Raw genomic sequence first — 72,089 nt, 5'->3', positions numbered from 1 at the left:
CACCTGGGAAAGGATTTGACCTCAAATCTTGAGGTTCTTCATACTCTGGGCTCCTTCCCTCAACACCTGTAAAAAGAACAAAAACATATGTATTAGTGGTGTTTGGTATGTTGAAGTAAGGTAAGGTCTGAAAACCCCTTTCATGGACATCTTCCCATGAGGGAACATGGTTCCTCACCAACTCAATGAGTGGTGCTATAAGTATACAAAAATATGGTGGAGTGGGCCCCAGATTTTGCTTATACTTGTACTTGGTGGAGTGGGCCAACCAGGAATGACCTTTATTCTCATAGGGTCCATGGGACCCCCATGATCATTATTTAAAAAATTAAGGAAAGTAATGCAATAAAGCGTACCTTTTTCTGTATTTTCATGTATTTTTTTGTAGGGATTTTTTTTGTATTTTCATGTTGATTATTCCTACAAAAAAATACGACAAAACCAATGTGTCCCATATGAGCACCTAATTTTGTATTAAAACCAAAAATAAGAACAAACCTACCTAATGAGTCCCTAAGTACACACACCATGAAGATGTTAGGTGTCAAGTGATTTTACAAAAGAGGGTTGCACCACTCAAAACATTCATCATACCACCTATTTTAGGGACTTGGTGCCTAATAATACCTATTTTGGGCACCAACAAAGCACAAGGATTTAAGCTCTTGCAAACCAAACCCTCATCCAACAACTTCTTTACTTGAGGAATAAACTCAAGCCCAAGAGGTGTGGCAATGCTAGCAAGTGTCTTTTTACAAAAGAGAAAATGTGGAGATTGTCTAAGAGGGAAAGTTTCTTTAATGTTTGTCTTTATTGTAAAATGAGTTTCCTTCTTAGCTAAACTCTTGGAGGAGACACTTACCTCCTTACACTTCTCTTAACCACTAATGGTTGTCCTTCTTCTTGGGGGTAGATTTCTTCACTAGATTCTTCCCCTTTTGCTTCTTCACTTTCACTAGAGGAAGGTGAAGTAGCAGCCTCATCCTAGCTACTATAAATGTCTTGGCCCCTCATAATCATGGTTTTTGTGGTGGGGCATTGAGAAGTAATGTGTCCTCTTCCAAGACATATAAAGCACTTTAGAGAGCTAGTTTTCTCTTGCATACTAGCCTTAGGGGCTTGCTTTTCTATTTTCTTCCCCTTATCTTCTTTGGGCTTAGAAGGTGTCACCCCTAAGATGCCTTGACCTTGGTCTTTCTTTGGATAAGAGTGAGAGCCATAAGATTTTGATGTAGACTTCTTTTTAAGTTGTTGCTCTACCCTTATTTCCCAAACTAAGTTAGCCTCTACATTGTCCTTCCCATGGAAGTATGAGAGGTTAATGTTAGCCTCTTGAGGCTTTCTTTCCTTTTCTCTTCTATGGAAGTGAGGTCTAAGATGTGACCTATGCCTTCCTTCCTAATAGTCACGAAGTTCTTCACTTAGGCTCTTGCAAGAGTTATGACTACTATAGGAGGCATGTTTTTCTCTTTTCATTTCTTTCATTATTTTTCTTCTTTCTTCCTCTCTTATTTTCTTTCTTTCATCTTGACTTATTTCTTCCACTTTTTTTTTTCCTTTTTCTTTTCTCTCTTGTTTTTCTTTCCATAACTTGAGGGAACTCAACTCATCTAAGATTCTAGATAAAGGGTTTTATGACTAGTACCCTCGCCATTAACACTAGATGAATGATGACTCATATTGGTTCCTAAGTTGTGGTTCTTTTTTGTTGGAGGTTTGAAAACAAAAGGTAAAAGAAACTATGGTTGAAACTAGCCAAAATAAACACTAAAATAGGTGTGAAAGATAAGGTAAAAAACTAATTGGTAAAAGGAAAGCTATCTAGACGGTTTGACAATGGAAAGTAAAGGAAAAAAGCTATGAAAGTAAGCAAGAAATGTAAACTAGGCAAATCCTAAGAGTGTTTGGATGACCACATTCAAGGTTCCCAACAAAACACTCACTATCCTAAGGAAAAATTGCCTAAAATTATTACACACAAATGGAAGTAGGGTGACCTATTGGAGGCTCCCAACTTACTTCCAATGAAAGGCCTTTTTGTTACAAAATTTGAAAGCAATGAAAGTACGTAAATTGTCAATTATAAAATTACAAAAAGGTCCTCAATTTTGGTGGTTGTTCTCTCTTTGGTGATTCACTCAATTTGGAGTGCTTCTTAGTCCAATAGCTCTTAAGGTGGTTGGCCCCTTGCTTCTTGACTCAAATTCTTCAAGGGATGGCACCAATCCTATTTTCCAATTCCCTATATGGCAACTCACAAACAAGGAAACAAAGAGACAAACAATAACCAAAGACAAAAAAAATGAAATGAAAGCTAAACCAATGGAGTTTTAACAAGACAATTTTTCAAGGATTATTCAACAAATAAAGCAATGAAAAGGACACAAAAGCAAGCTAGGACTCAAAGAGAAACTTAGAATGACTCTATAGTAGAGTAAAAAAACTGAAGAAAAAAAAAGACTCAACAAACCTCTAGCTTTGGCACTTGTCTTCACACTAATTTTCAATTGAAGTTTCCAATAATAGAATAAATTTTGAGCCAAAACAACAAGCACACTTCTCTTTCACCTTTTTTTTCTGGATACTGATTTTCTTGCCAAATTGTGTGATTTTTCGTATTTTTTTCCTTTTATCCAAATCACTTGTTTTATTTTCCTAACTTTTTTCCAGATGTCTAGAAAATTCAGTAAAAATATCAGCTGAAAATTCGAAGTAACCAATTCTCAGTAATTTTTACAACTTTGTATGTCTAAGCTGCCAGCACCAGCGATTTTTTTATTTTAAGCATGGTATATTGATTGCCTTGGGCTTACTTTCAACCTTCCTATGTATGTTGAACTCACTAGGATTGTTTACCACAGTTTTAGGATTTCAATATTCACTTAGGATCAACATTTCAGTCAGCAATTCAATCACCAAAACTCAAATTCACAATAGACATAATCATAAGGAAACCTAAAAGTTCAAGAAAAGGTTCACAATCAAAGACTCTCTAAGAATTTTGCATGAACATGTTAAGGACTAATTAACATGAAAGATTTGACTCAAATCAAATAACAGGCTAAAAGAATTTCATACACTCATGAACAAATGAGTTAGACAAAGAAACAAGAAAATAAAATTCAGCACAACATAAGAAATCTTATGTGACAAGTTTCATGACTAGACATGACTTCTATGACAAAACTACAATAGGTGAACAAGTCACTCTAGATTTTTGAGGTTTTCTTCTAATTTAATATTTTTGTAAGAATTTTATGGTTTAGGTTTAAGCCACAAAAAATAACAAGACAAAACTCAGAGGAACCTAAACTCAACACAATTCATGGTTCAAGAACAAGAACAAGAAATTCGAACCATAGAAAATCAAATCTAGCTTCTATAGCAAGTTTAATTGGTGGAAACTCTAAAGAATCATGTTAACAACATTTAGCACAAGAGATGTGAGGAGATACATGGAGAAAATGAAGAAACAACAATGGAAGAGAAGGTAAAGCATGAAAATTAATGGAGGTTTAAGGAGCACCTGTTGGATCGAGTGGCCTCAGAATAATTAAGAAGGGGGGTTGAATTAATTATTCCTAAACCTTTACTAATTAAAAAATTACTCTTTTAAGGCTTTTACTAAATTGTTAAGAGAATGAGGAGTAGAAGAGAAAACTTAACAGAAAGTAAAAGCGGAAATTAAATGCACAGCGGAAAGTAAAAGAGTAGGGAAGAAGAAAACAAACACACAAGAGTTTTTATACTGGTTCGGCAACAACCCGTGCCTACCTCCAGTCCCCAAGCGACCTGCGGTCCTTGAGATTTCTTTAAACCTTGTAAAAATCCTTTTACAAGCAAAGATCCACAAGGGATGTACCCTCCCTTGTTCTCTTTGAAACCCTAGTGGATGTACCCTCCACTAGAACTGATCCACAAGAGATGTACCCTCTCTTGTTCTCAGTCAAACCAAAGTAGATGTACCCTCTACTTGTACCACAAAGGATGTAGCCTCCAATGTGTTAAGACAAAGATCTCAGGCTGTTAGTCCTTTGAAACTTTGTGAATGGGGATACAAAAGAATTCTCAAGCGGTTAAACCTTTGAACGCTTTTGTATTAGGGAATGGGAAGAATCAAAAGAATTCTCAGACTGTGTCGTTTTGAATTCTTTGACAAGGGAGAAGGGAGACACAAAAGAATTCAGGCGGTTAGTCCTTTGTTCTTTTGGAAAAGGGAGAAGAGAGACAAAAAGAATTCAGGCGGTTAGTCCTTGGCAAATTCTTTTTGGCAAATGGAGAAGAGAATGAAAAGATGAATAGCACAAGTTTTCAAGGTTTGGAAAACCAGAAAACTTCAGAAATCTTTTGGTACAAAGAAGAAGAAGAAGTTCAAAGAGATTCAAGGCTTGTAAAGGATTGTAATGAAAATGATTGGAAAAGAATTCAAGATTCTTGTTCGAAAGATTGATTTGAAAATGCAAAACAAAGCCTTGCTTTTATAGACTCTTCATGTCTAGTCAAGAAGGCCATTAAGAAGAGTTATAACTTTTAGAAAAACTTAAAAACCATTTGAAAAAGTCAAAACCTTTTTGAAGAGTTACATCTTTAGATTTTTCAGAAACAAACACTGGTAATCGATTACCAAATATGTGTAATCGATTACACAAAGCTTTTGAGTGAAACAATGTGACTCTTCACTTTTAAATTTGAATTTCAACGTTCAAGGACACTGGTAATTGATTACCAAAACATTGTAATCGATTACAGCCTTTTGAAAATATTTGGAACATTGTAAATTAAGTTTGAAAACATTTTCAAACTCATTTTGCTACTGGTAATCGATTACAACAATATGGTAATCGATTACCAGAGAGTAAAAACTCTTTGGTAAAGGTTTTGTCAAAAAATCATGTGCTATTCAAAGTTTTGAAAAAACTTTTTAATACTTATCTTGATTGAGTCTTTTCTTCATTCTTGAATCTTGAGTCTTGAATCTTGATCTTGATTCTTGAGATCTTGAATCTTGTTTGTAGGCTTTCTTCTTGAGTCTTGAATTCTTCTTGATTCTTGAACTCTTGACTTGTTCTTGATTCACTTGAGATGTTCTTTGATTCACTTGAGTTGTTCTTTGATCTTTTGAGCTTTTTGTTCATCTCCTTTGTCATCATCTTTTGTTGTCATCATGGTTACCATCAAAACACCTTTGAATCATTTTTGATTCATCATGAAGCTTTGCTTCCACAGCACCTACTTGAAGCTCTTGTGCTCTGATTACCACTTGATGAAAGCTTACTTGTGGGGCTTCTATGGAGGCTGGATCTTTGAGCTTCAATGAGGTCCTTTAATGGTGATTTTCCACCATGGAGATGCAACGGAAGACAAAGGAGAAGAGGTGAGGGGAGGCACCATCCACTAGGGAATAAGCCATGGAAGAAGGAGCTTCACCACCAAGATGAGCCTTGGATAAGAGGCTTGGAAGGATGCTTCAATGGAGGAAAAGAAAGAGGGAGAGAAAGAGAGAGGGGGGAGCATGAAATTGAAGGAATAAAAAAGAGAGAGAAGTGGAACTTTGAAGTGTGTCTCATAAGACTTTCATTCATCAAAGTTACAACAAGTGTTACACATGCTTCTATTTATAGACTAGGTAGCTTCCTTGAGAAGCTTTCTTGAGAAAACATCCTTGATAAGTTTCTTTAAGAAAACTTCCTTGAGAAGCTAGAGCTTAGCTACACCCACCCCTCTAATAACTAAGCTCACCTCCTTGAGAAGCTTCCTTGAAAAGATTCCTTGAGAAGATTCCTAAAGAAGCTAGAGCTTAGCTACACACACCTCTCTAATAGCAAAGTTCACTTCCTTGAGATGAGAAGCTAGAGCTTAGCTACACACCCCCTATAATAGCTAAGCTCACCCCCATTCCAAAATACATGAAAATACAAAAAAAAAGTCCCTACTACAAAGACTACTCAAAATGCCCTGAAATACAAGGCTAAAACCCTATACTACAAGAATGGCCAAAATACAAGGCCCAAAAGAAGGAAAAACCTATTCTAATATTTACAAAGATAAGCAGGCTCATACTTAGCCCATGGGCTCAAAATCTACCCTAAGGCTAATGAGAACCCTAGGGCCTTCCCTTGGATCTCTGGCCCAATCTACTTGGAGTCTTCTATCCAATGCCCTTGCGGGGTAGGATTGCATCACAGTTAGTATCCTAATAAGATTAACATATATGAATCATTTTCTAACATTAATGATGCACACGTTAAGTTACCTTGAATTGATCCCTCACACTCGAGAATCCTAAGAATATTTACCGAATATCAAACCCACGCATATGAAGTAAAGATCCCAGTATTACAATCATAATATCGTGTTATTTGCAATCAAAATGTTATGCTCTATTCCTAGCAACATAACGTAAAGAGTAAATTCATTCATTTCAAATTCTAAGAGTACTTTCGAGTCAAACTTAAAATCAAATTTCATGAAATTAGTAATCAAATAGAATCAACAAAAAACCATTTTGCCCATCCTATTGACTTGGTTTCTGGATCCAACAAAAAACCATCAAAACCTACAAAATCATCGATGAATCTTCCATATTTAAACAAAAGAATTAGTAAATGTCCAATATATAAAACAACTAGAAAGAAGGGAAGTTTATAAGAAAAACTACTACAATCAAAAGATAAGTGGGCATTTTAATTCCAAAAATAACTAATTTAAGGCACTTATCAATGTGTCACTCGCTATGGGTGGCACATACTGGAGACTTGGTGGTGTGCTCTTACATACATGACACTTATGAAGTGGCACGTACTAAAGACATGGTGGTGTGCTCTTACATACATTTCACTCACTGTGGGTGGCACGTATTAGAGACTTAGTGTTTGAAGGAGGGCTCACCAAAGGCGGTCCTTGGGTTTCAATAGCCTTGGAGCTACGACTATGGATGTTCCTGTCTTGATAAGAAAATTATGAAAGGGAAGGGATGTAGAATTTTTATTCAGTGAATTTGATTGAGTATGAATTCCCTTCATCATCCCAGATGTGCCTCGTTAAAACTTCTCAAGCCAAAACCCTGATTTTTCTATTTTTAGGAAAAAGAGTACAACATTTAGGTTTGCATTAGGTCAGCTGAAATAGAACTTCAAGTGGGTGTCATTCCATGTTCTTGGAATTGCTTTGCCATCCATTTCTTGTAGTTTGTATACTCCATTGTCTAGGCTTGTTATGACCTTGAATGGGCCTTCCCAGTTAGGACTAAACTTTCCCGCTAGAGGATCTTTTTTGGCTTCACCTCAGACTCGCCATTCGAGGTCACTAACTTGAAAGGCTCATGGTTGAACCTTTGTATTGTATCTCCTCACTACTCGGAGTTTGATGGCTTCTTCCCTGATTCTTGCCATGTCTTGGACTTCATCTATTTTTTCGAGTTCTACCTTCATATTTTCTTCATTTTGCTATTGTTGGAACAACAGTCTCCTTGTCAATTGTTCCCCGACTTCCACGAGGATCATGGCATTTGTGCCATATGTGAGTCAATAAGGAGTTTCGTTGGTGGCTGACTGTGGTGAACAATGGTAAGCCCAGAGTATACTGAGGAGCTCCTCTTTTCATAGTCCCTTAGACTTGTTGAGTCTAGTACGCAGGGCCCTTAGGATGACTCTGTTAGCTACCTCTGCCTAGTCATTGGTCTGAGGATGTTCGACAGAGGTGACAAGGTGCTTAACATCATGCCTTATCAAGAAGTCTTCGTAAGTCTGAGCTTTGAATTGAGTGTCATTGTCCATGACAATGGCGTATGGGAGGTCGTACCTGCAAATGAGGTGTTTCCACTTGGTGAAGAAATCGATGGCGACTAGTAAGTATTTGACTTCTCCTAGGGCCTTTGGCAATGGTCCCATTATCTCCATTCCCCCACATGGCAAAAGGCCAAGGGGAGCTCAAACTATGGAGATTGTTAGGAAAGGTGCATGGAATGTCTACAAACTCTTGACATCGTCTACATCTCTTTGTAAAGTCAAGGGTGTCTGCCCTGAGTGTTGGCATTTAGTAGCCAGCATGCACCACCTTTGTTGCAAGGGAGCGTCCTCCTGTATGGAGACCGCAAATTCCTTCATGGAGTTCTCACATGACATAATCTGTCTATTGGTTGTTTAGACATTTTAACAAGGGTACTGGCAGCCCTCTTTTGAATAGCTCACCATCAAGGATGATGTAGTAATTGGCCTTCCATTTCGGGCATCTGGCTTCATTCTTGTCTGATGGCAACACCCCCCGGATTAGGACATTCCTGTAGGTGGTCATCCAGGCTGGTTCCTCCTCTTCTCTGACCATAACTTCTTTAGTGTCTATGGTGGGAGTTTTAAGTGTCTCCTGGATGATAGTCTTAAGGTGTCTGGTCTTTTTTGTGCTAGCCATCTTGGAGAATAGGTATGCTCAAGTGTTGTTCTCCTAGGATATGTAGTACATTTCAAATCATTCAAAATTGTCGTTTAGAGTTTTGGCAATGTGGTATTACTTGAGCAACACTGTCTCCTTAGTCTGGTATCTGTTGGCAACCTGTCCATGGACAAGCTACAAGTCATTATAGCATCATAGCTTCTTTGCCCCAACTTTTCTTGCTAGTTTTATACCTGCAATGAGCGCCTCGTACTCAGCTTGATTGTTTGTGGCTTTGAAGTTGAGTTTGAGAGCTTGCTTTAGGGTGACATTGTCGAGGCCATTGAGAATGATTCTTGCTCCACTTCCCTTTACGTTGGATGCACCATCAACATAGAGGGTCCACCAATTTGGGGTGGTTTGGTTGTTCCCAGCGAATTCTGCTGGGAAGTCTAACATGAACTGTGTCTTCATGGGGTTGCAGGGTTCTTACTGAATATCAAACTCTGAAAGTTCTACGAACCAGGCCACCATCCTTCCTGCGAGTTCAGGCTTTCCCAAAACCTGCTTGATGGGGTAGTTCATTTTGACTACAACTTGATGACTCTGGAAGTAGGGCATGAGTCATCGGGCCGAGGTAATGAGTCCTAGCGCCACCTTTTCTATCATTTGGTAGTGCGTCTCGGCGTCATGGAGTATGCGACTGGTGAAGTAGATAGAGAGCTGGTGCTTCCCTTCCTCTTGTACAAGGGCTAAGCTAACGACTTCTTCAACTACTTAAAGATATAGGAGTAGGGGTACCCTTGCCCTGGGCCAACTTAGGACCGGTGGTGTAGCGATGGTTTTCTTGAAGCCTAAGAAGGCTTGTTTGTAGGTTTCGTCCCTGAGGAAAGGTTCATTTTTCTTAAGCGATTTGTAGAATGGCTTCTCTTTTTTCAACGAGCTTGGGGAGAAACCTGGATAGGGATGCTAGTCTTCCATTTAGTTTTTGGACTTCATGGACATTAGTCAAACTATGCATATCCAAAATAGCAGTGCATTTCTCAAAAGTACATTTTTCATGGTTGAGGCACATGTCGTATTTGAGGAGCTCTTCAAAGACCTCTTCCAAGTCTACCCCGTGTTGGGCTATGCTTTGAGACTTGACGACTATGTTGTCAACATAGACCTTGATTTTATGTTTGATCAATTGCTTGAACATCTGATCCATCAGTCTATAGTATGTAGCACCTGCATTTTTTAGGATGAAGGCCATGACCCTGTAGCAAAAGGTGGCATCTTCAATGATAAATGTCATTTTCTCCTCATCTAGATCGTGCATCCTGATCTGGTTGTATCCGGAGTAAGCATCCAGGAAGCTTAGCACATGGAACCCAGATGCTTCATTGACTATCATGTTGATGATGGGCAGAGGTTACGCATCTTTGGGGCATGCCCTATTCAGATCAATATAGTCAGTGCACATTCGCCATTTTGTTGTTGGCCTTTTTGACCATGTGAAGATTGGGGAGCCAAGTGGAATATCTGACTTCTCTGATGAAGTTGGCATTAAGGAGTTTGTACACTTCTTCTCTAATAGCTTTGCACCATTCTTCTCCCATCTTTCTTTTCTTTTGTGATACCAGTTTGGCCTAGGGATAGATGGCAAGCTTGTGGCAGATAATGCTGGGATGGATTCTCGACATGTTAGATGGCTGCTAAGCGAAGAAGTCTGTTCTGTGTAGAACATCGGTGATGTGCTGGTGATCATGATTAGTGAGGTCCTTACTGAGCTGCGTCCACTGCCTGGGTTTGGGTCCAAGCTGCAGCTAGATGAGCTCTTCATTGGGCTTTAGGCCTCTATCCGAAGTGTCATCATGCGGATCTGTACTGAATTCATTGTCCTGACTTGCTTGGTAGACGATCAGGGCTTGTATTGGAGGCCTTTCATCCACGCTCATGACTTGAGTGCCTTCATCCACAGTGGGATGAGGCTTGGCTGGCTCCCTGGTGGGACGACAGGGTGCTACCTTTAGGCTTTCTGCATAGCGTGCTTGTTTTGATCTCCCTTGACGGTCACAATCTCCATGGTCAAGGTGGAGAATTTCATTTTCAAATTCGGCATAGATACTATGGCTCCAAGCTCGTTAAGGGTCTTTTTGCCAATCAAACCAAAAAATTATGTATCTGCATCAACAAGTAAATATCTTATTGTGAAGCTCCAAGAGAGTTGGCCTTAATTGAAAGAGGTCATTAGGTCCACATAGCCTCTGGTCTCTACTCTCTCACTTGCAAAGCCAAGGAGTGGACCGGCGTGAGGGTGAATAGTGTTAGGGGAGACCTCGAGCTTTTGGAAAGTTTTCCACCTTGGACATCGTGAAGTTTGTGACAATGATGGAGACAACCATGGGGTCGTCCTGGTTGACGGGGTTGATACCCTTAAAGTCCCTATCCGTGAAAGTGATAGAAGGGAGAATTCATTGTGATGGTGCATCTACAAAATTGATGTGGATGTCCCGAATGGTGTGAAGATGGCATTTACGGGACTGGCTGGACTATCCTCTGTAGGAAAATCCTCCAGCAATGGTGTTGATTACACCTCTAATTTGTAGGGCCGGTTCCTATTCTTGTGGAGGTTGTCATCTAGGCCTCTACTGCTGGTGTTGTAATGCCCTGAAATTTTGATAATTAAAAATAGATGTTTGATGTTTTTCTTGTGTTATTTGATTACTTGATTAATTTGGATGAGTTAAGGTATTGTGTGAATTAGCCATCTGCGATCTTCTTAATGTGGAAGTTGAGTTATGTGGACTTTTATTGACTTAGGTTGAAATTATGAGATTTCAAGTTTTACTTAAACCTGTTCCACTAAAATTGTAATCCTGGATTTGTTAACTGTTGGATCGCTTTCAAATTTGGACTACAGGCTTGCAACCCAATTCTACACTGTCATACCCTAATTTCATCCGGGGACTATTGTTTGATGGCATGCAACCTTTGATTGACCGCTTCGAGGTACTTAGCACCCTTTATTGCACAATATGTGAAGTTCCGAGACATGCCGGAAATCAAAAGAAAGCATTGTTACGCAATCCGTGAAATTCCGTAACGTGCCGGAAATCAAAAGGAAGTATTGTTACGCAATCCGTGAGTTTCCGTAACTTTTCGAAAGCTAAAAAAGGAGTAATTACATGATCCGTAAGGTTCCGTAACCTTACGGAAAGAAAATAAGTATCGTTATGAAATTCGTAAAGTTTCGTAACGTTACGGAAAAAGAATCACCAAAAAAAAGTAAAGGGGTGTATTTAGTAAAAAAAGGGGGTGCAAATAGCAACCAGGCCCACTTGGGCCTTCCAGATTCTTCCTTTAGAACCTGGCTCACCTGGGCGAGCTGGGTGCCAAGCTCCTCCCCTATTTTGCTATAAATAGAGGGAGGAGTGAAGAAGGAAAGGGTTCAGCCTTCTTGGCACATCGTATTCACTTGAAATTACTGAGGAAAATTGTTTCTGTGAAGAAAATCCAAGCCGAGGCACTTCCGTAACGTTTTCGTGGGTGATTTCACGAAGATTTTCAACCGTTCTTCGTCATTCATTGTCCGTTCTTCATTGTTCTTCGGTCTTCAACCGGTAAGAACCCGAAATCGAACTTTTCAATTCATTCTATGTACCCGTGGTGGTCCCCATTTGTTTCGTGTACTTTTATTCTCGTTTCATTTACTTTTCATACCCTTTTTTGACATGCTTCAGTCATTTACTTAAGTCACTTTCTCGCCTAATCAAAAAATAAAATAAATTTCCACCGATCATTTGATTTGTAATATCCGTTAATTTTTGTTAAAATGAAATCCGACCGTTCGGTCGTGCCGTAACCACGTTGGAAATCAAAAAGAGGTAAAATAATAATATAATAATCAAAAATATCTTTTAGTAAAATAAAGCAAAAAAATAAATCGGACGTTTCTCTTTGGGATTTTCTCTTTCTTAATTGAATTGACTAATAACTAAAGTGAAACTAAGGCTAAAATCAACTCGCAAAGTCAAGCTCATCCGCGAAAAATCACTAAAAAAGGATTTTAAGATTCAATACCTTAGTTTTTCTTACCAAGTAAAAAGGATCATTTTTAAGCTCCAACGCCTTTAAATGACCACCTTCCAAGTAAAAAAGAATCGCTTGATTCGCCCTTAAAAAAGAACTACGTAGGTTTGATTTCCTCTTCGTTGGAGGGTACGTAGGAGCAAGAGCCCCGCTTTTGTCGACCCCAAAAATAAAAAAGAAATAAAAGTTAGGGTAACACAATTTCACACAATTCTAAAAATAAGGTTGTTGTCCTTTGAGACAAACGTGAGAGGTGCTAATACCTTCCTCAAACGTAAATACAACTCCCGAACTTGGAATATTCTTTATGACCGGTTTCCTTCGGTTTTTCCGACGTTTTCCACAAATAAACGTTGGTGGCTACTCCGTGCATTTTCCTCCTTTGGAAAACGCTCCTGTGAGCCTCGCCCCGCTCGCCCGCAAAAGGGTAGGTTGCGATAGTTGGCGACTCCAGTGGGGACTGTTTTTGTGAGTTAGGCCTATTTTAGGGAATTGTGGAATTGTGTAAATGTAATAACTGCTGTCTTTTCCACATTTTTACACTGCATTCTAAGCACCCACGGGTTTGAGTAAAAAAGGGGCTCTATACCCAGGTTCATGGGAATCTAAGGAGTGGAGGTGAATCTATGGTCATGCTAGGTCTCCGACTTGCTTGATAATAGTGAAACCTCGTCTAGAGCTTTCTCTCTTTATAATGTGTTGTCGCTGGTATTCCATACCGCTGCAATATTATTATCTTGAGTGATGATACCTCTAGAAAACAGCCATGTGAGTTATGAATCGTTGGGAGTAGTTATTAGAGACCCCTAGATATTATCCTATAGGTCCCCAAATAGGGGCACGGAGCAAACACGCTCCGTGCCATTTGTTCTCATGCATTCTTCTGCAAATAGCACATAAATTATAGTTTTGCTAGTGATATTTTGTTTCTCTAGAGTAATACGTCACTTTTTAATACATACATTGGGGCGCCATAATGCCTAGAACGTAGTATTAAAAAGATGGATCTTTTTGGTCTCGTATATGTAAATTACCCCTTGTTTTTTTTTCTTTTTTCCGTTTCATGCATGCGCATTGCATCATTCATATCGGAGCCTTGATCCACCCCTTTTTTAGGTAAATGATGGGGACAAATCAAAACAGAAGGTTTGGTGGTCCTCTTTCCAAACGTGGATGGTTTGGTGGATCTAGCCGCAATTGATGCTTTCCTTGCATATCACCATAGCAAGGAGAGCCCGGTGGTAGCTATCTTGGCGGACTTATTTGATACATTTGACCGAAGGTGCGAGAAGAACAGCGCACGGATTGTCTTCTGCTTACCCGCTCTTTGTATGTGGTTGGTTTCACACCTATTCCAACAAGACATAAGACACGCGTGTCCGCTTCAAAGTTATCGCTCATGCGTCGAAAAGAGAAGAGTCGATTGGGACTGATACCTGGCTGGGATAGGAAGCAGCATAATCAATTGGTTTCCTCGATGGAAGGAAGGAAAGGAGGGAATTCTTTTCTTATGTGGGGACTACCCAAACGTTCCGTTGATAGGGACAAGGGGTTGTATTAACTATAATCTCGCACTTGCCATAAGACAGCTAGGGTACCCCATGAGGGGAGCGCCAACGGAAGAGAGCCTCTCGCCTTTCCTTGTGAGAGATTTTGGCGCGCAAAGTCTCAAGGTTGTACAAAGAGTCCACAAGGCGTGGAAAAGTCTGTTGAGGAAAGATAAAGAACTTAGGGGCATCCGTAATGGCATCATCGGTGGTTATCATGAATGGCTAAGAGTTCATACACAAGGGTTAGATTGGCTCTCCAAGTTGAAAGTTATCAACGAGGAGAACTTCAAAGCTCCGGAAGAGGATGAAGAAGTCCAAGCTCTAAAATTAGAGATAGGGAAGGCAAGACTCGCCAAGAAAAATTCAAGTCAGCCGCTACAAACATCCGGAAAGAGTGTACCGAGTTACGAGAGGAAAACGCGGCTACTGCAAGAGCCCTTGAACAAGAAACCAAGAAGGCCCGCAAGGAAGAGCATGGTCGAGATAAATTCCGAGGAGCTTTGTGGGGTAGCAACAGTGAGCTCAAGATCTTAAAGGAAGAGTTAGCTGCTTGCTCAAGATCCAAGAGGGGTTTGGCCCAACACTTAGAAGCCACGGAGCGAAGCATGCTAGCTATAATACGGCAGTACAAAGAAGAGTTAAACCAGTCTTTGACCCATGAACAAAAACTAATAGAGGACTTCGCACAAGCGTACGCCGAGAAGGAAGCAAGAGGGAGGGTGATTGATGCATTGCATCAAGAAGCGACCATGTGGATGGATAGGTTCGCCTTGACCTTAAATGGAAGTCAAGACCTCCCGCGACTACTAGCCAAAGCAAAGGCCATCGCTGAAGTGTGTTCAGCCCCCGAGGAAATTCACAGGCTAATCAATTACTGTCAACACATGATAGATTTGATGGCCCATATAATTAGAAACCGTTAGGTTCTGTTATAACACTTTTGTATGATCTTGGCTAGATAAAAGTTTTGTTCCTTTTTATAAACAGAGAAGTTCTGAAACTCATCACGTTATCTATAAAAGGCCTTGAGGTGAATCCAAGTGCTCTGATCATTCATTAGCATATTCATGTTTTGGTGGCATACTCACCATTGTTTGTTTCTTTAGGGAACTCACCATAACTAAAAAAGCGCAAAGGCACCCCTATAACACTCAATCCAGAAAAATGGATAATGAAGAGGGAGTGCAAGAACAGATGAAGGTCGACCTATCAGCCTTAAAAGATCAAATGGCTTCTATCACGGAGGCCATGCTAAAGCTTCAGAAAACTATAAAAGATAATGCTACGGCGACCGCTTCTAATACAGCTAGGGAAGCGGAACCGATGCTACAGCCCGCAATAAACTTGGGCCGAGACAGAAACACGACGGTTTTCGGTCGGAGGTATAGTCCTCAAGCCTACCCTTATGGTTTGCCTCTGGACTTCACTCCCTATACCACTCCAGACGATTTGAGCCAAGCCCCTACCTTCGAGGGGAAACTCCCTCCTCATGCCGATTATCCTCTGCAAGAAGATGATGAAGGAGATGCCCATCTAGGCCCTCTACTTCCCCTCAAGGATCCGGCCCCCCATGAATTGCCCCAACCAAACATAGTCCGCCACGTCCCGTCTCCACCCGCACCCGTTAAAGAATTCATTCCCTTTGCAAAAGATAAGGGAAAGATTGATTTACTTGAAGAGAAGCTAAGAGCGGTAGAAGGCCTCGGCAACTACCCGTTCTCGGATTTAGCGGATCTATGTCTGGTACCTGACATCGTCATCCCTCCCAAGTTTAAAATACCAGATTTTGATAAATACAAAGGGACGACGTGCCCAAAAGGTCATCTTCGGATGTATTGCCGAAGGATGGGGGCATATTCTATGGACGAAAAGTTGTTGATGCACTTCTTTCAAGATAGCTTAGCCGGAGCAGCAGTGGCGTGGTATACCAATCTGGAAGCTTCTCAGATCCGGTCATGGAAAGACTTGGCAACTGCCTTCATTAGGCAGTACCAATACAACACGAATATGGCTCCTGATTGGAACCAACTTTAGAGCATGACCAAGCGGGAACATAAGTCCATTAAAGAATATGCTCAAAGGTGGAGAGACCTAGCAGCCCAAGTCGTCCCGCCCATGACTGAGAGGGGGATGATCACGATTATGGTAGATACGTTGCCTACGTTCTACTAGGAGAAGCTGATAGGATATATGCCAGCTAACTTTGCAGACCTCATCTTCGCCGGAGAAAGAATTGAGTCCGGACTGAGAAAAGGCAAGTTTGAGTATGCCTCCAACGCTGCCCCCAACAACAATAGAAGAGCCCCAGTGGTGGGCACACGGAAAAAGGAAGGAGATACCCATGCGGTCACCACCGCCCCAACATGGATGAAAGCGCCCCAAAATGCCCAAAACACATACCAGCACAACCATCCAAACTTTTCGATCCGAGCCAGAAGTTCCCTCCCAACTCAAGTAGAAGGGCCTCCCGCAACAGAAAAAACGCATGCCCAACACACAGCTTCGGCCACTCCCCAGCCAGCCAATAATACAACTCCTAGCACGAGCTATAACAATGCACGGCGCCCCCCGAAAGACGAGTTCTCTCCTATTCCCATGGCATATTCTGAGTTGTGGCCCTCATTATTGGAAAATCATTTGGTGGTGGCCATACCCGGGAAGGTCTTCCAGCCACCATACCCCAAGTGGTACAACTTGAACGCCAAGTGCGCATACCATAGTGGAGCCCCCGGACACAACATTGACTCTTGCCTGCCGTTCAAGTATAAGGTGCAACACCTAATAAATGTCGGCTGGCTATCATTCCAAGAGGAGGGCCCCAATGTTAAAACCAATCCACTAGCCAGTTATGGAGGGGCTAGCGTAAACGCCATCGAAAAGGATGGGTCGTCAAGGGCAAAGAGATTAGAAGATGTGGCTACGTCTAGACGATTCATCTACCAGTCGTTGCAAGCGGCATGCATGGTCTCTCATGGCGGAGACGAGAGAGACGAATGTTTGTTTCATCTTGAGGAATCACACGACATGGAAACCTGTCCCATGGTGGAAGAGTTACTTCAACGGCTCATGGACTGGGGACAGCTCGAAGTGTCCAAGGGAGATAGGGAAGAACCACAGATTTGCATGCAGTCGGAAGAAAAGAAGGTTCCCCCAACCCCCAAAGCCCTAGTAATATCTTTCACTAGGAATGTGACCGGCTCCAGGCCCATGTACCCCCCGACAGCGCCCAAGCCAATGTCGTTTGCCTATCAAATCAATAAGGTCGTTCCATGGAAGTATACCCCTCCCGCATTTGGAGAAAGGGCGGCAACCGAGGTTGACTCCTTATCAGCCAAGGTGACCAACATTACCGGTCTTAGCGGCGTAACCCGCAGTGGTCGGGTGTTCGCTCCCCCTCACTCAGTGGAATTGTCCTCCAAGGGGAAAGCACCCATGATCCAAGAGCCCACAAACGTGGCCACCCCCTCAAAAGAAGTGGATCCCCCAATGGTAAAATGGGTTAAAAAGAATGAAGGTCTTCAAGGAAAGGCGATGACTTTGGAAGAGGCTCATGAGTTCCTTCGTCTCATCCAACAAAGCGAGTTTAAAATGGTTGAGCAACTGAATAAAACTCCGGCAAGGATCTCTTTGCTCGAACTGCTCATAAACTCCGAGCCTCATCGTGCACTATTGGTAAAGGTCCTCAACAAAGCCCACGTAGCACACGACATCTCATTTGAGGGTTTTGAAGGCATTGTTAATCATATAACTACCAATAACTATATCGTGTTTACGGAAGAAGAGATTCCCGTTGAGGGGAGAGGGCACAACAAGGCTCTGCATGTGTCTGTCAGATGTATGGAACATGTCGTCGCTAAGGTACTCATCGACAATGGTTCAAGTTTAAATATGATGCCAAAGACCACCTTGGAGAAACTTCCTTTTAATGCGTCACGTCTAAAACCAAGTTCGATGGTGGTACGAGCCTTTGATGGTAGTCGGCGGGAAGTGATGGGGGAAATCGACATCCCCATTCAGATAGGCCCCCACACTTGCAATGTGGTTTTTCAAGTGATGGACATAAATCCCGCCTACAGCTGCCTCTTGGGGAGACCCTGGATTCATGCGCTAGGAGTGGTCCCTTCTATGCTTCACCAGAAATTGAAATTCGCGGTTGGTGGACTCTTGGTGATAGTGTCAGGCGAAGAGGAAATGTTGGTGAGCTGCCCTCCTCTGCACCATATGTAGAAGCAACGGAAGAATCATTGGAAACAGCTTTCCAATCCTTCGAGGTGGTGAGTTGTGCCTCTGTGGAAACGAGTCTGGTGCTACCTTGTCTCTCTAATGCAGCCCTAATGGTGGCATGGGTAATGCTCAGGCACGGTTATGAGCCCGGAATGGGTCTGGATAAGGACAGCCTCGGGAATGCCGATGTGGTCAACATTAGGGGAAACCCGTACAAATATGGGTTGGGGTATGAACCCGGGAAACCGGGAAGAAGGAATGTGCCGTCAAGACTTCGGGCAGACAAGGCATGGCCCGGCCATGTTAGCCAGTGTTTCACGAGTGTCGGGATAATGTTCGAGGAAGAGGTGGCGGCAATAGGAGAGGAGTCTCCACAAGATCCGCCAAGTTTCGTGAGACCATGCCATCCCAATTCCCAAGTGGGGAATTGGCGCTTGATAAGCCAGTCGGAGGTCTATACCGTTGATTCAATGTAATTAGAGGCTATAGATTCCTTTCTCTTTTGTTTTGTGAAACCTACCTTATTAAATAACAAAGAGATCTTGTTTCATCTATTCTTGCGGTTCCACCTTTTCTCATATCATTTTGCATGTTTTTGTTTCTTTTGTCTTGATTGGTATAGATATGAGGGTCGATTCTTTGAGGATCCTAACAACGAGGGTTTGATAATCGATTTTGACTGAGATGTAAGCCAAACAATAAACGAAGAAGAGGAAGAGGACGTCCTTTCACCAGAGTTGGAGAGGTTGATCGCTCAGGAAGAACGCGAAATGAAGCCTCACCAAGAGGAAACCAAACTAATAAACTTAGAGACTGGAGAGGGAATGAAAGAAGTGAAAGTAGGAACCGGTATGACCGCACCTATCCGCCGAGGCTTGATAACCCTTCTTGAAGAATATCAAGACATCTTTGCGTGGTCGTACCAAGACATGCCAGGGATGGACCTCGACATTGTGCAGCATAAGTTGCCATTGAATCCTGGGTCTTCCCCGGTTAAGCAGAAGCTATGAAGGATGAGACCCGAAATGTCTTTAAAAATCAAAGAAGAAGTGAGAAAGCAGTTCAATGCGGGTTTCTTAGGAGTAGCTCGATACCCGAAGTGGGTAGCCAACATTGTCCCGGTCCCAAAAAAGGACGACAAAGTACGAATGTGCGTAGACTATCGAGACTTAAACCGAGCCAGTCCTAAAGATAATTTTCCCCTGCCACACATTGATATACTGGTAGATAATACAGCCAAGTTCGCCCTTTTCTCTTTTATGGATGGTTTCTCAGGGTATAATCAGATAAAGATGGCACCCGAAGATGTGGAGAAGACTACTTTCGTCACCCTATGGGGAACGTTCTACTACAAAGTGATGGCCTTCGGGCTGAAAAATGCTGGGGCAACCTATCAGCGTGCCATGGTACCGTTGTTCCACGACATGATGCATAAAGAGATAGAAGTCTATGCAGATGACATGATTGCCAAATCTCGGACTGAGGATGAACACATTGTCAAACTGCGTAAAGTGTTTGGAAGGCTGCGGAAATACCAACTGAAACTAAACCCAACCAAGTGCACCTTCGGGGTAAAATCGGGGAAGTTACTAGGATTTATCGTGAGCCAGAAAGGGATAGAGATAGATCCCGAGAAAGTAAAGGCCATTCTTGAAATGCCAGAGCCACGCACGGAGAAGCAGGTTCGAGGTTTCCTGGGCAGGTTGAATTACATCGCGAGATTTATCTCGCAACTCACCCCTACCTATGAGCCCATCTTCAAACGATTGCGTAAGAACCAGGCGGTCCTGTGGAACAGTGACTGCCAAGAGGCCTTCGAGAAGATCAAACAGAGCCTCGCAAACCCCCCGGTGCTCATGCCACCTGTAACAGGAAGACCTCTTTTCCTGCACATGACTGTGTTAGATGAGTCTATGGGGTGCGTGTTGGGTCAGCACGATGACTCTGGGAAAAAGGAACAAGCCATTTACTATCTAAGCAAGAAGTTTACCGCATGTGAGATGAATTACTCAATGCTGGAAAGAACGTGCTGCGCCTTGGTATAGGCATCACATCGTCTTAGGCAGTACATGCTCAGTCATACCACGTGGCTTATTTCCAAAATGGATCCCGTGAAATACATCTTTGAGAAATCGGCCCTCACGGGACGAATCGCTAGGTGGCAGGTACTACTATCTGAATTCGATATTGTCTACGTCACCCAAAAGGCGATAAAGGGAAGCGCCTTGGCAGATTATTTGGCCCAACAACCCCTCCAAGATTATCGGCCGATGCACCCTGAGTTCCCGGATGAAGACATCATGGCCCTATTCGAAGAGAAGCGAACACACGAGGATATGGACAAATGGATTGTTTGCTTCGATGGGGCATTGATGTGCCATCATTTTCTTCTATTTTCTAAACCCTTTTTGCACCATTTTAATTACTGATTGGTCTTAATTGTCAATTAATTAGGCAGTTTTATTATTTGGGCTTATTTAGCTAATTTGATGTTTTTAATCTAATTTTAGGAATTAATGAAACATTGGGCTTAATCCGAATTTTGGTTGTGGACTTGAAGAGGGCAAATAAAGCAGCGCTTACCTTAGTTAATTTCTAATTAGGAAATTTCGCAATTTTATTTTATGTGGTTCAGTGTTTATTTCGTTTTGGGCCAGAGTATTGAAATAGGGCCCAGTGACTTTGAGTGACTCTTTTTAAATAGCAACCTTGGGATTCGTGCAAGGCATTCTATTAGACTATTATTCAGAGCTTAGGGTTTATGGTTTTGAGGTTTTTCTGTTCTAATGCTACTATTTCGTTCTTAATGCAATTTTCCATTTCCTGCTTCTAATTACAATTTCGTTCTTGTTTCTTCTTCTACTTTCATTTACGTTTCTGTCTTCATTTTCGTTTCTGTCTCATTACGTTTCTGCTTATTTACGTTTCTGTTTATTTACGTTTCTGTTTATTTACGTTTCTGCTTCATGTTTCATTTACATTTTCTGTTTGAATCTATGGAAGGCTAATTATTCTGGTGTTGTTTCCTTCTGAGGAAGAAACCTAACTCTCTTTGAGGTTTCGTTTATAATGTGGTTCCCTGACAGTTTTCCCTTCACCAGTTAACCCAAATTCGTGAACATTAATCAGTGCACGCTTCGTGTTCGATTAATTGCCTCTGAGCCTAACTTGCGTTCATGCTTAATGGACGAAGGGCTAACTGGTGTATGTGGTGCCTAATCACGTATTGACAACCCTAAGTTGATTTTCGCTTAGTAAATTGAAATAGGGTTGGATTAAGTGGTTAACTGTTAGGGACGAATTCTCCATAACCCAGGATAAGAGAACGGCTTCTGAATCAGAGGAAACAACCCATTTTTAATATTATTAATTTTGTATTCCAGTTTATTTGTTCTGCTCCTTAAATCCCAAAACAAACAAACCCCTCCCCCCCAATCATTATTGTTACTGCAAGTATATTATGAACATTTGGTTTATCATTGCTCGTTGGGAAACGACCTAGGATCACGTCATAGTTACTTCATTTTCATGTTTATTTGATTCGGGTACGGCCTCGATCAAATTTGGCGCCGTTGCTGGGGAGCAGTGTCCAAAGGTTCATAATAACTAGCTAGTGTTGTGTGTTTAATTCTTTCGTGTTTTAAGTTTAATTGTTAGTATTGTGTTAGTATGTGTGTTAGTGTTATTTAGTGTCCTGGTATTTTGTTTAGTGTGTGTTCTGTTTCAGTTTTCCTATTAAGCGCTTTCCCTGTTTCAGTTTTGGGTGTTTTGTTGTGAATAGTGTTTTGCGACGGACTTAGCGACCACTTTTGCTTGCGGCAAAACAGAGTAGTAGTAGAAATCAAGTAGAGACGGATTTTAGCGACCACCCATGCTGAATTATTTGAGATTTTTTGTTTTAGTATCTAGGGTTGTTATTTTTGGCTGAATTTTTTTGTGGTAACTTATTTTAATCTATATTTTGTGGGAAAAATAGCTAGAGTCTTTAGTTTGGTCAGATTTGAATGTTCCAAAAAAGTAGCAAATTTTGTTTTTGTCGAAACTTCAAACGGCCATAACTTTTGCTCCGGTTATCAGAATCGCAATTATTATATATGTATTTGGGGTAGAAAAAAATTTCCTATGCCGTGGCAGCATGCTGTAGGCTGGCTGAGGTCTCCATCTTCCAAAAAAAGTGATTCTGTCAAAAGATTTTTATTTTTCAAGTTTTTTGACTTATTTTTCTTAACCTACCATTTTTAGCTTCCATAGTTAGACTTTGATTTTTTGCCTGAAATTTTTTGTGCTATCTTCTCATCATTTTATAAGGTTGCTCACAAAATTTCAAGTCATTTGGAGATCATTTGAGGGTAGCTGTAGTTCAAACCTCCACCTTTATTTACATGACAAAGCAACTAGTTGTGCATGCTGAATGTAGTGTATGACTAGAGGCAATCCATCTGACTTACAACCCTTTGATCCTGAGATAGATAGGACATTTCATAGATTAGTTAGGCATCATTTTATACCTTTTGATCATCCTGAGCATTCCATTACTGGTGAATCTGTGCATTCTGTTATTGGTGATTTTGAACATCCTAATTTTGAGCATTATAATTTTGAGCATTCTGATTCTGAGCATTCAGATTTTGAACATTTTGAGAACATGGCACAACCTCCACCCCGTGAGAGGACTCTAAGGGAAATGGCTGCACCTGATTTCACCTACGAAAGCTTGTGCATCCAATACCCTGATGAGGATGTTTCATATGTTCTTAAAACTGGACTGATTCATTTGCTTCCAAAGTTTCATGGCCTTGCAGGTGAAGAACCGCACAAACATTTGAAGGAATTTCATATTGTCTGCTCCACCATGAAACCCCCAGATGTCCAAGAGGATCATATATTTATGAAGGCTTTTCCTCATTCTTTAGAGGGAGTGGCAAAGGACTGGTTGTATTACCTTGCTCCATGGTCCATCACGAGCTGGGATGACCTTAAGAGAGTATTCTTAGAAAAAAATTTCCCTGCTTCTAGGACCACAGCCATCAGGAAGGATATCTCAGGTATTAGACAACTCAGTGGAGAGAGCCTGTATGAGTACTGGGAGAGATTTAAACAACTATGTGCCAGTTGCCCTCACCATCAGATTTCGGAGCAGCTTCTTCTCTAATATTTTTATGAAGGACTCAGTAATATGGAGAGAAGTATGATAGATGCTGCCAGTGGTGGAGCCCTTGGAGACATGACTCCTGCTGAAGCCAGAAATTCAATTGAGAAGATGGCTTCCAACTCTCAGCAGTTTAGCGCCAGAAATTATGCTATAGTCATTAGAGGAGTGCATGAGGTAGCTACAAACTCAGCTGCATCATCTGAAACTAAGAAGCTTGAAGGAAAACTGGATGCATTGGTTAACTTGGTAACCCAACTGGCCTTGAACCAAAAATCTGTACCTGTCGCAAGGGTCTGCGGTTTGTGTTCCTCTGCTGACCACCATACAGACCTTTGCCCTTCCATGCAGCAACCTGGAGCAATTGAGCAGCCCAAAGCTTATGCTGCAAATATTTACAATAGACCTCCTCAACCTCAACAACAAAATCAACCACAGCAGAACAATTATGACCTCTCCAGCAACAGATACAACCCTGGATGGAGAAATCACCCTAATCTCAGATGGTCTAGCCCTCAGCAACAACAACAGCAGTCTGCTCGTTCCTTCCAAAATGCTGTTGGCCCAAGCAGATCATACATTCCTCCACCAATCCAACAACAGCAACAGCCCCAGAAACAGCCAACAGTTGAGGCCCCTCCATAACCTTCCCTCGAAGAACTTGTGAGGCAAATGACTATGCAGAACATGCAATTTCAACAAGAGACCAGAGCTTCCATTCAGAGCTTGACTAATCAGATGGGACAATTGGCTACACAATTGAATCAACAACAGTCCCAGAATTCTGACAAGCTACCTTCCCAAGCTGTCCAAAATCCCAAAAATGTCAGTGCCATTTCATTGAGGTCGGGAAAGCAGTGTCAAGGACCTCAACCCATAGCACCTTCCTCATCTGCAAATGAATCTGCCAAACTTCACTCTACTCCAGAAAAAGGTGATGACAAAAATTTACCTAACAATTTCTGTGCAGGTGAATCTTCTTCCACTGGTAATTCTGATTTGCAGAAGCAGCACATCCCTCCTCTTCCATTCCCTCCAAGAGCAGTCTCCAACAAAAAAATGGAAGAGGCAGAAAAGAGATCTTGGAAACATTCAGAAAAGTAGAGGTAAACATACCTCTGCTAGATGCAATAAAGCAAATTCCAAGATACGCCAAATTCTTGAAGGAGCTGTGCACTAATAAGAGGAAGCTTAAAGGAAGTGAACGAATTAGCATGGGCAGAAATGTCTCCGCATTGATTGGTAAATCTGTTCCCCAAATTCCTAAAAAATGTAAAGATCCAGGTACATTCAGCATACCTTGTAATATAGGGAATAGTAAGTTTGACAATGCCATGCTAGATTTAGGAGCTTCTGTTAGTGTTATGCCTCTGTCTATTTTTAATTCTCTATCTCTAGGTCCCTTGCAGTCAACTGATGTGGTGATTCATTTAGCTAATAGAAGTGTTGCCTACCCTGTTGGTTTCATAGAAGATGTCTTAGTTAGAGTTGGTGAACTGATTTTCCCTATTGATTTTTATATTTTGAATATGGAAGATGAATTTTCTCAAGGATCAGTTCCCATCATTCTAGGCAGACCCTTTATGAAAACTGCTAGAACTAAGATAGATGTTTATGCAGGCACACTATCCATGGAGTTTGGTGATATAACTGTTCATTTTAATATTCTGGATGCTATGAAATACCCATCTGAAGATCTTTCTGTATTTTGTGCTGAAATAATTGACCATGTTGTTGATGAATACATGACCGATCTTTACTCTAATCTGCATGCCTCTCACTCTTCATGCATTGAGTCTGAAATTGTACTTGATCATATGTCTGAATTTGATGCTGAAAGTGAATCTGAAAGTGATATTGATTGCTTGTCTGGTGGTGGTGTTTTACCTCTGGAGATTGATTTTATAGAGTCAGATAGGACTAACCATGTTTCAGGAAGTACACATACCTCTGACTTTCTTTATGAGGTACAGGCTGAGAAACCATCTCCTTCTACCACTATCCAGCCGACCACACCAGAATTGAAGCCTCTGCCATCAAATTTAAAATACGCTTACTTGGATGATAGCAAAAGTTTTCCAGTGATTATATCTGCCTCCCTTGCTGATGAGCAAGAGGAGAAGTTGTTGTATGTTCTCAAGAAGCATAAGAAGGCTATAGGCTGGACCCTGGCGGACATTCCTGGTATTAGCCCATTAACATGTATGCATCGAATAAATTTAGAGGATGGAGCTAAACCAGTAAGATAGCCACAGAGAAGACTCAACCCGGTGATTCTTGATGTAGTGAAGAAGGAGATAACCAAGCTTTTGCAAGCTGGAATCATTTATCCTATCTCCGACAGCCAATGGGTGAGTCCCGTCTAGGTAGTCCCGAAGAAGACCGGCCTTACAGTGATCAAAAATGAGAAGGAGGAGTTGATTCCTACTCGAGTACAGAACAGTTGGAGAGTCTGCATTGACTATAGGAGGCTGAACCAAGTGACCAAAAAGGACCATTTTCCCCTGCCATTCATTGACTAGATGCTTGAGCGCCTGGCAGGTAAATCTCACTACTGTTTCCTTGATGGTTTTTCTGGTTATATGCAAATTACTATTGCTCCTGAGGATCAGGAAAAGACCACATTCACCTGCCCCTTCGCCACTTTTTCCTATAGGAGGATGCCTTTCGGCCTGTGCAATGCCCCTGGTACCTTCCAGCGGTGCATGATTAGTATTTTCAGTGATTTATTAGAAAATTGCATAGAGGTGTTTATGGATGATTTCACTGTATATGGATCCTCTTTTGATGGTTGTTTGGATCGTTTGGAAAAAGTTTTGAATAGATGCATTGAAACTAACCTTTTTCTAAATTTTGAAAAATGTCATTTTATGGTTGAGCAAGGTATAGTTTTAGGCCACATTATTTCCAATAAGGGTATTGAAGTAGATCCCGCAAAAAATTTTGTTATTTCACAATTGCCTTACCCCTCTTGTGTGCGAGAGGTGCGATCTTTTCTTGGTCATGCAGGATTCTACAAGCGCTTTATAAGGGATTTTAGTAAAGTAGCCCTTCCACTGTCCAACTTGTTGCAAAAGGAGGTGGAGTTTGACTTTAATGACAGATGCAAAGAGGCTTTTGATTGCCTCAAAAGAGCGCTGACTACCACCCCCATCATCTAGGCACCCGTCTGGACAGCCCCTTTTGAGCTTATGTGTGATGCATCAAATTATGCATTGGGGGCTATCCTTGCTCAGAAAATTGATAAATTGCCCAGGGTGATATACTATGCTTCTAGGACTTTAGAGGTTGCCCAAGCGAATTATACTACTATTGAGAAAGAACTTCTAGCCATAGTTTTTGCTCTTGAAAAATTTCGATCTTATTTGCTTGGTACCCGCATTATTGTTTATACTGACCATGCAATTCTAAAGTACTTGTTAAAGAAGGCTGATTCTAAGCCTAGGTTGATCCGATGGATGCTCTGGCTCCAAGAGTTTGACATGGAGATTCGTGATAAGAGCGGAGCACAAAATTTAGTTGATGATCATTTAAGTCGGATCGAACGTGTAACGAATGCGGATTCACCCATTCGGGATGATTTCCCGGATGATCATTTGTATATACTGTATAGTATTTCTGACTCTCTTTCTACTCCCTGGTTTGCTAACATTGTCAATTATTTGGTTGCTTTTGTTTTTCCTCCCTTAGCATCTAAGGCCCAAAAAGATAAAATTAAAAGTGATGCTAAGCATTTTATTTGGGATGACCCCTACTTGTGGAAATTGTGCAGTGATCAGGTAATTAGACGATGCATTCCAGATCATGAGACTGACTCAGTCCTGCAGTTTTGTCATTCTTCCGCACCGGGGGGTCATCTGGGTGTTCAAAGGACAGCTCGCAAAGTGCTTGATTGTGGCTTTTATTGGCCCACCATCTTTAAAGATGCGTGGAAGATCTGCAGCACTTGTGAGTAGTGTCAGAGAGCAGGAAATACACTTACATGGCGACAACAAATGCCTCAGCAACCTATGCTATTCTGTGAGGTGTTTGATGCCTGGGGTATAGATTTCATGGGCCCTTTTCCTGTCTCTTTTGGTTATGTTTACATTCTCCTTGCAGTTGACTATGTTTCAAAATGGGTGGAAGCCAAGCCCACTAGAACTAATGATGCTAAGGTTGTTGCAGATTTTGTCAGATCTAATCTATTTTGCAGGTTTGGAGTACCTAAAGCAATTGTTAGTGATCAAGGAACCCATTTTTGCAATAGAACAATGCATGCCTTGCTTAAAAATTACGGGGTGGTACACAGGGTATCCACACCATACCACCCCCAGACCAATGGACAGGCAGAAATTTCTAATAGGGAGATCAAGAGAATTTTAGAGAAGATTATGCTGCCCAGCAGGAAAGATTGGAGTACCAGGCTTGATGATGCTCTCTGGGCATATCAGACTACCTACAAAGCACCCAAAGGAATGTCTCCTTATCGGGTTGTCTTTGGAAAGGCATGTCATCTTCCAATGGAAATTGAGCACAAAGCATACTGGGTAGTGAAGACTTGCAACTTCTCTATGGATCAAGCTGGTGAGGAAAGAAAGTTGCAACTGAGTGAGTTAGATGAAATCCACCTAGAAGCCTACGAGAATGCCAAGTTCTACAAAGAAAAGACCAAGAAGTTCCATGACAGCGTGATAGTTCAGAAGGACTTCATGGTTGGGCAAAAAGTGTTATTGTATAATTCTAGGCTTGGACTCATGAGTGGTAAGTTGAGGTCTAAGTGGATTGGTCCTTTTGTTGTTACTAATGTTTTTCCTTATGGTACAGTTGAGATCAAAATCGACTCCACAAACAAGAGCTTCAAGGTCAACGGCCATCGACTTAAGCCATTCCTCACGAACCCTTCTTTAGTGGACGTAGTGGTGGAAGAGACTTCCTTACTCCACCCTACTCTTCCTCCACCATGACTTAGGGAGTTCTTCTCTTCCTATCTCCTTCTTTGCTTTTATTACACTTGTCTGATTCTATTTGATGATTTAATTGTTTTTAATCTCTTAATTGTGCTACATTGAGGACAATGTGTTGTTTAAGTATGGGGGGGGGGGGAGTGTTCTTTGGTTTTTGTTAGTTTTGTTGGTTTTGTTAATTTGTTAGTTGTGTTAATTTGTTAATGTTGTTAGTTTCGTCGGATTTTTAGTTTAATATTTTGAGTCAATTTTGTGCGCATATACGACTTTGCATGTTTTTCTTTGAATCATAGGATATGTTCAAGAAATGGGTAATTGTTTTGAAAATAAAAGTTTTTGACATTTTGTGACTTGAAATCTTTGATTCTCCTCTACATTTCATGATAGTTTTGAAAGCTCAATTTGAAAGTGGTGAGTTTAACTTTGTGAGAATTTGAGCCATCCATCATCATAATCATTTGGTGTGTTTTGCCCCATTGATTGCTTGCACAATAGCCTTGGTTTGATTCTTGTTGATGCTTCCTAATTCACATGCATATTTGGATATGATTGAGGCAATTTTGTTCTTATAAGCTTCTAGCCAAATGGACTTACCTTGACTTAATTCCTTTGATAGCCCTTTTGAGCCTTGTTTCCCTTTCCTTGTTTTGAAGCTCACTACAAGCCTTAAGTGAAAAACCATGATATCACCATATCCTTAAGGAATTTTGGAGCTTTGGAATTGTTTTGGGAATAAGTGTGGGGGGTTTTTGTTTCATTGGATAACATGTTTTGTTGGCCATACTTCATGATATATTTTGAGCCATACTTGATGTACATTGCATATTGGTTAAATGTTGGACATGCTGAATATGATGCTGTTTCTCAAAGGCTACAGAGTAATTAAAAAAAATAATTAAAAAAATCGAAAAAAAAAAAGAAGAAGCAGTAAAGTTGAGTGAATAAGATCTTAAATGACAAAAGAATGATGAGACTCTTGGTTCTACTCTTTGTGTTTAAATTTTATCTTTACTTCTTTTTATTTTCTTATGTTTTCTTAATATGCACTTATTCCCCATTACTCCTCTATTCCTTTGGGATTCAGCCACTTATTCCATATTTTTCCATACCTTTTCCTTGGCCCCATTACAACCTTAAAAGACCTTTTGATCCTCATGTGCTTGTGTTTATGGGTTGATTGTCAATTTTAGAATCTTGCCAAGTTTATGTGGTGCTTATTTTCATGGGTGCTTTGAGGGTAAATAGTAGCCTAAACACTTGAGAGATAGAGTGTATATCTTGTGAGGCTTCATCACTTTTCATTCTTGAGCTGATTAACTATTTTGCCATGATTGGGTTGCTTGGATGATTTTCATGAATGTCTTGACTTTTCGGATCTCCTTATTTTAGATGTTACCCATTCCTTTCATTCCTTGATGTTCATTGAGAAATATGTGAATGTTTTTGTTTGTCTCTCTTTGATATCCTTGGATTTTGTTCTTTGTTTCATTTTTCCCAGGAGTGCAAAAGGCTAAGTATGGGGGGGTTTTGATGTGCCATCATTTTCTTCTATTTTCTAAACCCTTTTTGCACCATTTTAATTACTGATTGGTCTTAATTGTCAATTAATTAGGCAGTTTTATTATTTGGCCTTATTTAGCTAATTTCATGTTTTTAATCTAATTTCAGGAATTAATGAAACATTGGGCTTAATCCGGATTTTGGTTGTGGACTTGAAGAGGGCAAATAAAGCAGCGCTTACCTTAGTTAATTTCTAATTAGGAAATTTCGCAATTTTATTTTATGTGGTTCAGTGTTTATTTTGTTTTGGGCCAGAGTATTGTAATAGGGCCTAGTGACTTTGAGTGACTCTTTTTAAATAGCAGCCTTGGGATTCGTGCAAGGCATTCTGTTAGACTATTATTCAGAGCTTAGGGTTTATGGTTTTGAGGTTTTTCTGTTCTATTGCTACTGTTTCGTTCTTAATGCAATTTTCCATTTCCTACTTCTAATTACAATTTCGTTCTTGTTTCTTCTTCTACTTTCATTTACGTTTCTGTCTTCATTTTCGTTTCTGTCTCATTTACGTTTCTGCTTATTTACGTTTCTGTTTATTTACGTTTCTGCTTCATGTTTCATTTACGTTTTCTGTTTGAATCTATGGGAGGCTAATTATTCTGGTGTTGTTTCCTTCTGAGGAAGAAGCCCAACTCTCTTTGAGGTTTCATTTATAATGTGGTTCCCTGGCAGTTTTCCCTTCACCAGTTAACCCAAATTCGTGAACATTAATCAGTACACGCTTCGTGTTCGATTAATTGCCTCTGAGCCTAACTTGCGTTCATGCTTAATGGACGAAGGGCTAACTGGTGTATGTGGTGCCTAATCACGTATTGACAACCCTAAGTTGACTTTAGCTTAGTAAATTGAAATAGGGTTCGATTAAGTGGTTAACTGTTAGGGACGAATTCTCCATAACCCAGGATAAGAGAACGGCTTCTGAATCAGAGGAAACAACCCATTTTTAATATTATTAATTTCGTATTCTAGTTTAGTTGTTCTGCTCCTTAAATCACAAAACAAACAAACCCCTCCCCCCCCCCCCCCCCAATCGTTACTGTTACTGCAAGTATATTATGAACATTTGGTTTATCATTGCTCGTTGGGAAATGACCTAGGATCACTTCCTAGTTACTTCATTTTCATGTTTATTTGATTCGGGTACGGCCTCGATCAGGCATCTAATGCTTTGGGCCATGGAGTAGGGGCAGTCCTTGTATCCCCAGACGATCAGTGTATTCCTTTCACGGCCAGGCTAGGTTTCGATTGTACCAACAATATGGCCGAATATGAAGCGTGCGCCCTTGGGATTCAAGCGGCCATTGATTTTGACGTAAAGCTACTCAAAGTGTATGGATACTCGGCTTTGGTAATACGCCAGTTGAGAGTAGAATGGGAAACTAGGGATCCAAAGTTGATACTCTATCAAACTCATATTTTGAAGTTAGCCGAATTCTTTGACGACATTTCTTTCCACCACATACCTCGGGAAGAGAACCAAATGGCCGATGCATTGGCCACCTTGGCATCCATGTTTCAACTTGCCCCACACGGGGATCTGTCGTACATTGAATTCAGATCTCGGGGCAAGCCGGCACATTGTTGTGCGATAGAGGAAGAGCAAGATGGGAAACCGTGGTATTTCGACATCAAACAATATGTTGAGAACAAAGAATATCCACCAGGGATTTCCGACAATGACAAAAGAACGTTAAGGAGATTGGCTACTAGTTTCTTTGTGAGTGGTACCATCCCGTACAAACGAAACCACGACATGACCCTCCTACGATGCGTAGATGCCAAAGAGACGAACTACATGATTGAGGAAATCCACAGGGGTTCATTTGGGACACATGCCAATGGGCATGCTATGGCCAGGAAGATCCTTAGAGCCGGTTATTATTGGCTCACTACGGAAAGCGATTGTTGCGCCCATGTAAGGAAATGCCATAAATGTCAAGCATACGCGAACAATGTCAATGTTCCGCCACATCCTCTGAATGTCATGTCCGCCCCTTGGCCTTTTTCCATGTGGGGGATAGATGTCATTGGGGCCATTGAACCCGAAGCTTCGAATGGTCATCGCTTCATTCTTGTGGCGATAGATTATTTCACCAAATGGGTCGAAGCGGCTTCTTATACCAATGTCACGAGGAGTGTGGTGGTCAGATTCATAATGAAGGAACTAATTTGTCGATACGGACTCCCTAGGAAGATCATTATTGACAATGGCACCAATTTGAACAACAAAATGATGCAGGAAATGTGCGGGGATTTCAAGATCCAGCATCATAACTCCACCCCTTATCGGCCAAAGATGAATGGAGCTGTAGAGGCTGCAAATAAAAAATATTAAGAAGATTATTCAAAAGATGACAGTGTCATACAAAGATTGGCATGAGATGCTGCCTTTTGCCCTGCATGGATATAGAACCTCGGTACAAACTTCTACTGGGGCAATGCCGTATTCCTTGGTTTATAGGATGGAAGCGGTACTCCCATTTGAGGTAGAGGTCCCTTCCTAGAATATACTAGCGGAATCAGGCCTAGAAGAGTCAGAGTGGGCTCAAGCACGCTACGACCAACTCAAACTTATTGAAGGTAAGCGTTTGACAGCCATGAGCCATGGGCGCCTGTATCAACAAAGGATAAAGAACGCATTCGACAAGAAGGTATGCCCATGCAAGTTCAACGAGGGGGACCTTGTGCTGAAAAAGATATCCCACGCTGTTAAAGATAATCGAGGGAAGTGGGCCCCAAATTACGAAGGACCTTTCGTTGTGAAAAGGGCTTTTTCTGGGGGGGCTCTAGTGCTCACCAACATGGATGGTGAGGAACTACCCACGCCTGTGAACTCCGATGTCGTTAAGCGATATTACGCTTGAAGTCTAGGGCAATTAAGGAAACCGCTGCATGTTCTTTTTATTTTTAAGTTTTTGTTCTTCTTGGTTTCCTCCAGGGATTCCTATCCGCTGTAATTGTCTCGTCACGTATCTTTAAAAGAAGAGAACATGGGTTTGAGGCTTCAGTCCTCACCTTGGTTTTAAACCGTGTGTTAGTTTGTAATAACCTGAGCCCTTTTCGCTCAGTTCATGGGGTGCCCCAAGCGCTTAGTTAAAACTAAACCTAACTAGGTTTCACTAAGAAGATTATTGCATTGAAAACATTCATGCATACGCATACACATGCATATTTTGTGATAATAGGAGCAGAATCGTCTTTGGCCACGGTCAGTGGGCGAGACAAAAGTTAAAGGCAGAAATCAATCAAGGTGAGACGACAACATGGTCACGATTTGCCACACATTGTTGTTTCCTACTTTCAGGTACTTAGGGACGGATGCAAATAGAGGATAGGGTCACGACCGACAGATTGTCGTCTCTTCCCGGCGCTGGACAAGCGGAAAACGTCGCTGCAAGGTAGCCTAGTATCCTTAAAATTCACAGTAATTATTACTATTGTTTGTTTAAAATAAATAATGGATGCCTAATATAACTTGAGCGGGTTCGAGTAAGCGAACGCCAACCTGTAGAGGGCCATGGTTATGTTTCCCCTAAAAAAAATGGCAGGTTTGCTCGCTTGGGCAAGCTGAGCTCGCCTGGGCGAGCAACCCCTGCACCAAAATATTAAAAACGAGGGAGGGGAACATTTTTGCACTCAAAAACTTCCCCCCCCCCCCCCTCATTCTAAAAGAGCAAGGCTTACGGGACTCACGGTTTTTGCTCCCCCAAGCCACCTTTGGTTGCATTTTGCTTTCATTTTTAGTACTCCTACTCACTCCAACAAGTAAGTATTTAATCCTTGAGTTTTTTTAGCTTTCCATTGGTGCATCTTGTTCATCTTTTGGTGCTCTAAATTGTAAGAATGTGCTCAAATTTGTGAGGCAATTTTGGGTTGTTTTCATGCTTGATTTGTTTGAATTGAGGGGTTGTAGGGGATGGCCTTAGGCCTATGTTGCATCCTGAAGTAATGGGGCATGCCACATTGCCCCCACTCTCTTGCTATTCATGCCTAAACATGCACCCACCAAGTGCTCGGTGAAATGCCTCAATGACATATGAATATGGTTTTGTAAGATTGGGATTGTGGGACTGTTTTATATACATAGGGACAGCATAAAGGATTTGAAATGAGTGCCCAAATGCAATTCTAAGCTTAGGAACCCAAGCTCTTAATTTCAATGCAAGGAAGCATGACTTATGCCTAGGAATCTAAATTTTGGTTTTGAATGTGGAAAGGCATGAATATTAGGACATGCTTGAGAGGGTTTTTACTAGAATTTGGTTGCCCCATGAGGAATACTTTGCACCTAGGTAGCATGGAAAATACCTGTCAATGGTATGTATATGTGTAAATATAGGTAGCATGGAAAATACCTTTCAATGGTGTGTATATATGTGAATATATGGCATAAAATACCTTGCAAAGTGTGAATGAGTAGCAAAAAATGCCTTTCAACATATGCATATTTGAGGATAGGTAGCATTAGGAGCCTTTTAGAAAATGTACCCATGTCAAAAATGGCCTGAGGACGCTTCCTAAATGAATATATGATGTGGAATTGTCCCTCAAATGTATATAGATGGCATGGAATTTGCTTTTCAAATGCAAGTATGTGCATGACGTGAGATTAGCTTTCCAATGTGAATGAAACAACAAAAATTTGTATGTTAAATAAAATACTTCAAATGAGTGTAGGTAGTTTGTGATAGCAAAATATTTAGGATATGAACATGTGTAATTTTGACACAATGCCTTGAGCACGAGAATGTGTATTCTTTTCAAAAAAAATATATATATATATATATATATATATATATATATATATGTGTGTGTGTGTGTGTGTGTGTGTGTGTGTGTGTGTATGTGGTAACTAGAATGTTTTGAATGACCTTGTATGTTGACATAAATAGTAGGATCTTTTACGCATACGCATGTTCATAAATGTGTTACATTCAATGTGTGCACGAGTTTGTTCTAAATCAGATAGATTAGCACGTCATTTTTGTGTTAAAATAAGCGTTTTCTTGTAGGCTAACTTTCCAAATGTTTGTCTTCACAGGAAATGGCTCCGAGGAAGCTTTCCACAAAGAGATCTAGGAAGGACGCCGCGACCGAAGGGACTAGTGCCGCTCCCGAGTTCGATAGCCATCGTTTCTGGAGCGCTGAGCACCAGCAGCGTTTCGAAGATATCAAGGGATAGTCCTTCCACCGAGAGAGACGCGTCCAGCTCTGGGACGACGAGTATACAGATTTCCAGGAGGAGATAGCTCGCCGACGTTGGACGTCGCTGGTCACTCCCACGGCCAAGTTTGATCCGGATATAGTTCTCGAGTTTTATGCCAATGCTTGGCCTACAGAGGAGGGCGTGCGGGACATGCGGTCATGGGTAAGGGGCCAGTGGATTCCTTTCGATGCAGACGCCCTCAGTCAGTTCCTGGGATACCCGCTAGTATTGGAGGAGGGCAGGAGTGCAAGTACAGTCAGAGAAGGAACCGGGCCGATGGATTTGACGAAGAGGCCATTGCTTAGCTGCTATGCATACCAGGTCAGGATTTTGCCCGGACCGTTGCCGGGAGACGAGTGCGGATCATGCGCACCAACATGACTACCTTGACCCAGACATGGATGACGTTGCTGCTCAGCAACATCCTGCCCAGCGATCATAATTCCGACCTCCATCTGCCGAAGTGTCAGCTAGTGTATGCCATCCTGACACAGATGAGCGTCCATGTGGCTCAGTTGATCGCTGATGCCATTTATTTATTTGCAGGTATGCCGCCTACCAGGAACCCTCTAGACCTAGATAAGTCTAACAGGGCCCTGGGTTTTCCAGCATTGATCACGGGTCTCTGCCAGTCGTTCGGGGTTCCCATCACACCTAGTAAGGTGATTCGATCGCCGATCACCCAGGCTTTCATAGAGAAGTATTACATGCCTAGACAGGCGCAGGGTGGCGCACCGCTGGCCCCAGACGCACCGCCACCACCTCATCAGGCTGATCCAGCTGGGTCATTTGACACGGAGCGGTATTTACGGCATTTGGTTCGCCAGCAGGCGGCCAACCACAGGGCGCACATGCAGACCCATGACTGTCTCTACCAGCTCAACCTCAGCCTGCAGAGCCAGGGTTTCGCTCCTTTTCCATGCCCTACTCCGGATCAGTTCAGGGCAGAGGTCGCATAGCCCGGAAATTGGCCTGAGGCCTAGGCAGGGGAGGTGCCCGCAGAGGCTCCCGGCGATGCAGATGAGGCCCGCATGGATGAGGAGATGACAGATTTACTCGATTTCTTGGGAAGGAGCGGAGCCACATGACCGGGAGATCCCTAGATCCATATTCTCTTTTATGTTTCCTCTTTTATCTGTTACATATCATTTTATTTTGTATAACTTGAGGGACTAACCTTTGTTTTGTTTTGTTTGACTCTTGTTTTGTGCATACATGTCATTTGAACTGTTACGTTAGTGCTTACTTCGTTGTTGTCAATAGTGTTTGTTGAAATTCCGGAACCGTGTAGAGTTTTCATTTAGGAACTTCGCCCTAAAAATAAAATGAACAAAAATCATGATAACGCCAAAAATAAGAAAAAAAAGGGGAAAAGAGCGTTGTGAACAAATGTCATGTCTATATATATAAAGAAAAGAAAAAGGTTTTTTTTTATATATGTAAAAGAAAAAATGTGTATAGAAGGATTTTGGGTGTGTAAATAATGTGTGAAAAGAAATTCTTGTGTGTGAGCGACGAGTGTATATAAAGAAATTTTTGTATAAACTACAAGTGTGTGTTGGAAAAAATGAAAAAGAAATCTTTGAACAGGAATAGCGTTTGTATATAGACCGTGTTGATGTAAAGAGAAAGAGTTTTAATGCGTATGTATACAGAAAAAGTTCGTCATGTATAGGCATGTAGGTGTACAAAGAAAGTTTTTCTCATAAATGGCAATTGATGTACAGTTTTTTGTGAACATAAAAAATGAAACAAAAAGAAAAGGAAAGAAAGACCTCGAAGGTCGGCATGTTATGGTCATAGGAAGCATAAATCATTTGTAGAGAGCAAACATATCTTTTGGAAAACAAGAGACTGATGCTAAGAGTTTATTTTCCGGAATAACCGAGATAAGAATGGATGAATTCCTTCAACCGATGAAAGAACATAATTTGGAAATATTGGGTCTACTTGTGTAAATCCCAAGCCTTAGTATCACAATGCCATAAACTAGATGCTTGAGTACCCACCTAGCTGTGGCCATGACTAATTTTGCACGTTGTTTCCAAATCATCATTGTTACGCGTGCCTCGTGGAAATAATATGGAAATTCAACCCGAGACCGACCGACACCTTGACACACGAATTTGTTCTGCCCCAGACATCAAGATCGGGCTCGCACGATGAAAAGACCCCGTTGAGACACAACCTTAGGCTACTTTGAACCTTGGCCTATAAAAAGAATCCTCATCCTTTCCCCCGAAGCAAAGGACAGCGGAATCTCCTCAAGGGAGAGCAAATAACGAATGCTAAAACCCAAATTCCTAAAGAAAGAAATGGAGAGGGAGAAATGAAAAGAAAGAAAAGGAAGAAATGAAAAGAAAGAAAAGGAAGAAATGAGAGGAAAGGAAAAGAAGGATTCTCGATCAAAGATCGGAAGAAAGTAAAAAGGAAAAGATCGGAGGAAAACAGAATAATTCCCGATCAATGAAAGAAAGATAACAGAGGATCTTCAGACCAGATAAATTTTCGGCGAGGTAAATGACTGTCGGCAAAGGAAAACCCATTTTTAAGTGGTTCTTCCTTTGGGATTGCCATTCAAAGTCGTTCTCGACTGGAGATATCCCGTCCCACCTAAACTAAGAGGAAAAGACCGAAACACCCAGCTTCCTCTCCAAAACACTACCTTCGAGAAAATCCTATTGGTACGTGATCGTGCGTGTGTTCTTTTGGTTCGATAGGAAATCGTGTGCAAAATAAAGTCATGGTGCAGTTATGGTTTGGGATTAGGGTAAAACACTTGCCTGTGTGAGATTTTATACACTATGAGTGATTTATTCCCAGTTTCGGTTTGACCCGACGTTTCCCCTGAATGTTCATTTAAAAGCTAAATGTTGACATCCTGCCCTTCATTTTCGGTTACAAGGAAAATTGCTTTTGGCATGGGTATATTGCTTCTCTAAAATATGGTACTCTCGCGAATGATTTATTTTTCTTTGCTAAAAGCATGTTTGCCTTTTTAGGTGGAAAAAACATGGTGGACCATTCGGTCCTGCTAACATATCTTATTCGGAGACCCATGAATTGATTGCCTAGCGTTGTTCATGTCTCCTCCACCATCGAGTCTGGAGCCCCGCGAATTGATTGCCTAGCGCTGTTTGCCTATCCTCCACCCTCAAATCTTGTTCGGAGACCCATGAATTGATTGCCTAGCGTTGTTCATGTGTCCTCCACCATCGACTCTGGAGCCCCGCGAATTGATTGCCTAGCGCAGTTCACCTATCCTCCACCCTCAAATCTTATTCGGAGACCCATGAATTGATTGCCTAGCGCTGTTCATGTGTCCTCCACCATCGAGTCTGGAGCCCCGCGAATTGATTGCCTAGCGCTGTTCGCCTATCCTCCACCCTCAAATCTTGTTCGGAGACCCATGAATTAATTGCCTAGCGCTGTTCATGTGTCCTCCACCATCGAGTCTGGAGCCCCGCGAATTGATTGCCTAGCGTTGTTCGCCTATCCTCCACCCTCAAATCTTATTCAAAGACCCATGAATTGATTGCCTAGCGTTGTTCGTATGTCCTCCACCATCGAGTCTGGAGCCCCGCGAATTGATTGCCTAGCATTGTTCGCCTATCCTCCACCCTCAAATCATATTCGGAGACCCATGAATTGATTGCCTAGCGCTGTTCATGTGTCCTCCACCATCGAGTCTGGAGCCCCGCGAATTGTTGCCTAGCGCTGTTCGCCTATCCTCCACCCCAAAATCTTATTCGGAGACCCATGAATTAATTGCCTAGCGCTGTTCATGTGTCCTCCACCATCGAGTCTGGAGCCCCGCGACTTGATTGCCTAGCATTGTTCGCCTATCCTCCACCCTCAAATCATATTCGGAGACCCATGAATTGATTGCCTAGCGCTGTTCATGTGTCCTCCACCATCGAGTCTGGAGCCCCGCGAATTGATTGCCTAGCGCTGTTTGCCTATCCTCCACCCTCAAATCTTTTTCGGAGACCCATGAATTATTGCCTAGCGCTGTTCATGTGTCCTCCACCATCGAGTCTGGAGCCCCGCGAATTGATTGCCTAGCGCTTTTCGCCTATCCTCCACCCTCAAATCTTGTTCGGAGACCCATGAATTCATTGCCTAGCGTCGTTCATGTGTCCTCCACCATCGAGTCTGGAGCCTCGCGAATTGATTGCCTAGCGTTGTTCGCCTATCCTCCACCCTCAAATCTTATTCGGAGACCCATGAATTGATTGCCTAGCGCTGTTCGTATGTCCTCCACCATCGAGTCTGGAACCCCGCGAATTGATTGCCTAGTATTGTTCGCCTATCCTCCACCCTCAAATCTTATTCGGAGACCCATGAATTGATTGCCTAACGCTATTCATGTGTCCTCCACCATCGAGTCTGGAGCCCCGCGAATTGATTGCCTAGCGCTGTTCGCCTATCTTCCACCCTCAAATCTTGTTCGGAGACCCATGCATTGATTGCCTAGCGTTGTTCATGTGTCCTCCACCATCGAGTCTGGAGCCCCGCGAATTGATTGCCTAGCGCTGTTCACCTATCCTCCACCTTCAAATCTTATTCGAAGACCCATGAATTGATTGTCTAGTGCTGTTCATGTGTCCTCCACCATCGAGTCTGGAGCCCCGCGAATTGATTGCCTAGCGCTTTTCGCCTATCCTCCACCCTCAAATCTTGTTCGGAGACCCATGAATTCATTGCCTAGCGCTGTTCATGTGTCCTCCACCATTGAGTCTGGAGCCCCGCGAATTGATTGCCTAGCGCTGTTCACCTATCCTCCACCCTCAATCTTATTCGAAGACCCATGAATTGATTGCCTAGTGCTGTTCATGTGTCCTCCACCATCGAGTCTGGAGCCCCGCGAATTGATTGCCTAGCGCTTTTCGCCTATCCTCCACCCTCAAATCTTGTTCGGAGACCCATGAATTCATTGCCTAGCGCTGTTCATGTGTCCTCCACCATCGAGTCTGGAGCCCCGCGAATTGATTGCCTAGCGCTTTTCGCCTATCCTCCACCCTCAAATCTTGTTCGGAGACCCATGAATTCATTGCCTAGCGCTGTTCATGTGTCCTCCACCATTGAGTCTGGAGCCCCGCGAATTGATTGCCTAGCGCTGTTCACCTATCCTCCACCTTCAAATCTTATTCGGAGACCCATGAGTTGATTGCCTAGCGCTGTTCATGTGTCCTCCACCATCGAGTCTGGAGCCCCGCGAATTGATTGCCTAGCGCTGTTCACCTATCCTCCACCTTCAAATCTTATTAGGAGACCGATGAATTGATTGCCTAGCGCTGTTCATGTGTCCTCCACCATCGAGTCTGGAGCCTCGCGAATTGATTGCCTAGCGTTGTTCGCCTATTCTCCACCCTCATATCTTATTCGGAGACCCATGAATTGATTGCCTAGCGCTGTTCATGTGTCCTCCACCATCGAGTCTGGAGCCCCGCGAATTGATTGCCTAGCATTGTTCGCCTATCCTCCACCCTCAAATCATATTCGGAGACCCATGAATTAATTGCCTAGCGCTGTTCATGTGTCCTCCACCATCGAGTCTGGAGCCCCGCGAATTGATTGCCTAGCGCTTTTCGCCTATCCTCCACCCTCAAATCTTGTTCGGAGACCCATGAATTCATTGCCTAGCGTCGTTCATGTGTCCTCCACCATCGAGTCTGGAGCCTCGCGAATTGATTGCCTAGCGTTGTTCGCCTATCCTCCACCCTCAAATCTTATTCGGAGACCCATGAATTGATTGCCTAGCGCTGTTCGTATGTCCTCCACCATCGAGTCTGGAACCCCGCGAATTGATTGCCTAGTATTGTTCGCCTATCCTCCACCCTCAAATCTTATTCGGAGACCCATGAATTGATTGCCTAACGCTATTCATGTGTCCTCCACCATCGAGTCTGGAGCCCCGCGAATTGATTGCCTAGCGCTGTTCGCCTATCTTCCACCCTCAAATCTTGTTCGGAGACCCATGCATTGATTGCCTAGCGTTGTTCATGTGTCCTCCACCATCGAGTCTGGAGCCCCGCGAATTGATTGCCTAGCGCTGTTCACCTATCCTCCACCTTCAAATCTTATTCGAAGACCCATGAATTGATTGCCTAGCGCTGTTCATGTGTCCTCCACCATCGAGTCTGGAGCCCCGCGAATTGATTGCCTAGTGTTGTTCGCCTATCCTCCACCCTCATATCTTGTTCGGAGACCCAGGAATTGATTGCCTAGCGCTGTTCATGTGTCCTCCACCATCGAGTCTGGAACCCCGCGAATTGATTACCTAGTGCTGTTCGCCTATCCTCCACCCTCAAATCTTATTTGGAGACCCATGAATTGATTGCCTAGCGCTGTTCATGTGTCCTCCACCATCAAGAGTGGAGCCTCCGGTGACTGGGAAATGTGGTTTTTGTTATTTTCCCGATCGGTTCTTTCGCCAAACATGTGTATATATGTATATTATGTTATTGGTGTTTTTTGTTGTTTGTGTTTGTTTTGTGCAGAGAAAGAAGAAGGAGAGACGAGAGTCGTCATAGACTAATCACGGAAAGGGCGAAGACGGATGAAATCAGTGTTTTATCTTTGGTTTCCTCTTATCTCCGATAAAAGGTATGTAAAGAGGGGCAACTTTCATACCCTAATTTCGTCCGAGGACTATTGTTTGATGGCATGCAACCTTTGATTGACCGCTTCGAGGTACTTGGCAGTCTTTATTGCACAATATGTGAAGTTCTGAGATGTGCCAGAAATCAAAAGGAAGCATTTTTACGCAATCCGTGAAGTTCCGTAACGTGCCGGAAATCAAAAGGAAGTATTGTTACGCAATCCGTGAGTTTCTGTAACTTTTCATAAGCTAAAAAAGGAGTAACTACATGATCCGTAAGGTTCTGTAACCTTACGGAAAGAAAATAAGTATTGTTACAAAATTCGTAAAGTTTCGTAACGTTACGGAAAAAGAGTCACCAAAAAAAAGTAAAGGGGGTGCAAATAGCAACCAGGCCCACTTGGGCCTTCCAGATTCTTCCTCCAGAAGGCGGTTGCTTCTAGAGGAAGCAACCTAGCTCGCCTGGGCGAGCTGGGTGGCAAGCTCCTCCCCTATTTTGTTATAAATAGAGGGAGGAGTGAAGAAGGAAAGGGTTCAACCTTCTTGGCACTTCGTATTCACTTGAAATTACTGAGGAAAATTGTTTCCGCGAAGAAAATCCAAGCCGAGGCATTTCCGTAACGTTTCCGTGGGTGATTTCGCGAAGATTTTCAACCGTTCTTCGTCATTCATCGTCCATTCTTCATTGTTCTTTGGTCTTCAACCGGTAAGTACCCGAATTCGAACTTTTCAATTCATTCTATGTACCCGTAGTGGTCCCCATTTGTTTCGTGTACTTTTATTCTCATTTCATTTACTTTCTGTACCCCCTTTTGACGTGCTTCAGTCATTTACTTAAGTCACTTTCTCACCTAATCAAAAAATAAAATAAGTTTCCACCGATCATTTGATTTGTAATATCCGTTAATTTCCATTCGGTCGTGCCGTAACCACGTTGGAAATCAAAAAGAGGTAAAATAATAATATAATAATAAAAAATATCTTTTAGTAAAATAAAGCAAAAAAATCAATCGGACGTTTCTCTTTGGGATTTTCTCTTTCCTAATTGAATTGACTAATAACTAAAGTGAAACTAAGGCTAAAATCAACTCGCAAAGTCAAGCTCGTCCGCGAAAAATCACTAAAAAAGGATTTTAAGATTCAATACCTCAGTTTTTCTTACCAAGTAAAAAGGATCATTTTTAAGGTCCAACGCCTTAAAATGACCACCTTCCAAGTAAAAAAGAATCGCTTGATTCGCCCTTAAAAAATAACTACGTAGGTCTGATTTCCTCTTCGATGGAGGGTACGTAGGAGCAAGAGCCGCGCTTTTGTCGACCCCAAAAATAAAAAAGAAATAAAAGTTAGGGTAACATAATTTCACACAATTCTAAAAATAAGGTTGTTGTCCTTTGAGACAAACGTGAGAGGTGCTAATACTTTTCTCAAACGTAAATACAACTCCCGAACTTGGAATATTCTTTATGACCGGTTTCCTTCGGTTTTTCTGACGTTTTCCACAAATAAACGTTGGTAGCGACTCCGCGCATTTTCCTCCTTTGGAAAACGCTCCCGTGAGCCTCACCCCGCTCGCCCACAAAAGGGTAGGTTGCGACATACACATTCCAACCGCTGGGATTTGCAATATAACATCTGGTGTATGAGATATGATATTTTAACCGAAGCAATAAAATTTGAGCTGGATCAGCTCACCCAGGCGAGCCAAATTTCGCCTGGGCAAGTGTTACAGGCTACAAATATGTCCAGCAGCATAAAAGAGCCATTTCTTTCTCCTTCTCTTCCACTAAACCCTCCCCCAACACCCCCAACCTCCTCCTCCACCACCACTGGTCACCGGTGACCGCCATGAGCCGCCTTTGCTTGTCGTCGGACCACCACACGGAGAAGAACATTTTAATCGGAGTGGAATCTTCAAAACTCAACTCAAGAATTCGTTAGAGAACGAAGCCTCCAATACTTCCTTTGAAGTTTCTTCGAGGTAATCATGATTTCTTAGCCTTCTCCTTGTTAGTTTGAGCCTATCTTTGCATCTCTTTTGACTTGGGAACCATTATTAGATGGTTTTACACTTCCTTTGAAAAACCCTTGAAAAAGAGACGTTGTAAAAGTTGCCTTTTTCTAAAATAGACTTTGTTTTTGTACCATTTGTTGAACCCTGGTCACAGTGGCATGATTAGAATTTCAAAATGACCTCTCTTTGATATGAATCTCAAAACACCCCTTTAGTCTCTTTTTAAATTGAATGGGTATTTGACCCCAAAATTTAATATTAACCTTGTCTTTGAAATCTATATTGAATTATCTTTGATTTGGTATATAGAGCTCTGCGTTTGGACGAACGGATGTGAACCTAAGAGATCTTAGAACAATGTCGCAAGGAACTATCAAAGAGATATAGATAGGTGAGGGTAGTTTATTGTTTGTTTACAGCTTTTGATACCATAGTTGGGGTCAGGGAACCCAATTATGGGGATGTATGTATGTCCTTGTACATGCTGGTTTTCAAGAAAAACTGTGTTTCTAACTAATGGGATGTGATATATTTGTTATTGATGTGCATGTTAGTTTTCAAGAAGAACTATGTTTTTAACTAATGGGATGTGATAGGTATGTTATTGATGATTGAAATTGTCAATGATGTTGTTGTTGTATTGATTGGAATTTTTGGGAAAAGTCTTAATTATAGAAGAGACTTTGTCCAAAATTTTATATTTGTTCTTCTATTTACTTCTTTATTAAATTTTAAATGGGCATAAGAGTTTGTTTTGAATACCATAGTTTTCCTCTTTAATTTAGAATTTTCCTTAAAAATATGAGTCTCATGGTATTATAGATTGTTGTTGTATGAGGTTTATGTTGCCTAAAGACCTGGGGAATGTGAATCCCAGACATGAATTTATATGTATGTATGTGGAATGTGATTTCTTGTGATGTTGATGATGATGTTGAGATGAGATGATGTTGATGTTGATGATGTTATTGTGATGATATATGTTGTGTATGTACATGGGGGGGTGGTGACCATGTTGGATATCCCTAGAGGGGGAAATAGAGTGTTTTAAAGAGTTTTAAGCATTCCTGGAGAAAGAAGGGGATGGCTTAGAATCTTTAATTATCCATGGTCAGTGCATTGATGATGCTCATGTTTCATACTTCATATTGCATGGAAATAGTATAAAATTTGTCAGTAAGTACTCGTAGTTTTTCATGAGGAAAAATACTTGTACTTGGGGGCATGTCACTCGGTCTAGAACTTCCTTGAGACCCAAGTTGATCACCATAGGGGGAGTTGCCTGTGCACGATAGAGTGACCTCGACACTTGTTGTTGGATCGAGTGGCCTCAGAATAATTAAGAAGGGGAGGTTGAATTAATTATTCCTAAACCTTTACTAATTAAAAAATTACTCTTTTAAGGCTTTTACTAAATTGTTAAGAGAATGAGGAGTAGAAGAGAAACTTAACAGAAAGTAAAAGCGGAAATTAAATGCACAGCAGAAAGTAAAAGAGTAAGGAAGAAGGAAACAAACACACAAGAGTTTTTATACTGGTTCGGCAACAACCCATGCCTACATCTAGTCCCCAAGCGACCTGCAGTCCTTGAGATTTCTTTCAACCTTGTAAAAATCCTTTTACAAGCAAAGATCCACAAGGGATGTACCCTCCCTTGTTCTCTTTGAAACCCTAGTGGATGTACCCTCCACTAGAACTGATCCACAAGAGATGTACCCTCTCTTGTTCTCAGTCAAACCCAAGTAGATGTACCCTCTACTTGTACCACAAAGGATGTACCCTCCAATGTGTTAAGACAAAGATCTCAGGCTGTTAAACCTTTAATACTTTGTGAATGGGGATACAAAAGAAATCTCAGGTGGTTAGTCCTTTGAACACTTTTGTATTAGGGAATGGGAAGAATCAAAAGAATTCTCAGACTGTGTCATTTTGAATTCTTTGACAAGGGAGAAGGGAGACACAAAAGAATTCAGACGGTTAGTCCTTTGTTCTTTTGGAAAAGGGAGAAGAGAGATACAAAAAGAATTCAGGAGGTTAGCCCTTGGCGAATTCTTTTTGGCAAAGGAAGAAGAGATGAAAAGAATGAATAGCACAAGTTTTCAAGGTTTAGATAACCAGAAAACTTTAGAAAGCTTTTGACAAAGAAAGAAGAAGAAGAAGTTCAAAGAGACTCAGAAATCAATGTGAAAAATTGCTTGTGTAAAGAATGAATTGGAAAAGATAGATCTTGAAATGCAAAACAAAGCCTTGTTTTTATAGACTCTTCATGTCTGGTCAAGAGAACCATTTTGAAGAGTTATAACTTTTAGAAAAACTTAAAACCAATTTGAAAAAGTCAAAAACCATTTGAGGAGTTACATCTTTTGATTTTTTTCAGAAACAGTCACTGGTAATCGATTACCAAATAAGTGTAATTGATTACAGAAAGATTTTATGTGAAAGGATGTGACTCTTCACATTTGAATTTGAATTTCAACGTTCAAAGGAACTGGTAATCGATTACCAAAACATTGTAATCGATTACAGCTTTTTGAAATTAATTAGAACGTCGTAAATTCAATTTGAAAACTTTTTCAAAACAATTTTGCTACTCGTAATCGATTACAACAATCTGGTAATCGATTACCAGAGAGTAAAAACTCTTTGGTAAACATGTTTTGAGAAAAATCATGTGCTACTCAATTTTTGAGAAAAACTTTTCATACTTATCTTGATTAAGCCTTCTCTTGATTCTTGAATCTTGAGTCATGAATCTTGATCTTGATTCTTGACTCTAAACTTTCTTCTTGAGTCTTGAATTCTTCTTGATTCTTATCTTGAACTCTTCAATTGTTCTTGATTCACTTGAGTTGTTCTTTGATTGATCTTTGAGCTTTTTGTCATCACCTTTGTCATCATCTTTTGTTATCATCAAAACACCTTTCAATCACCTTTGATTCACCATGAAGCTTTGCTTCTACACTTGCTGCCTAGTTTTTCCAAGTGAGAGTGTCATGTGGACACGCTTAGGCTATTTTCGGATAAATGGTACCACATTGCATTTTAGAGTTGAGTCAGGTACATGCATCATTTTGAGCATATATGATTTGAATTATGGAAAAGTTGATGACTAGTTTGTTAAGTGTATGTTGAACCAATGGGTTATTAAGAATGATTGTGGTCATTGTTATTGTTTTCTTGTTAATTATTGTCTTTTGGTGTTTGTTGATCTTTTATAATAAACTCACCTTTGCAATTTTTGTACCATGTGATTGGTGTCTGTGATGATCTCGAACTTTCATTCGTGGAAGCAGATGAGCAGTAGTAGGTGACTTGGAGGGAAGTCTTTTGTTGGAGCTACCAAGCCAACGTGATAACATTGGAATTTATTTTGGGGGACAGTTGTGTTTTGTTATGAACTCTTCCTTAGTTGGTTCCTTGAATCTTTTTGATTGGGCATGTAAGTCCCAAGTTTAGATATATGTAAAAAAATCTGAATTATGTTCTGACATTTGAAAATGTGTAGTGGTGTATAATATATATATATATATATATATAAGTATGTAGTTGTTCACGTGTTTGTGAGTTGTTTGATGAATGTACATTGCGAAAAATTTACCATCATTTTCACAATCAAATTAATGGAGCTTTCACCTAAAAATTGAAATGTCACATTTTATAGTAAGTGACATCGTAGCGACAAGGCGAGTCATTACAGGTGTCTCGATCTACCTTGAACTTCCACTTTATCTCTTCTTTTGTCTACATCGTGATTCCTATGTTGCTCCTCTTGGTGTCCTTCGGGTCTTGTTCCTGCTTGGTGGTTGTTCGGCCTTTTAACAAATTGGGCTAAGTACCCATCTTGTATAAGCTCTTCTATCTTGTCCTTTAGGGCTCAGCAATCTTCTGTGTTATGACTGATACCATGATGGCACCTATAGTATTTGGTCGTGTCTAACCCCGGCCTAGGAGGTTTCATCGAGGGTAGCCTGATGGGTACCTCCAAGTTGAAAGCTTCCTCAAGGATTGTAGGTGTGATTGGTCGTCAAGGGTGTGTATCGCTTATACCTGGGCCTTTTTAGGAAAGGCTGGTGCTTTTCTGGCTTGTACCTCTTATCCTACACGTGTGAGTCAGTCTTGGTGCTTCCTTCTCGCTTGTCGTGCTTTTGTTTAGGTTGTTTGACTTTTTTCCTAAATTTGAACATTTCTTCCATCTGGATGTAGCCCTTGGCTTGTTTGTGCAACTCATCCATGCCACCAAGTTTTTTGGACAAACTGTCTGGGAACTTGTCAGGTTGTAGGGTGAGGAGCATGGAATGCAATGCTACCTTTGGGTTAAGATTTCAAATTTGGACGGCAATGCGCCCAAATCTGTCCATGAATTTTCTGAGGGACTTGTCGTTTGCTTGTCGCAAACTGGCCAAAGCGGTAGAGGTCATGCAATGAGACTGGCTAGTTGTGTATTGTGCATCGAAGCGTTTGACGAGGGTGTCGAAGCTACCTATGGATCTTGGTGGGAGTCCACCATACCAGGTCAATGCCACCCCCTTGAAGAATGTTGGGAAGACACGACATAGGATCGCATTGTCATTAGTGTATAGATGTGCCTGAGTAAGGAAGGCATCCAGATGCTCGTCTAGATCAGTGGTTTCATCATATGGCTCCAAGTTGAGTGGTTTCCAACCTAAGGGTATGTTCGTTTCCATGATGTGGTCGACAAAAGGGTGCCGACGAGTAGTCCACCCTGCTGGACGGTGCATGTGGGAGAGACTTAAATCATCTGGAGTGTTGACTATGCTTCAGGGGTGTATTTCCCCTTAGGTGTGCTCAGGCAATGTGTAAGCAGAGTGCTTGTTGCCCTGGGGATGTCTGATGCGAGCCTCCAGCTAATCATGGTCAGCCTTTAGCTTTCTCAACTCTTCCTCATGGCATCACTCCATCTTTGTAATACAGTTTTGGAGTTGCTAAAAAGTATCTATGTATGTCATGGTTGTTGGTGAAGGGTTGGAGCCTTCAAAAGGGGTCTTGTGTCTGAGACTAGACCGAGTGCTAACCATGGGTGAAAAAGAGAGATAACAAGAGACCACAGGGTATGTTTTACTGCAACCCCACAGTGGGCAACAAATGTACTTACCAAAATCCATAGATGGTGCATGTCAAGGTGGACGTGACTAAAGTGAGCTCCCAGACTTCACACGTCGGCTTTGAAAGTTTCCTTTGTTAAGAGGGCAAGAGGGGGGACCTACAAAACAAGGTGCCATACCCTAATTTTGTTCGTGGGCTATCATTCATGGATATTTTGATTCTCGCTAGCCGAATTGAGTTGTTCGACACCAATTACCGTGCAAAACAAAAGATCATTCAATGTTTTGGTCAAGAATGCGGAAAATACCCAAGGGAAGGGGCAAAAAGGTCATTTTAGGAATTTTCTGGGCTTTGGCTCGCCTGGGCCCCCAAATAGCTTAGGGGTGAAGTAACCAGCTCGCCTGGGCGAGCTGTAAGACCACCAAGTGCCCTCATTTTTCTATAAATAGGCATGAGGGAGGCTGAGGAAGGGGTTGGACATTCAATATTAAGAGGATTTTGAGAGAAATTAGAGAGAATAAGAAGAAAGAAGAGAAAAACGAGGCCAAAGCGCTACCGAATTGCGACCGTAATCGACTTCTACATCATTCTTCGTTCGGTGTTCTTCATTCGTCATCCGGCTAGTAATTTTTTTAAGGATTTGGATACGGTCTATGCACCCTTAGGGGTCCTCTTTGTTGCTTTGTGCACCTTCATCTCATTCTTCAACCATCAGTAATCTATTTTCTTCTTGTAAAGTAAATTTCAACCGATCATTTGTGTCGTAAATCATATTTTTAAAGAGATTGAAAGTTAATAAACAAAACCAAGATAAAACCAACTTATAACTAATTTCTTTTCATCAAATATCGCTTGAGATTGTTTCAAGGTCCAACGCCTTAACGATTCTCTCCTCTTTTCAAAAATCAAAAGATCATTTCAAGGTCCAACGCCTTAACGAATCTCTCCGCTTTTCAAAATTTAAAACATCGTTTCAAGGTCCAACGCCTTAAATGACTTTTGTTCGCAATTAAAATCAATCTTTCAAAAAAAACATAAAGTCAATTTAACACGTGAACTTTCAGACATAAAGAACTACGTAGGTCTGAATTCCTCATCGCACCTGAGGATATGTAGGAGCAAGGGCAACACCCTTGTCAACCCCAAAAAAATAATAAACATAAAAAGGAAAAATACATAATTTTGAAGTCATGTTTCGCACACTCGATTAAAGACTATCGTCCCTTGTGACGAGCGCGTGGGATGCTAATACCTTCCCCGTGCGTAAACAACTCCCAAACCCTTATAGATAAAGTTAGAGATAATATGTAGCTTAGAGATAAAAGCTAGTAGATAATTGTACCTTATAGATAATGTGTGGCTTTGTAGATAATTAACTACCTGCCAAGAGATAAAGAGGTTGCAATATATTCAAATAATAAGAGATTAGAGATAACCTGTCAGTTAGGGAGCCCGACTACTAAGGGTCGAACGTCTGTGCACCTGTGGCAAGGCTGACATGGAGGGTTGACACGTGTCTCAAAGTGCCACATAGGATGCCACGTGTATTTTGTGGACCCTAGACGATGCAGTTATACATCTGAGTCTAAAAGACACTCTAAACTGTTGTTCTTATTCAAACATACTGAAATGCATGTATCAAATAATTATTGCGAGCTCACAACCCGAAAAGGTAAAGGTTTGATTTTCTTAATTTTATTTAAGGTTGACTCTTGTATACAAAATTTATTAATGTCAATATTAAGAAAGGTGCTGGAACCCTATATGGAAACAGCAACACATCCTGAAAATTATGAAGACTCTATTCTTTCCAGTGAACCTATGGAAGTGCAATGGTAGGTGACCTATTGCTAACTCTAGTAATTACCTGGTTGGTTTAGTTAAACTAAATTAATTTTTGTTTCTTCACAGTTGCATCAATGTGGAGCACCAGTTTCTCAGCCAATTGCTCATGTTACCTACATGTGGCAACCAAGTTCCCGACAAAATATGTGTACTGAACTAGATGGAACTAATCATTATACTTCTTTTGGACAGCATGATATTTGTAACAATTCAAACAAACATGGTGTTTAGCTAAGTGAAAAATGAAATATGGTTCTTCATTCAGATGCCTTTGGGTGTGGATGCATGCTTCCGCCTTTGAAGAAGGATATGATAATCTATAGATTGCCTGCCAAACAGAGGCTCACTTTCTTCTTTAGCTTCTTCTATGGAATTGTATTTTATTTTTCATAATTTGTGTTATAAACCCAAAATCAAAGTCTGAGATTTCAGATAGAAAGAACTAAGAAATCATATTTGTGTCAATAACGAAAGCACGAACGAGAGGATTCTCCTTCTAAATGAATCTAACTTTCTTTTCCCAAATACTAAGTGTAATGTCTAAGGTCCACAAAATACATGTGGCACCCTGATGTAAACCCATTTGCACAAAGGTTAAGGATGGATCTTCAAAGGTTTTTTTGTACTTGTATGAAAATTCAGAAAATGGACTGGATAAGGAGAGAGAAAGTGGCGAGTTTATGGAGGGCTGAATGGAATGGATTTGGTTCAAAGTCTGAATGTGTTTGGATGGAGAAAGAAGGAGAATGAAGAAGGTGGTTGGAAGAATCATTCCTCAGGAATTAGTGTCATGCACAAGGTGGTTAAAACTCAATTCAATGTGTGTGTTTTTATTAGAAAATGCATAGCCCATAAATAGAAATGGCATCAAGTTGGTTACAAAAGTGAGAAGTTGAAATGATCACCAATAACAACAATTGATGGTGTCATTATACCTAATTAAAACTAGAATTAAGACACAAAACATGTGGAAAAATGCACAACTCCTGGTTAGCCAAGAGGTAGCCACAAGCCTAGAGTTTCCACCTTATTAAACCTTAATTTCTTCAAAAAAACAAGCCCATAGGTGGTGCAAATCCAAAGAGAATTGATAGTCACTTTAACACAAGTTTGGGCCTTTATTTCAACTAACAAAATGCTAATAAAACCACTCAACAAAGGTGGCGCCCTCTACTCTTCTTGGAACATGATGCAATTGACAATCCGAAACTTCTCCACTTGTAACTTGGGCCTAAATTCAAATAGCATGGTTAACACTTGTTGAAGAGCTTCCTTGGCCTTCTTTGTTCTAGCCATTGTCATAGGTCCTCCAAGTCCTTCTAAAGGTTTTTTGCCCTTAGTCATTGCCTTGTCCTCATCACACCCTACATAGCACTCTAAGACACGTGTCAACCCTCCACGTCAGCCCTGGAATAGGAGCACGGACACTCAGCCCTTAGCAACCGGGCTCCCTACCTGACAGGTTATCTCTAATCGATCAATATTTGAATATATTTGAATCTCTTTATCTATTGGCAGGTAGTTAATTATCTACAAAGTCACACATTATCTACAAGGTACAATTATCTTCTAGCTTTTATCTATAAGCTACAGTTTATCTCTAACATTATCTACTAGTTGTCGGCTATTATCTATAAGTTCAGAATTGTCTGCAAAGGCTATTACAGCCCCTACAAACAAGGACCCGCAGTTACGCTCCACTCCTATAAATATCAGGTTCCATCGAGCCCTCAACACATCCAACACACTCCAACACATGAGCAACACACTTGTGCACATCTCTCTCTATCACTCACTCGAGCTTACATACACTCATATACTTGTTTTATTCTCCTCACTCATATACTTGAGCGTCAAAGTCCTTTGTTTTGCAAGCTCCCCCTCCTGTCCTCTTGACAAAGGTCACTCTCAAAGTTGACGTGTGAAGCCCAGGAGCCCACTTTGGCCACATCTACCTTGACATGTCCTGGCTCTGGATTTTGGTAAGTACACTAAGTAACAATGCAGAATGAGTGATCTTATACTTCCCTTCTGCTATTTAAGCTAGCCACCAAACTAATTCAGTAACTAACTAATATTAAACCAAACCTAACTACTTCTATATCTACTCTAACTACTTTGGCTTATTTTCCTTTATTTTTCTGTCATGGCCTTCATGAGCCTATCAATATGTGTACTTGATAAACATAAAAACTGGGAAAGATTTGTGAAACCAATTCTCCCCCAGGTTTATGTTACAAATAATTTGATTTTACTGTGTTATTCTTTGTCATTGTCCCTTTGAAATGCTTTCATGTCTATGGCACTTTTGGGTGGTGGGACCTAATATGGATTTGTATCTAAGCTGATAGTGTAAAGATTCAGATGATCATAGGTCCTTTTGTCTCACAAGCTTGTCATTATTTCTTTAACAAATTAGTATTAATCCTACTACAAAACTGCTTAAATGTAAAAGTTGAAAAAATGTTATATTGTTAGATAACAATTCTTGTGAGATGAATCACTATTTGGTTGGTGTTGCTTGGCCAAGGTTTTAATTTCCGTGCTGAAGTTGAAGAATATAACTGTAAACTATATATAAACTCACTCACAATATATGCTTTGTTTTATTCAGATGGGGAAGAGGGCATCTCAATTTTTCCCTTGAGGGGAGGGTCAACTTGCAATATTAGAATTATTTGGATTAGGGACATTTCAACTTCTTAAAAAAAATATTGCATCCTGTTGGAAGGTTTGTTATTTAAATTAGACAAAATATTTTCCTTTTTTAACGTAAATGATCTGAAATGGCTTATTTTTCTTCTTGGCATTACAATATTTCAGAGAATTATTGCCAATTAAAGAAACATGTGGCTATTGAAGAAGAGTCTGTTTCTCAGAACAGAAATTCATCCATACTGAAAAATGAGCATTATTTTTCTTCTTGTGCTATGTAATCTCTTAATGTCAAGGATCCTTGAGAATTGCCCTGAAAGAAACTGTTGTTGCAGTGGAGCCCATTTCAACTAAAACTGCCAGAGATGCACAAGAAACTAAATACAAAGAGCGTTCTGAATTGGGAGGAAAATTGGAAGAGAATAATTTCCATTATCATGGTCAAAAATTGAAGATAGCCATTCTGATATTGATGATCTATGGTATGCTACCACCAGAGGGTTGAGGTCCTCAGTGGAAGACAGTGTCCTTTCCAAGGAGAAACACCATGAACGTATGGTTAATTTCTGCCTTGATGATATAGATTCTGGAGAGGCCATCTCTTCAACTAAGGTGCAGTGCTCGATATCTTCCCTTATTCTTCTTTTAAAAAATGATATGAAGGAATTGATTATAGGGTAACTTCTTTGATCTATTTTTCCTTTTATTTTGTTTGAAATTACTGATGTTGTCTATGAACTCTATCTAGTACTATTGCGTAGCCTTTATTCTTGAAAACAAATGATAGGTATTTGTGATCACCTGCTTAAGATATAAAAGAACAATAATAAGACAAGCATATCATAATTTTAAGTTTTAATTCTCTACTGGGATAGAACATGATTCCTTGAAATGCATAAAGTATTTATGTCAACACCTTCCTTATTATGTACTATATGATAAATGATAAAATGCTTCTTTGATTGTCTTCTAGATGGTCTGTTATACTTCCCTTAAGTTGGATCAAAGCCTTCTGGATTCTGCTCATCTCTAATGGGGCTTATGCAATAGGTTTGCAAGAGAAGCACTGGATTTCGTGAGAAGTATTTGCACCCTGTACTGCATAAAAAATGCATTTTTTCTACCATTTCATGTGACTAATAAATCTTGCTCAAAAAACCTTTTTGTTTAGATGGGCCTACCATTTTTCCCTTCAGATTTCCCAGATTGTAAGGCATACACTTGCTTCATGGAAGCTAAAGCTACTGCTTTTATTCAAAATGCAGAACTTCATCCTCCTTCGATAAGGCATTTGAGAGTTCCCATCCTGCCTCCATGGGGTATTGTTCGCATTACTTTCAACAAATGGATTAGTGCAATGGGAGACTCCTGATCTTTCAACTTGGGAACATTTGACCAATGCTATTTCATTACCAAACCCTTGCCATGGAAACTTTGAAATTTCAAATTCTAACTCTGGGAGTAATTCATTGGATGGAATTGTAGTCAGGACAGGTTGTATGCTGACTACTTTCCTCAATAAAACCAAAACTGGTCAATTATTATTGTTTCCTTATGAAGCAGATGGAAAGGCTAGAATGTCTAAGTTTATTAATAGTGAACTAAAGCTTGATCAAAGGCATAGAAAGTCCGACATTTATGACCATAAGCTCTGCTTTGTAAGAGTTCATCTTCATCCATTCAAAGAAGGATGCTTTGAAGAGGGTGCAGTTATTTGTATGGACTTCAAGGTAATTAACATTAAAATTATGAAATCCTTTTCTTGTTATTAATAATAATTTCCTCTCTTGGTTGGATATGGTCCACTATTCTCGTAAATTTTGTTGTTCATTTGGATTTTGGCCAACCCTTATGTTTTGTCGGGGTACATGGTAATAGAATATGATGTGCAACTGCTTTTTTTCAGAAAAGTTATTATTTTGTAAATTTCTCAATTAAATGTAGGCTAGAACCTGGGGATGGATAGCAGCTAGCAAAACTGCATTGATTTTCTTCTATCCATTTTTATGGCTCATGCAATTGAGATGGAATCTTACAAATGATATTGTATATATTGCATGACTATAGTGCAGTTATGAGAAAAGAGAAGAGGGAATTTAAATGTGTCAATCTGCTATGCGATTATACTTCAAAGAACATTCCTCTAGTAAATGGGGAATGCAGATACTAGATGATTCAATTTCTATCAAGTCTCACCGGTGGCCTATAGGGTTTGTCACGACAGCTTCTGTTCAAGGAAGGTTGTGAAATCTTGTCCTTTTTTTGCTTTAGTATATAATATAAATGACTCATTGTAGAGAATCTTAGTGAGTGCAATGACATTCTAGCAAGAGTCTATTAGCAGAGGGCTTTTGTGAGGCTGCTGTACTATCTCATTTGAGAGAGGAACAGTGGAAGGAGATGCCTATGAAGAAGAGGAGGGAAATATATATTCTTATCAAGAATTTAAGATCTACAGCATATAGACTTGCTCTTGCCTCTATAATTCTTGAACATTAGGAAAATGACATCAGGTATAAGTATAAGTATAATAAGTAGTATATGATAAGAAGAGGAATTATATATATATATATATATATATATATATATATATCATATGAAAATGGTTAAAGATTAAAATAAAAGGTGAAGATTAAAACATTTTAAATTAAATTTAAAATTCCATTTAACCATAAAATCTCTATAAAATTTACCAAACATAACATCAAATATCTTAAAATTTTAATTTATATTAAGATCATTACTACGACCATCATCATTGCCGACACCACCACCAACATGATCATTGTCATGATCACCGTCATCGCAACGAACATGATCGTCGCCATTACTACCACCACCACCGTCAGCAATGACAGCGGGGGCGGTCATTTTGGTTGTCAGGACGGTGGTCATGGTGATGATCGCGGTGATGGTAGTGGTGGTGGTCATGACAACAATAGTCATGTTGGTGGTGCCACTGGTGGTCATGGTAGCATGGTAGTGGTTAAGGTAACCATGAGAGTTGTGGTAGAAACCGTCATCAGTGGTGGTAGTGGTGATATTCATGATAATGATAGGTTTCAAATATTTTAGAATGTCATAATTAAATCTTTAAGATATTTTGACTTTTTGTTTGATATATCTTTTGAAGATTTTATGATTAAATAAAGTTTTAATTTGAATTTAAAATTTTTTAATTTTGACCTTTTACATTAGTCATTCTCATTTTCACATAAAATAATTATTCTCATATGATATATATATATATATATATATATATATATATATATATATATATATATATATATTAATTAAGTAACTATCCTTTTCTTGTTCATTTAAAGGTTAAAAGTGTAATTTTAACTTTCTCATTCTCTTCAAGGATAAAAGAGTAATTATAAAATTATATTTTATAACCTTACTAATAAGTATTACCTCACTTTTATAGATATAAGGATAAATAATTATTTTATATGTAAAAAAAAGCAGTTTAACTAAAATTTTAATGTTTAATTGTAATAATAAAAAAATTACAGAAACCAGAAATTATTTTAAATTTAAAAAATTAACACTTCCAGTTCATTAATTGTATATTTAAAAAAATATTATATATTTTTATTTAACTATAAAGATTTATAATTAAACAAATAAACATGATATATAAAAGGTTATATTTTGGTATTTTACATTTACTATTTATAATTAAATAACATTTTTAAAAACATTATATTTAAAATTAACACTTCCAATTCACTAATTTTATATTTGAAAAAATTATATTTTTTAACTATATATTTAACGTTTTATTTTTCATGATAAACATTTTACTCACATGTTAATAAAAGTTGTCACATTATATTAATAAATTTCCTATTTAATTTATTACCCATTTTAATGTAAATTATATTAATTACCCATTATTTTCTCAAATTAACCATGTCAAAATTTATATTGACGCAAACATTTGTGTAATTTTATTTTTCCTCCTAAAAGAGAGGCGATTAACACAATTTTATTTTTTCTGTCAATCAGTAATTAACATTGTATAATTTTTGTTTGAGACTAAATTAGTGGATTTCTTTAAATGACATTAATGCTCCACATTTTATTCCATATCTATTTTAATTATCCCACAATTAATATTCGCACGTATCAAAATTTTGATTAACTTATTGAAATCATCAATTTATTCAAGAAAAGTTTTAACCATATTAATGGATTTTAATCAAAATAAAAATCATCTACTTGAAATAAGGATGGATTCATGTAAAGTTTTGGTACTCTTACAAATCAGGTCTTTTCTAAGAAAAAAAAAACAAACTTAATCAATTTTTTTATCCATAGGAATCAAAAATATCTATAAGAGAATTTATAACACTCATTAATTAACTTAACTAGACTCCCTTAATTAATTTTAATGAATTTAAAATTAAAATTGTTATTTGAATCCTTAGTGAAAATAATAAATTATTATTATTACTGATCTTATTTTATACATGAAATTAGCAATTTATTAATGGAAAGTTTTAAATAAATGATAGAATTGTAAACTAAAAATGAAACTTAATCCTACAACTAGTAATGATTGTAATAATATTAAAGTCGTAATCTTCATTGAACTAAATTTAGAACAATTTCTGATTTTTAATAATCAAAGTGATATTCATCTACTTGAAATAAGAATTGTTTATCTATATTTATATGAGAAAAAAGATTATATACTCACAGTATAAAAAATAAAAAAAATTATGTAGTCATTTAATCACAATTTATCATGTATAATAAAACTGTTGATTTTTAAAATAATTATCTTAAAGTAATTTAAATAATAATTTATTATTAAATAACACTATAAAACTATTTTACATTGAGTAGGGGTGGAAATGTGCCGAGCAGCTTGTCGAGGGCCTTCGGCTCGGCCTATGTAAGGCTCAGCTCGGTTTAGTTTGTTTACTATAAAGGTCAAGCTCAAGCTTTTTAAAAAGTCTTTTTAGATAAAAAGGCCAAGTTCAAATCATAAAAAAAGTTTGTTAAACTTGACAAGCCGGCTTGTTTAACTAATAATAATAATAATAACTTTATTTTATCAAATCTTATCTTATCCAAATTTTATTTTATCTAGATTTTATTTTATTCAGATTTTATTCTATCAAGATTTTATTTCGTCCAGATTTTATTTCATCTCATCTTATCTTATCTAGTCTAGATTTTATTTTATTTCGTTTATGGACTTGGACTTAAAATAGATTTGTAAGTTTTGGGGCTGAGGAGCTATATAACAGCACCAAGGTTTTAGTTTAGGGAGTTTTTATTCGAAGAGGAGAATAATTCTAGGATTTTAGAATTCCAATTTTTATTACTGTTCATGCACACTGTTCACGTAGAATAAAATTCATTTTCTACAAATCATCTCTAATCCATACATTTTTTAATATTATGCTCTTTTTATTTTCTTTTGATATACTTTGTGCTTTAACGACTTGAATTCAATATGATTTTGTTTATCAATTATTTTTGGATTTGTACATTACTTATACGAAATTTTATAAGTTTCCTTCTTTAGTTAGTATTTCACTAGGTTTTAAAATAATTAATTAATCAAAGACGTCTTTAAGCAGACTTTTAAATAGGCTCGTGGGCCAAGTCAGGCTTTTATATAAGTCGAGCCAAGCCTTAAAAAAAACCTATGACAGGTAATGAGCCAAACTCAAGCCTTACGTATTCAACTCAGACCGAGCTCAAGCCTACTAGAGCTTGATTTGGCTTTCATTTCCACCTGAGTGCATAGACATTAAAAACTTAATTTTTATTCAATCTCAGTTATTAATGTAAATAATTTATAGATAGTATGAGCATAAATATGAGCTTATTTTTTATGCAGGCAAAGTTTGATTGGATCAATTAAATGATAAATTGAAAATAACTTATTTGCATAATTTTTAAAAATAACTATGCAATTAAAAGATTGCACATTTAATCTTAATTGTGTATATGATGTTTTCACAATTAAAAATTACAATTTATTTATTTTTTTACTATAGTAATTTGTAATTTTTAATTGTGTAAACATCATATACATAATTAATATTATACTGCCGTAAAAAAAATTCATATATGAGTATAATATTTTTGTACTGCAGTAAAAAATATATATTTTTACTATAATAAATTCTCATTTTTAATTGTTCAACTTATACACAATTAAGATTAATTGTGCCATCTTTTAAAAATCACAATCTATTATAGTAAAAAAATATTTACTTGCTGCTGTAAGAAAATTATTAGAGTTAAATTACACTTTTAATTGATTGTTATAATAATTTTAAGATAAATGTAATTCTTTTATTTTTTTTTACTAATTCATTGAATGCATAAGTCAAATAGTACATTTCACGTATTAATTTTGTTCTGCTTACAAATTATGCATAAAATAAAATTTATGGGAACGATTTTTTTTTACTAAATCAAGTAACAAAATCTACACTTAAAGGAATGAACCATTTGTCTTAAACCACACTAACGTATAAATTATGATGATTTTTTTAATTCATTGTTATGATAATAATTTTAACATATAATTTTTATTAAATTTCTATTTGAATACAATCTAAAATCGTTTTTATAGATAAATCATTATTATCTTCTCACATATGAAAATTACTGAATATTTTTTTATATAGGCTATATTCGATAAAATTAGTTGGGAAATTAACCGAAAGTTTAAGCTGAAAAGTTAGCTTATTGAATTAGTTGAAAAGTGCAAATAGCATAAATAATAAAAACATAATTTATTTAAAAAGGATAATCAAGAAATTGGATAAATATAATAGAGATAAAAATGAAAGAAAATATAAAAAATTAGAAGTTAACTAAAATATCTGTCAAACATAGTCATAAGTAAATTTATCTATTTTTCCTTAACATTAGTATCTAGATTAAATATTTTAAAACAAAATTATTGTATATAACATATAATTGTGGCTTCAATTGGATACAAATAAATAAAAATTCAAGTAAAAATTATCACACTCTTAAACAATCATTTATGCATATTTTTAAGCTTCAACTTTATTATGTATGTCCCATGCTATTAAGAAAATGTATGTATGGTGCATGCATGCACAAGACATATATATGCTTGATGTATTAATCTTATCATAATTTTGCATATTTGAAACATGTTCTTATTAAGCGTTACTTAATTGTTCATTTCCATTTAAATAATAACAATAGCATTCAAGATAAAACTATGGTATTAGTTGGATAAAAATAAATAAAATTAAAGTAAAATTTGCCATAGCATGGGTTAAATACTATGCATGCTATTGTTAGTTTTGCATATTTCAAACATATTTTTAGTATGCGTTGTTCAATAGTTCATTTCCACTAAATATAGACATTCACATTTTAAGATAAAATTGGTGCAAATTGGATAAAAAAAAATCAAGTCAAATTCATCACGCTCTATATCAATTTCCTATGCCTCTTTTCACACTTGGGGTAATCACATTGGGTGAATAACAAAGGTTAAATATAGGATTCAATTTTATCATGTATGTTTATGCAAAGGTTAAATCCTACATTTGACGTATTAATTTTTTTGTGGTTTTGCATATTTTAAAACATATACTTAGTAAATGTTACTCAATTGTTTAGTTCCATTAAATAAAGTCAATTTTGTAAGAAAAAAATAAAGACAATAATATTGAAGATACAATGGTGACTTAAGTTCAATACAAAAAATAAAGTTTAATTATAATTTGTCATATTCATTGACAATTGTTTATACCTATTTTTACACTTGGATAAATCACATTGGATGAATAACATGAGTTAAAATACTATACTTGATATATTAATATCATCTTTGTTTTGCATATTTCAAACATATTCTTGGTATACGTTGTTCAATAATTATTTTCTATTAAAAAATCAATAATATTTAAGATATAATTGTGGAATCAATTAGATTTAAAAAATAAAATTTAAGTAAAATTTCTCATCCTCTTTGTTAATTGTCTATGTCTATTTTTATACCTCAGGTTAATCAGATTGACCGAATAACTTAGATTAAATATACCATTCAACTTTATTATATGTTTGTGTCCAGATTAAATACTATTATGGTTTTTCATATTTTAAACATATTATTAGTAAGTGTTGTTTAATTGTTCAGTTCTATTATATAAAACAAATCACATTTAAGATTGAATTCATGCAACAATTAGATAAAAAAAAGAGTAAAAGTTATAATATTATTTAGCAAACATTTATGCTCATTTTTATACTTAAACTCTATTTATCCCGTGATGCATGGGTCAAAATCTAGTTGCAAAAATAATGTGTTAAAATATGATTGGTGTGTTATCACTCTACTTGAATATGATTTTCTTATGAATAATACTTAGAGTATGATTGGGAATATAAGTTTACACAAGGGAACAGAGAGCAACTTTTTTATTAGGATTAAATTATAATTTTAATCTAATTTAATTGAAACACTTGATTCTCTTAATTTTTAAAGATTCACAATTTTTGGTTATTGTGATGGGTTTGCTTCAATATTTTTTCCTTTAGTGAATTTTTCTGATGTGTTGGATTAGGTTTAAATTCTTTTTAATAATTATTAAATTTTTAATCAATTTATAATTTACTTAACAATTTTACTGTTTGAAGTTATGCGTTAATAATCAAAACATAAATGTGTCACATAAGTACAATTTGACAAATTAACCAAAATTACGGATTCTTAAAACCAAGGAAACCAAATGTCTCAATTAAATTCCAGGGAACCAAAGTCACATACTCATCAAACTAGAAGAGCCAAAATTAAAATTTAAGCTATTTTTAAATAAAGAGCATTCAATATATTTATAAGAAAAATATACGTTGACAATAAATTCATGACAATCTATCATTTTATTTTCTTCATTTTAAAAAATTATCAAAACAGAAAATACTTAATTAAAATTAAAAAAAATCCCTCCAATCGTTATGCCTGCAAAATCCAAGTCCTAAACATAATTCGGCATTTCTAATCTTACAAAATTTAGAAATGCTTTATACAAATACACAGACACAAGGATACTTTGACAATTTTAAACACATTCTTTACGGATTGGACTTTAGTAATTGGAAATTAAAAATAACAACATCTTACAAACAATAAATGAACTACAAATATTAGTAATTCATCCTTTTAATAACTGCAGACACGATCCCTTTTCGTCATACGATTGATCCTCATCTAGTTCAACAGAAATTAATTACATCCTAAAGAGCAGGATGGTCATCAACCACCCTTGAGCAACCTCTTGACCACCCAAAAGTATTGTTAGCAAACGTTTCTCACTATATTCACTTCTTTCCCTTCTTGCCCTGCTTCTTTTCTGTATGTCATGCATAAAAAAATTAGAAACTAGATTCATAAACGACTTTGATTATTAATAATTGCCTTGTTCCTAATCTTTTTATCTGGATTAATCAAACTCAGTTATGTAACATCGAATATGTAGACCCTACTTACTTGATCTTGAGTTATAGGGGATTTTGACTTGAAAAAAGAAAAGAAAAGCGAATCCCACCAGACAGTATGACATGCTCAAGTTTTAAACAGCAAGTTCGGTTGAGAATCAAGAATTCAGAAGAACAAATACTCAGACACATTAATAGACATAAACTGCATTAGTAATCTATTTATGTATAGGAGAAAGAGCTAAGGATAGATTGGCTACCTAGTTTTCTCCTAGCTTCAGATTGTGCAAAGAATTCCCTCCATTCGTCAGTTAGAACAAAAACCGGCTCATCTTCCTCTTCCTCACCATCCAGCACTATATGCTCCAGCTCAAGTGAAATCCTGGAAAACAATCAAAAGCATCAGAGGAAAGATTGAATACCTTGATAAAGGATAAAGAGAGAACACGAAATAGACATACTGAAACCTAGGATTTAATCTGTTTCCCACTTTACTAATTATAACAAGAAAATAGATACAACAGAACAAACTATGCAAAAACAGAAATATACGGTTACATTTCGCAGGCTAATCATGACAGCACAACAACCAGAATCTAATAATAAGTAACAGGGAACAATGTCATATAAGTTATACACTTTTGGGACAAGAACAATGGAAAATTCAAATTAACCAAGCCAGTTATCTATCAACAACAACAACAACGCCTTATCCCACTAGGTGGGGTCGGCTACATGGATCAACTTCCGCCATAATGTTCTATCAAGTACCATACTTCTATCCAAATCATTAAGTTCGAGATCCTTTTTTATAACCTCTCTTATAGTCTATTTGGGTCTTCCTCTATCTCGAATTGTTTGCCTTCTCTCCATCTGGTCTACTCTCCTCACTACAGAGTCTATCGGTCTTCTCTCTACATGCCCAAACCACCTAAGTCTACTTTCCACCATCTTCTCTACAATAGGCGCTACTCCAACCCTCTCTCTAATAGCTTCGTTTCTAATTTTATCCTGTCGAGTCTTACCACACATCCACCGCAACATCCTCATCTCCGCTACACCTACTTTATTCTCATGTTGACTCTTGACCGCCCAACATTCTGTTCCGTACAAAATCGCCGGTCTTACCGCAGTCCGATAAAACTTTCCCTTTAGCTTGATCGGTACCTTTGCATCACATAACACCCCCAATGCTTTTCTCCATTTCATCCATCCTGCTTGAATGCGATGATTCACATCCCCTTCAATTTCTCCATCATCCTGTATTACAGACCCAAGATATTTAAATCGTGTGACTTGAGGGATAATATGGTCTCCTATTTTCACCTCTAAGTTAGAAACCCTCCTTCTTTTGTTGAACTTACATTCCATATACTCCGATTTGCTTCTGCTTAGGCGAAAACCAAGCCAGTTATCTATCAAAGAATAAAATCCTATTTTTAAGAGACTGGTCATATATAGTTGGTTTGAGATCTTAAAGGAAAATCCTTAGTTGGAGAGAGATAGCTCAATTACAGCATTGATCTGCATAACCCTGCACAGATTTGTCTGTAATTTGGGATCAGAGGCATTTTCTTCCATAACAATTCATATCATAACAATAGGTTGCCTTTAATACGATGTTCCAATTTTGTTCCTATATTTCATTGTGAAATTCTATTAGAATCCATTGCAAGATATGGGACTTGAGTCCCACATTGGAAGTAATTCTGGTGTGGGGTTTATAAGACCTTGAACTCTCCAATTACAACAGCTAGCTTTTGTGGTGTAGTTCTCCCAAGATTCTTATCAATTGGTATTAATTAGAGTATTTCACCATTTCTCTCAGCTACATCATGCAGCATGGGTAGGTACACAAGCATCGCAGTTAGCCTGGGACCAATTAAAACTCAAAAGACTAGTGCACAACCAACCCTCAGGCATCAGGGTGCCGAGATGTTGGAATCCAATTGCAAGGTATCGGACCTAAGTCACACACACATCGAAACTATAGGATTCTAAAGCAGGGTTTGTCAAGCATATTGGACTCTCCAACCACAACATAGCTGTCCTTCAATATCTTGTGGATGGTTTCATGTCTTATCTGAGAATGCTCCCCCTTGTGCATGGTTTTCAATTACCATCTAGTCTATAACCACAATTTCCGGCCTCTATAGTATACCACATCGAAACCACACATAATCTATAACTATAGTATACCACATCAAAACCACGCATAAAAAAAAAAAAAAAAAAAGGAAAGACAGTTAGGCACGAAGTGCCTGTTTTTCCCTAGTTTCAATAATTGCAATGCAACTACAATGGCAATTTAAAACCATAGGTTTCACACTTCAACACTTATGTTTTTCCTCATAAGTACATTACCCACTACACCTACACAAGTCATTGTTCTAATTTAAACATTGGCTAACATAACCCACTGCCTTATCCTCCCATATAGAAAGAGACTGTTTTCAGATTCAAACCCACCACCAACCGTTCACCTAAGTGCAACTTTACCGCTGCAAGGCTCGCCCGCATTCTAATTCAAACATAATAATAAAAGAAAATCACATTTTTCAATTTCAAAAACTCATCACTCACGCTCCTCTAGGTTTCACAATCCCTGATTTCTCCCTCCATTTTTACTTAACCAAAACCCTCCCAATCCCGTTTTCTTCCACACTAGCCTTTCACCATTATACGCAATTTATCTTTATGGCCAATAACAACAACAATAAAGAGGGGCTACGCCAACGGAGAAAGAGAAGAATACAAGAACTTACCGAGCATCAGAAGAAAAGGGTTGTTCGTTATGATGAAGAGACTCAAAATTGGGATGCGTTTTGAGGGGTGAGGGAGCGAAGTGAGGAAGAGGAGGGAAATATGGTTGAGTTTGGGGTTTGATGAAGTTAACAGCGTGAAAGTGAGGGTTGTGGAGAGGGCAGTGGTGGCAGTGACGGCGGAGAGGGCAGTGGGAGCAGTGACGACGTAGAGGGCAGTGGGGGCAGTGCTGCTGTGGCTGATCGGTGTGCCGAGGGCATCGACGGCATCCATGTGACGCCATCGCAGTTGCAAATTGAAATAGGGCTTCATAGTTAGCGGCGGGTTAAATATTTGTTGCGTAAACAGGAGTAGGAGTTAATTGTTAAAAAAATATTGGTTAATTAAGTTTAATTCCTAAACTTTTTCATATTTTTCGTATTTTGAACAAAAAAAGTTTCATGTTCCTAAATTTTTTAAAATTCAGTTCATAGTGTCTAACGGCTGCATTGAATTAAGATTAAAAAAAAATAAAGGTAAATTAAGACTTTTAAAATACATAAACAAGTATGGTGATATTTAATAAGGATATTTTAAGGAGAATAATAAATTTTAAAGGTATTTTATTAAGATTTTTCGCAACTTAAAAAAAGTCTTATGCTATTTAAAAATATAAAGATTTGGTTGATTTTTTTAGTATGAATTTCATGTGACTTTTTAATATAAAATATATGAATTTTTTACCAAAAAAACTATAAAAAAATATCCATCCAAATAATACAACTCAAAGAATATTTACCTTAATGATACACTTTACTATTCACGTGTATTTACTAAAATCCGAAACCGACACACGTCAAGGTGGACATTACTAAGATGGCCCCTTGGACGTTACTAAGATGGACCCCTAGACTTCACACGTTGAACTGAGAGTGACCATCCTTAGAAGGACAAAAGTAGGGACATGCAAAACAAAAAACTCTAACACTCATGAGTTAGGAGAATAAGAGAAAGAGTATGAATACACAAGTATGCATTACGCAAGCAAGTGTGCATGTGTGTTGGAGAGGTGTGTTAAGGGTTCGAAGGATCCTGATTCTTATAAGAGTGGAATACAACTATGGGTCTTTGTTTGTAGGGGCCGTTATAGCCCTTACAGATAATTATCAACAACTTGTAGATAATAGCTGATAGCTTATAGATAAAGGTTAGAGATAATACATAACTTATAAACAAAGCTAGTAGATAATTGAGTACTTAGAGATAATTGTGAGATAATGTGTAACTGGTAGATAGATAATTGAATGACTGTCAAGAGATAAAGTGGATTCAAATAATTGAGAGGTTAGATATAACTTATCTATTGGGAGCCCGATGGCTAAAGGTAGTACGTATGTGCTCCTATGTCAAGTGTGTGCCACATTAAGATACCATGTGTATTGTGTAGACCATGTATAGTACATTTTTTGTTATTTCTTTTCATTTTTTGTTTTTTAAATTGTTTTTATTGTTTTTAATTATCTATATTTATGTTAAAATTGTTTAAACGGAAAATAGTTTGTAGTTTCAGCACATTCTGTATTATTTTTGTTATTTCTTTTAATTTTATTTGTAGTTTAAAATGAAATAAGTTGATTTAAAAAGAAATTGTTGTTAAAAAAACAATTTTAAGATGATATTTCTACTATATTATTTTATTGTTTATTTAGGAAATCACTATGAAGATGTGTTTTCATTCCTTTGTATTTTTATCTTTATCATGTTTTGAGTAATGATTTTGATTTTTATAGATTATAGTTTGTTTTACATATGTTTTTTTTCCAAAGATATATTAGTTTATTGTCCAATATAAAGAAAAAATTAGATTGATATAAAATTTTTAATATAAAATAGATCTTTAAATTAGACATATTATGAAATCGGTGCATTAAGAAAAAGAATAACTTAGAAATCCGATTTCTAAAGTATTGTAAAAAAACAAATGAGAAATCGGTTAAAGTGTTTTATATTATTGGGGCAACTATTTGTTGGGATGTATTATCTGTGTACACATTTATTTTATTTGTATTACTTGGGTAAAAAAGTCTAAAATATACATAAAAAATATTGTGATTTTCTTGGATTCTTTTTTTTTTCTTTTTCTCTCATTACTCATAATTTATTCTCTCTTTCTTGAAGGCAATATAGGCATTCTTGTACAACACTTCATAACCTTAAATACCTTGATAATCTTCAATATTCACATGTTAATTTGTCACTATCATGTAGAGGCTAATTCTCATTTCTCTTGCTTCTCTATAACAACTTTTTATTATTAAAATATAAATACAATCATTTATGTATTATGGACACCTAGACATTTTGGTCCATGAAGATTTCATCTTTTTGTATCTACGGTTGTTTATGGTACTCATTGTGCCTTATTCAACTTCTCATTATTAATACAAATATAATCATTCTAAGTTATATACTCAAATAGAGATTTGCTTCAACACTAGAAAGGTCCGCAAATTTAGATATATTTCTTGGCATGCAATGTGTTGGGAGATTTGGTTAATGAGGAACAATATCATTTTTAACAATGGTAGGTCAAGCTATCTAGAACTCATCTAATTTATTAAAACATGTTTTTGGAAATAGTTATTGTACAAAGTTAAGACTCAACCAGAATCTTCTATTCTTCATGGTGCACTTGTCCTAGAGCGTGTCTTCCCTCATGACCTATGGATGTTTTTTTGTTTTGATAACAGCTACTATATTTTGTTTTTCCTTAAAAAAATCATTTGCTGTGAAAAAAATTACAATAACAAAAACTTAATTTACTAGCCTCAATTGTCAATTGAATAGGACTTGTTATGTTCAAAAGTTGAATCGAATAGGATACAAAAAAGATTGTCACGTGGTTCATTTATTTTTCATGGAAAAATTATGGATGTTAAAGGCTCGTTGGATTTTTATGAGTGGAAAAAAATTTGTAGTTTATCAATTATTTTTTTTATAGATTCTTATAATTTTGAATGTTTTCTAAAAATTCATGGAGTCCATTGAAATCTTGTAAACCCATAAAGTCCTTACAAATATTATGAATTCATGTTTTATAAATCTATTAAAATCTAAACTATAAAATCGAAATCATAAAAGTCTTAAAAAAATTAAAAAGTTGTTACATTCTCAACAAATCTTTTCAAATTCAAAGGATTTTTTTATACTAAAAAAGTTTTAAATTCCAAATCTAATACACCCCCTTAAATAAATATTTGAGCCACCAAATTTTTATTTATTTAATTGAATTTCAAGGACTAACAACTGAATTTTAAAGTAAAAAAACCTTAACTAGTCAAACTTTAGTTTAAAAAATAAGAAAAATTAATGAAAAAAGTCAAGAAACCTTGACCGGTCAAATTTTTGTGAGGACTAAAAATTGAGTTTTGAAAAAACTTAGAGACTAAAATCTTAATTATCTCAAAATGTGGACTAAATTGCAATTTTGATTTCTCTTTGATTTTCAATTTGCTATTTGGGGTCAATCCATAATCTCATATCATGAATAAAAAGGAAACCAGAATTGTTATTTAGTAATAATATTTAATAACTTTATTATTATTATTATTATTGGACTTAAATATGTTTATTTTTCTTGCAGTTTCATGTTTTTTTATTTTTGGTTTAAAATGTGCAAACTTATAGGGACCAAAATCATGTATAAATATTATTATATCAATAATAATTATTTTTTATTAGAGGTGTTCACTGGTCGGTTTTGTTAGGATTTGGGAAAAAATAATATTTGAACCAATTAATTTTAATTGGTTTTCCTTCCAATTCTTTTTGCCTATCTTAAAGCTAACCAACCTGACGATGAACAGGGTTGTTTCGGTTTGGGTCATTGAATATCAAACCAAAAGAAAATATTGAAAAGTCATTTTGAAAGAACTTTATGATCCTTTTATAGAATGAATTTAATGAACCTCCAAGTGTGAGGCTTTGCTCTTTATAATTTATGTATTTGTAAGGTACCTTCGGTACCCAAGATTGAAATATTTACATTTTAATTACAAGTTGAGGTTTCATTTAATGAAATTTATATTCTACAATGTATGTATGAGGTTATATAGTGAGGGGTGGACCTAAAAATGGGGGCAAGTTAAAAAAGTTATATATAGAGAGAGGGGAGGAATTAACGTACTCCAAGAATAGAGTTACTTTTGATATTAATCATTCGTTTTCTTGAAATTTAATGTTAAGATTATCTACTTAGTAGGGATGAAACTAGACGAAACCAGAACATAATGTCAAGGGGGCAAAACTTTTACACATGAATCCTAATGATCTATAGATAAATTTTTTCATATACATTAATTTATGAGAAAATTACATTTGTTTTGTGGTTAGGACTTATTACGCTCTCACCTTCTCCATTAAAATTCATTAATTTTGCCTCCCCTAGGCTAACATTGTTAAGTTTCAAGTGAAATTTCGAAAAAAAAAACCCCACCCTTTCACACTTCTCACACCCTAACCCCCGACCCCACTCCTTTTGGCCACCATTAGACGCACACCAAAGATCGACTCATTCCTAAATTCACAAACATCATTGAATCTCAACCATTGTTCGGGCTTGTTCCTGTTGGAAATTCCTCCATAATTAAGGTTGGTTCACATTAAAGTAAACATGTAAATTCAAATACATAGGACATTGAGGAGCACATTCCAAGGCATGCATAGGAAGTTGTGGAGCACTTTCCGAGGGCTTGGAATTGGTTTCTTTGTCCTTGAGACTTACACACTCCACTTAGGAAAGTGAAAATTAGAGTTACAAAGAGCTTTGTGAATGTAACTCATTTATTGACATCCACCACTCACTCTTGAAGGAAGCCACACCCCTCTCCTATAAATAGGAAGGCTTGTGAAGAGTTGGAGTATCTCATCTCATCTCATCCAAAGAGAAGCAAAGCAAGAGTGATAATGAGAAAGAGAGTTCTAGTTTTCACCACACTTGGTGAGAGTTGAGAGAAATTGTAAACCATTCTTGTTGAGTGAGGTCGAGATATATTCTCTTGTATTGAGAGAGTCATTGTAATCTTACTTTTAATAGTGGAAATATTTATTGGCTTGGACCCGTGATTTTTACCTTTCACATTGAAAGGATTTTTCTCGTTAAAAATTCTTGGTGCCATTCTTCTATTCTCTATTCTTATTTTTTCTATTTCCGCTAAGTGCCTATTTTGAGTCTATAGAGAGAGAAATAATGCTGGTGTTTCCCAACAGTTCCTAAATTCAAAAACCACTTCCTAAACGCACCACCAAATAAATTTTATTCTAGTAGAAATCGAAGTTGTCCACTATTCATGCATCTCTAACCCTACCATCATGAGCCACTGAATTTTTGCATCCGACAGGCACAACTTTGCTAGTGTCGAAGCCTTATCCTCTTGCTGAACTTGAGTTGGTCATGTGCCCCACGCTGCTTTGGGAGGTGTTGCGATAGTTGCATGGAGATTTTTCCGACATTAGAGGAGGGATGGGGAGCGAGAGTGGTAGTGGAGGTTGGTCAGTGATACCAAGGTTACAGAGCTTGTTGGCGATTTGTTGAATGGTAAAGTTAGGGAGGGTTTTGGTGTCAAAGCAGTTGTTAGAGAGGAGGGAATCCAAAAGAGAAAGGTCCTTTGAATTCTTTGTCTCTTTGTTTTTTTATGATTTGTTGACCTTTGATTGTGTGCCACAAGATTTTTTCTTGTATATTTTCATATTGGTTTTCTTTTGACTTCAATTTTGAATTTTTCATCCTTCTTTTGGATTTTGTGATACCTTTTGAATGTAACATGATGCAATGATGCAATTGAGTTTGGTTTAGTGATTTACAAATGTAATATGGTGTGGAATATTGTTTATGTGATGTATGTTCTTTTCATTTCAAGAGCTTTCTTTAGTCTATTTTTAGCTTGAAGTTTATGTAAACTAAAGTTTGCTTAAACTACTCTTGTAGTTGATTTTTTGTGGTTCTTGAAATTCTAGATGAGCTTTCTTTGGCTTACCATGTATCACTCATTGATCAAGTGTTCCCACGAAGAAGACAAGGGCAATTGTGTTTGATTTGTTCATTAATCACTCATGTGCAGGGTGCATGACCATTTGGGATTTAATGGAAACAAGTTTGTAATAGCTTAAGGGTGTTGTGTAACAAAATTGTAACACTAAGGAAGGTTTCTAGTGCTTTGTGGGTTTTCTCCCACTCATTCACCAAAAAGCAATTGCATCAATAATTTATCACAACATTCTTTCTACATGTATGAAAATCATCTATGTTTTTTTTTAATAAAAAAATCTTTGATGGCTTTACACAAAAAATTTCAACAATTTTCTTTTCAAAAAAATAATTTCCAAAACATAAAACAATACAACATTATTTAAAATATTAAAAATAAGTTTTATTAAAAAAATATACAAATTATTGTAACTAAATTCCAATTTGTTTTTGGAGGCACATCAGTAAGTAAGTAATTAGACATGTGCAATCAAAGAATAGTGCCTCACAAACAATACCAAGAATAAGAGGAAAAAAATAAAGAAAATATACAAAATTATTTTAAAAAATAAAATATTTGTTGTTATGTTTCAAAATTATGTATCTCTTACGGA

General features: G+C 38.3%; 2 protein-coding genes, 1 non-coding gene and 1 pseudogene across 3 annotated transcripts; 1 reads left to right on the top strand and 3 right to left on the bottom strand.

The window, feature by feature from the left end:
• Positions 1-9,271: 9,271 nt before the first annotated feature.
• Positions 9,272-9,763, bottom strand: LOC102663912 (uncharacterized). Its single transcript, XM_006599775.1, has one exon. The coding sequence runs from the start codon at positions 9,761-9,763 to the stop codon at positions 9,272-9,274; it is 492 nt and encodes a 163-aa protein (XP_006599838.1).
• A 13,475-nt stretch (positions 9,764-23,238) lies between these two features.
• On the bottom strand, positions 23,239-23,345 carry LOC112999879 (small nucleolar RNA R71). Its single transcript, XR_003265097.1, has one exon. It is a non-coding gene; the product is annotated as a small nucleolar RNA R71 (small nucleolar RNA).
• A 27,171-nt stretch (positions 23,346-50,516) lies between these two features.
• On the top strand, positions 50,517-55,751 carry LOC112999775 (uncharacterized; annotated as a pseudogene).
• Positions 55,752-62,344: 6,593 nt separating this feature from the next.
• On the bottom strand, positions 62,345-65,781 carry LOC100805855 (uncharacterized). The gene is made up of 3 exons (XM_003547737.5): positions 65,474-65,781; positions 62,969-63,090; positions 62,345-62,623 (listed from the first exon to the last, which is right to left on the bottom strand). The coding sequence occupies exons 1-3, from the start codon at positions 65,752-65,754 to the stop codon at positions 62,592-62,594; spliced, it is 435 nt and encodes a 144-aa protein (XP_003547785.1). The 5' UTR covers positions 65,755-65,781; the 3' UTR covers positions 62,345-62,591.
• Positions 65,782-72,089: the final 6,308 nt, after the last annotated feature.

Source organism: Glycine max, chromosome 16, assembly GCF_000004515.6.
Source record: "Glycine max cultivar Williams 82 chromosome 16, Glycine_max_v4.0, whole genome shotgun sequence".
Taxonomy (NCBI): Eukaryota; Viridiplantae; Streptophyta; class Magnoliopsida; order Fabales; family Fabaceae; genus Glycine; species Glycine max.
The sequence above is the reverse complement of the archived record's forward strand: the minus strand, read 5'-3'. Positions and strand labels throughout refer to the sequence as shown.

Coding starts and splice junctions, on each gene's coding strand:
- LOC102663912 (XM_006599775.1), bottom strand. CDS start 9,763: ATGATAGTCAATGAAGCATCTGGGTTCCATGTGCTAAGCTTCCTGGAT.
- LOC100805855 (XM_003547737.5), bottom strand. CDS start 65,754: ATGGCGTCACATGGATGCCGTCGATGCCCTCGGCACACCGATCAGCCA. Junction 63,091..65,473: donor CCCTTTTCTTCTGATGCTCG/GTAAGTTCTTGT, acceptor ATTGTTTTCCAG/GATTTCACTTGAGCTGGAGC. Junction 62,624..62,968: donor TGAAGCTAGGAGAAAACTAG/GTAGCCAATCTA, acceptor CATGACATACAG/AAAAGAAGCAGGGCAAGAAG.